The following is a 72,089-nucleotide window of genomic DNA, read 5'->3' on the forward strand; positions in this document are numbered from 1 at the left end:
TCTCTTAAATAAAAGCTCTGATCTGAGCCCTCTCCTCAAACTACACCCATCTTTTTGTCATTTCCTCCTATTTTGAAACATTCAACCATCTCCTCTATATTAATGTAAATCTCCATCTCAAACACTCATCTTTCTCATGAGCACTGATTTTCAATAGTCTTTTAGGTGTCTGTATGTGGATGATGATGATGATAGTAAAAGATAATGAACACTATTGACCTCTTACTAGGATTCATATGCTATGCTAAGCTCTTTTCTTTCATTAGCTTATTTAATCTTCAGAGGCACACAGAAGTTAATTAACCTGTTCAAAATTAAACATATGGTAGATTTGGGACTTAAGACTGCTAATGTTCAAAATTCCATGTTTCTAATGGGTTGATGAGGTTCTCTGTTTCACAGTCTCTCTTGCTGTGTTCCCTAACAATAGATGCTGCCCACTAGACTGGAGCTCCTGAATCCTTCTTTCATATCCTTATGTTTACAACAAATTAGTTTCCAAGAAATTGACATCAAATTAATCTTTATCCACCCTACTTTTATGCCTGTCCTGCATATCTTTATCCCTTCTATCCAACATATTACAATAACCACCAAGCAAAATAACCTGCTTCTAAACTTCTGTTATTCATCCTGCCACCTAATATTTCCTGACATAACTGGAATCTAGTCACTTCATGCCATTCTTAAAAAGCTGTAATGGCCTTTCCCTTTTTTATAGAATAAAGACTATTGTCCTTACTCTGGCATTTATTACTTTCATGACTGACACCCAATGGTAATTTCAGCTAAAATACCCACCAAAGTAGTTTTGATTATTCCTTTGATCACATCATGTACTTTTACATCTTATATTTCTTGAGGGCAGGGTCTATATCTTCCTACTCGTAATTGTAATATCAGAACACAGCTCTCTTGTTAGAGAAAAGCTAGCTTACCTTTTCTTCACACTCATCAGAGCAACACATCAACTCTTTTCAGAATGCAGATAGGCCTCTAGTGAGTCTGAGAACTGGTCTGCTTTCCTTTCTTTGGTCATGCTTTTTTACTCTGGGATGTCCATCCCTCATGATTTTCATGACTTCCACAATCTTTCAAAATCCAGATTTGAAGCTTTTCCATTTAAGTTTCCCAAGTCATGTTATAAGCTTCTTGGGCAGAAGCACCATAATTTATTCATTTTTGAATTTCCTGTGTTATCATATCACTGCTTACAGGATGATATGTTTATATTGCTTACATATAGAAAGGGCTTAGTAAATATTTCATAATAAAATTATATCTCCTGAAATTCCTTATAGTTCTGTGATTCTAACATTACCATTCAATATTTATTTCTATAAATGTTTTATTGCACTGACATGAATATTTCTTCCTAAGAGTAGAAATATGTTAGAGTTAATCAGAAAACTAAAAGTACGTAAGGATTTTAATCACAGTATAATTAAGACCTGAGGTTTTATAGAAATGCCAGTGAATTTTGCCACAAATAATAATGAACTCCTTTCTCATGAAAACAATATATTCTATGGGACATTTCTTTTAAAGGAAGTGAGAATTGTGCATAAATATAGTCAATTGTATTAGCATTGCATATAGTTCTTTTTACTTGTCTTTATTTTTTATGAAACTAATCTATGCAAATACTGATTAAAAATGAAGTCAGAATTCAAAATATCTCATGTATCTAGTTTAATTTGTTTCTATTAGTAATTTCAGTACAAGGTAGTAGTCAAACCAATATCCAGTTCTCCTTTCTTTCTTGGGAACATAGGGCTACAATCCCAGCCTGCTTATACCTAAGTGGAACCATTTTGTTGAATCACTTTTTATTATTATTCTATTACAATTATTAGTCCCATTGGGGGCTAAAAATGGGAAAAATGGGAAAATGGGAAAAATTAGTCCCATTTTTTAACCCTTTGATCTCTTCCACCCATCCCACCTCTCTGCTCCCACAGTCAATTCCCAAGCTGTTGTCCATGTCCATGGGTTTAACTTTATTATTGTTCAGTTACAGTTGTCCCAATTTTCCCACAGTTGCTCTCAACTGCCTCACCCGCCCATGCTCCCTCCAGCAATTCCTACCCTGCTATCCATTACCATGGGTCCTATATGCATATTCCTTAATTAGACCCTTCCCCTTCTTCACCCTGGTCACAATAAGATACCACTTCACACTGATCAGAATGGCCATCATTAATGAAACAACAAATAATAAGTGCTGGCAAAGATGTGGGGAAAAGGGAAACATGGTGCATTGTTGGTGAGAATGAAGACTGGTGTGGTCACTGTGGAAATGGTATCAAATTTCCTCATAAATGGAAGGATGGAATTTCCTTTTGATCCAGTACTTACACTGCTGGAGTTACAACCTAGGAATCCTGAAACACCAATTCAAAAATCCTATGTGCCCCAATGTTCATAGCAGCATTATTTACAATAGCCAAGTGGTGGAAACAGCCTAAGTGCCTATCAGTAAATGAGTGGATCAAGAAACTATGGTACGTTTACTTGATGGACTACTACACAGCAGAAAGAAAGAAAGAACTCGTATCATTCACGACAGCATAGATGGAACTAGACAGTACTATGCTAAGTAAACATTTTTTCACAAGGAACTATTTTAAATATTTACTAGCAATTTGAGACAAGTTAAATAACCAAGAATATTCAGAAGACAACCACTACTGAAAAATATTTCAACATATCCATAGTCCAGTCAGATAACTATGGTGCTACACAGAATGAAGAGCTGTTCAGTTATATTTTCATCTATTTTATTCTAGTAATAAAAGTTTTTATTTTTGATGACCCTTACTGTCAGTTTGTTCTTTATTTCAATGTCTCTGATTGTATTTTGCTTGCTTGTTTGTTTTGCTGATTAGGTTTCATTTATAGGAGAGATCATATGGTATTTCTCTTTCACCAGCTGGCTTATTTCATTTAGCATAATGCTCTCCAGATCCATTCACGCTGCAGTGAAGGTTAGGGGTTCCTTATTTCTACTGTGTAGTATTCCATAATGTAAACGTACCACAGCTTTTGGATCTACTCATTTACTAATGGGCACTTTGGGTTGCTTCCAGCAGTTGGCTATTTTAAAGTGTGTAGCTATGAACATTGGGGTGAATAGGTTCTTTTGAATTGGTGTTTCAAGATTCTTAGGGTATAATCCCAGCAGTGGAATTGCAGAGTGCAAAGGCAGTTTCATTTTCAGTTTTCTAAGGAAATTCTATACTGTTTTCCATAGTGGTTGCACCAGTCTACATTCCCACCAACAGTACACTAGGGTTCCCTTTTCTCCACATCCTCACCAGTACTTGTTGTTTGTTGCTTCGCTAATGATAGATGATCTGACTGATGAGAAGTGGTATCTCACTGTGGTTTTAATTTTCATCTCTCTGATAGCTAGTGATACTGAGCATCCTTTCATATGTTTTGGGGCCTTCTGTATATCCTCCTTGGAGAAGTGTCTGCTCAGGCCCTTCACCCATTTTTTGATTGGATTGTTTGTCTTCTTGATGTGGGGTCATGTGAGTTCTTTACATATTTTGGAGATCATAACCTTGTCTGACATATCATTGGCAAATATGTTTTCCCATGTTGTTGGTTCCCTTTTCATGTTTGTTCATATTTTCTTTAGTAATGCAGAAGTTTTTATTTGATGTAGTCTCATTTGTTTATTCTTTCCTTTATATCCCTTGCTCTAGGGGACATATAAATGAAAATATTGCTACATGGGATATCTGAAATTTTCCTGCCTGTGTTCTCCTCTAGGACTTTCACGGTATCACAACTTACATTTATGTCTTTTGTCCACCTTGAATTTATTTTTGTGTATGGTGTAAGTTGGTGGTCTACTTTCATTTTTTGCATCAACCTATTCATAACTCAAAACACCATTTATTAAAGAAGCTAATTTTATTCCGATTTGTGCAGCTGTCCTCTTTGTCAAATATTAATTTACCATGGAAACATGGGTTTATATCTGGGCTCTCCAGTCTCTTCCATTGATCTATGAGTCTGTTCTTATGCCAGTACCAGGCTGTTTTGATTATAGTGGCCTTATAATATAATTTGATATCAGTTGTTGTAATCCATCCTACTTTTTCCTTTTTTCCCAAAATTGCTGAGGCTATAAAGCAGGTACTTGAACATTTCTTGCAATGTTGTTTAGTGTTAATGAACTCCTTTAGTTGTGCTTTGTTGTTGTTGTTGTTGTTATTGTTGTTGTTTTGTCTGGGAAGCTCTTTATTTCAACTTCAGTTGCAAATGATACCTTCCTGGGTAGAGTATTCTTGGTTGTGTCCTTATTTTTCATCACTTTGACTTGTCCATGCCAATCTTTCTGGCCTGAAGTGTTTATGTTGTGAAATCAGTTGACAGCCTTAAGGAAACTCTCTTGTAGAGATCAATCCAACAGGAGAGAATAATCCTTCTAAACATATATACACCCAATATAGGAGCACTTAAATATATAAAGAATACCATGTTGAACATTAAGGAAGAGGTCGACAACAATGCAGTCATAGTAGGGGATTTTAACACCTCACTGTCATCAATGGATAGATCTTCCAGACAAAAAATCAACAAGGAAACAGGCAACATTGAATGACATACTAGATGAAATGGACTTAATTGGTATTTACAAAACATTTCATCCCAAAATAGCAGAATACGCTCTTCTTAAGTGCACATGGATAATTCTCCAACATAGACCATAAGTTAGGACATAAAATAAATCTTAACAAATTCAAGACGATTGAAATCATTTGAAGCATTTTCTCAGATCACAGTGACATGAAACTAGAAATCAATCTAAAAAAAGACTCAAAAGACATTCAAATATATTGTCTATATAACATGCAATTAATGAATGGCTTATCAGTGAGATAAAAAAAAAGAAATGAAAAACTACCTAGAAACAAATGAAAATGAAGATACAACCACCCCAAATCTATAGGATATGGTGAAAGCAATTCTAAGAGAAAAGTTCATAGCACTACAGGCATTACCTCAAGGAGTAGGAGGGAACTCAAACAATCTAACTCTACGTGTAAGAGAACCAGAAAAACAACAACAAACAAAGTCCAGAGTAAGTAGAAGAGAGAAAATAATAAAGATCAGAAGAGATATAAATGGCACAGAGACTGAAAAAACAATTCAAAAGGTAAATAAAACCAGGAGCTGGTTCTTTGATGGACTTTTAATCAGACTAATCAGGAAAATAAGAGAGAGGACCCAAAGACAATTTCTGAAATGAAAGAGGAGACATAACTGCTGATCAAAGAAATACAAGGGATTTTAGAAAAATACTATTAACAATAATATGCCGAAAATATTGAACAACCTGGGTGAAATGGATGGATTTCTAGAAACATAAAACCTCCAAAACTGAATCAAGAGTAATCAGAAAACCTGAGTATATCAATAACAACTAATGAAATTGAAGCAGTAATCAAAAAGCTCCTAGAAAACAAAAGTCCTGGACCAAATACTTTCACAGGCAAATTTCAAAGTTCAAATAAGTTCAAAGTCCAGTAGTTCAAAGAAGAACTAACTAAAACATAAAAATTGTAGAATAAACCCTATGTAGTAAAATCTCAGATATATTGTTTAGCAAATTTTTTTTGCCAATATTGTTTCCTAAGACAAGGGAAACAAAGAAAAAATAAAAACATGGGACTAAATCAAATTAAGTAATTTCTGCACAGCTAAAGAAACCATCACGAAAATGTAAAGGGAACCCAATATATGGGATAACATATTTGCCTCTGATGCATCTGATAAGGGTTTAATTTCCAAAACATATAAAGAACTTACACAACTCAAAGCCAGGAAGACAAACAATCCAATTAAAATGGGCAAAGAACCTGAATAGACACTTTTCCAAAGAGGGCATACAGATAGCTCACAGACATATGAAAAAATGCTTCACATCACTAATTTTCAGAGAGATACAAATTAATACAACAATGAGATATCACCTCACACCTGTCAGAATGCCCATCATTAATAAATCAACAAACATGTGCTGGCAAGGATGCAGAGAAAAGGGAACCCTCATGCACTGTTGGTGAGAATGCAGACAGGTGTAGTCACCATAAAAAACCTATGGAGTCTCCTCAAAAAAATGAAAATGAAATGGTTTTTTACCCAATGATTTCTCTTCTAGGAATCCTAAGAATCGTGAAACACCAATTCAAAAGCATATATGCGCAGCTTTAAAAAGGAGGAACTCTGATTTTTTGCCACAGCATGGATGAACCTGGAGAGTATTATGCTAAGTAACATAAGCCAGTTAGAGAGACAAATACCACATGCTCTCATCTATATATGGAATCTAATAAACTAATGAACAAAATAGAAACAGAAGCAAAAAAAACATAAAACTGACTGGCAGCTGTCAAAGAAGAGAGGTGCACTGGATGAAAGAAGGTGAACGGATTAGCCAAAGAATGTATATGCGTGACCCAAGGGCTCTGACAATGGTGTGGGTATTGCCTGAGGGAGCTATCGGGTGGAGGTGGGCAAAGGGAGACACCTGCAACAACTGTAATAGGATAAACAATAAAATATAATAAAAAGAGGAAACTGGTCAGATATATATTATTGCTTTCCATTTTCAACCAGTAAATAGTTGCCATTAATAAACAGACAGCTAACATTCTGTTAAGAATGCTCAAGACATGTTACATAATACAACATTGCCTGCTCAAGTGGTGGGTCAGGGAGGCTAAGAAATAATTTATGTGAATTTCTTGATTTCCTTATATAAGACAAGGAAAAAATCAACACACATGCCTCTGAGAACTTTAGGCCACACACCCTTGAAAAAGATGTGCTGCATGCATCACAAGCAATGTTCCTTCAGCAGTGAAGCATGCCTGTGAACATGATATTGGGTCCTTTGCACCCTGACAGCATCATCATGCAGCAAGGAACATTGTCAGATGGATAGGAAGCCATCCCAGCTACTTCTGTGACAGACTATGTAGTCATCTAGCTAATGAAGATGGGCATAATCTTGGAATTTGGAAGCATCCCTTTGCAGTGTCATAGATACCAAAGTAGTCAAATGATAATCCCCTGCACAGATTCATGAAAGTCTTTGTACAGGCCCTTGACCCCCATCAGATTTGCAGACATTAACCAGGCAGTCATCAAGGCATTTTAATTTCCTTTCAGCTCCAGCTTTGCCTACATCAGCAACTAGATGGGTATGGGCAAACTCAAGAGGATACACGGAATGCAATGTGGTGGCCCCAGTGGCACCACCTGATGCCAGATTCCCTGCAAAGTAGTGGTAGAAGTGGGTTCTCTTGTCCACACCACCCAGGAAGATCTGCTTGTATTTATCTTTGAAGGAAAAGTTGAGATCCTGGGTGGGAAAGGATATAACATTGACCACGTTACCATCCAGAAGGACAGGACTTCCTTCTCCTTGGGCATATGAACCACACAGTCTATATTTCCTTGTATTGCTTATCTGTGGTGATTTGTTTGCTGGCATTGGCATGCTGCATCTGTAGCAGCAGCTTGACCTGCCCAATGGGCACTACTACTGTCTTGGAGATGGTTGTGGCCACTCCCCTTGTCAGGGAGCCCTTGGGGAAGGCGTCACACAGTGACATCCATCATGTTGAAAGTAAAAAAGAGGGCAACTGCAGGACTTGGCTTGTAACTGGATGGGACTCCAGGGGTCTGGGCAATGGCTTATTTTTATTTATTTATATTTTTATTGCATTTATTGGGGGTGATATCAGTTAATAAAATTATACAGGTTTCAGGTGTACAATTCTATAATACATCATCTCTTTGTTGTGATCTGTTTGTCATCCCAAGTTAAGTATTTTTCCATCACCATTTGCTGCTCTTGCTGCCCCCAACCCTTTAACCTCTCCTACCACTCCCAAACCTCCTTTCCCTCCGGTAATCACCATACTGTTGTCTGTGTTGATGAGGTTTTTTTTCTTAATCCCTTTACCTTTTTCACCCAGCCCTCCAGCACCTCCTTCTCTCTGACAGCTGTCAGTCTGTTCTCTGTATCTATGGGTCTCTTTCTAATCAAGTGACCAAGCTGCTGGTCTCAAAGCCTTAATAAAAGCTGTATCATATTTTCATTGAATAATAAGAACTTCTATTTTGATTTTTCACGCTAAATGGCAAATTTCTTTTCAGTGTTTTCCATTTGCTAAACAGTCATGAGAGCAGTTTACATGGTGGCTATTGCTTTTGGGGGATACCACAGGATGAATCCTCATTCCCACACTCAGACTTCTCTGTCTAGTTGGCCAAGAGTCCCAATTGACTGTGAGGCTTCATTCTGCTGAATATCACAGTCCTGAAATCTCATGGATGTTCTTTTCACTATTTAAAAATACTTCCATTAACAATGTTCTTAACGGGTGATCTTATCAGGCTTTTCTTCACTTGCTGTGAAGTCTTCAACACAAAGCATGTTATTGTAAGTTCATTGTAGGTTCCAAGAAATTGTTTATACTGTTTCATCTGATTGAATCATGGTAGTTGTACAGCCATATACTTTTGTTATATTTTTTGTCACCATTTCTGATGCATGAATTTCTTTCTGTTCTGGAAAAGTAGCTTTCAAACTTTGTGTGAATATTCCTACTGAAGCCTGATTTCTCACTTAAATGCAGGCTTTCTTATCAGTCACCAGTGGGAGGCCTGGAGACTGAGCCAGTCAAGTCCGGGGTTGGAGGGTTGGAGTCAGGGTGGACACCAGGCCATTGGATGTCAGAGAACCTAAAGTAGACTGAGCTTTGAGTCACAGCATGAAGGCAGTTGCCCTGGAGAGTTGCCAACACCTGCAGTGGTCTTCACTTGAAGTGAAATGTTTTTGGACACCAATAATTTTCATGTGTTTGGGAAGAGAAATTTTGGATTTATTTGTCACTAAAGAGTCACTTGGACTAATTTGTCAAATAGAGGTGGCCTTTGTAATCACAGTCATTAGAGATAAGAGAGAAAAGCCAACAATGGCAATAGTTAACCATTATTAAGCACCTAACAGGCTTTGTTCTATGTATTCAAATGAATTATTATGTTCAGTTCCCACAATAACCAATTTAAGAGATGAAGAGACCGAGGCATAGAGAAATTTAATAACTCACCTAGAGCCACAGAGTTTATAAGACTTAGAGCTGGGATTAATACTTACATTTGATCTGATACCAAAGTCTCAATTATGCTTTAGAGTCTTTGGTTTATTCATATTTTTGTAACTTTCTAAATATGCAAAAGTAGAACTTGATTCTAAGTTATAAAGTGTAATATTTTCTGAGGAACATGGTAGAATTTGTCTCCTGGAAAATTTGGGGGGTTTATATAAATTTTAGCACCTTTGGGACAAAAGGGGAAATTTCTGGTTCATGTAATCTTCTTTGATTTTATAGTACATACGCCCATATGTTGAACATAGAGTAGGATTAGAGCAAAGTCTTTTAGGATTTAACAATGCTGATGTGATTAATATGTCCTGATTTAACAGTGACAACAGCATGAAACAATTAGCCACTTTATAAATTAAATTCCATTTATGTGTCCTCTGGGGTGGACTCTGTTAGATTAAGTGAGTCTCTGTGTCTTAATTGTCCATGAAGTTATGAACTGAGCCTTGCTCTCCACTATGAGGATCAAGTTCCAAAGTCATTGCCATATTCATCCATCAATTTTTTGACTCCTTAGGGAATCATGACTTTAATGAAGACAAATTCTATTAAACATTTATTCTTGATAACAAAAATTCAACGAAGGCCCTAACTAATGAACTGGAAAATTATTTTATTTTATGCTATTAAAGGTAGTAGTTTGTATTGGTTGCTTTAGAGATACTTTACTGTACTATTTTTTATAGAGCTATAAGAAATGCTGATTCTCTCTCTAAACAATCTGGAAGCAGTCTAGGGCTGGGCAGGGAAAATACTGGATGAACTGGGATGGAACATAAGAAAAATACTCAAAGACTAATGGGCAGTGGGTGTCAAAAGAATAGTCAAGTAAGCTTGAAGGAACTCCTATTGGCAAAAGGTACAGACTCTTTGAACATGAAAAAGAATATTGACTGTGACTGACTATAGAAACAGGAGGCTTTTACATGTCTTAACTTAAGGGGAACAATTTAATACAGATGCAGTGTATTCAGGTTAAGAGATTGGTTTGGGTTTGAATCTTGACTCTATTATCTCTTTAGCTGTTAAGTTCTTAAATCATTCTATGCGTCAGATTCCACATCTGTAAAATGGGAATAATAATAATCCCTACCTACATCAGAAGAATGGTATGAGGATTGACTAAGACCAAATCTATATTTAGCACACTACCTGACACATAGCATGTGCCTAATAACTATTACTACTTTTATTATTATTGTCCATAATACCCACTATCCATTAGAAAACTGCCATATAAGCCCTGGGCTTTTTTATGGCAAATTGTTTTTCAGTTTTTTGAGATATAATTGACATGTAACACTATATATTTTAAGGTGTACAACATATTGGCTTGGTATATTTATATATTGCAAAATGGTTACCACAGTACTGTTAATACTTCCATCACTTCGCATAATTACCATTTCTGTTTTGTGGTGAGAATATTTAAGATTTACTCTTACCAACTTTTAAGAATATAATGCAGAAATGTTGGCTAAAATCATCTTCTTGTACATTAGATTGCCAGAACTTACTCATTTTGTAACTTGCAGTATGTGCCTTTTGACCACCATCTCCCCATTTGCCCTGCCCTTCAGGCCCTGGCAACTACCCCATTCTATTCTTTGTTCTTCTAGTGTCCTTATTTGACTTTGGCATCGGGTTGAGATGCATAAAATGCATCTGGGAGTATTCCTTGCTCTTAAATTTTTAAAAGACTTTCAGAAGGATTGGTATTAATTATTTAAATGTTTGGTACAATTCAGCAGGTAAAATATCTGATCCTGGGCTTTTCTTTGCTAGGAGATTTTTTACACTAAGTGAAATAAGCCAGGTAGCAAAAGACAAATACCATATGCTCTCACCTACAAGTGGTACCTAATGAAAAAAATAAACAAGCAAAATAGGACCAGAGGCATGGAAGCAAGGAACAGACTGACAGGGACTAACAGGGAGAGGGGAGGAGGAGGTTGGTAAGGGAGATAAGAAGGGGAAGGGCCTAGTTACAGAAGAAGTATAAATGATGCATGGACGTGAACAACAAGGTGGGGATTGACTGTGGAGGCAGATGGGGGAGAGCAATTGGGGAAAGTTGGGACAACTGTAATAGAACAATAAAAAATAATTTTAATTCTGTTTGACTGTTGGGAGATTTTTGACTTATGATTCAATCTTTTTACTAGTTATTTGTCTGTTCAGATTATCTGTTTATTCAAGGTTCAATGTTAATAAGTTGTGTTTCTAGGAATTTATTCATTTCTTCTAGGTTATCCAATTTGTTGTCATACAATTTCTTCATGATAATCTCATTATGATCCCTTGTATTTCTATGATATCAGTTGTAACATTTCTTGTTTTTTTTTTATTTTATTTACTAAATCTTTTTTCTCAAGTCTATCTGGAAGTTTATCAATTTTGTTTATTTTTTAAAATAACAGCTCTTAGTTTCATTGATTTTTGCTATTTTTTTCTGGTCTTGATCATGTTTTTCTATGCTGATCTTTGCTATTTCCTTTCTTCTGCAAACTTTGCAGCCCTGGGCTTTCTTACTCTTTTTCTTTAGACAAGTGCAATCCTTTAGACCTTTTTTTACAGCTGAATTGCTATCTGACACAGTAAGTTATCTCAGAAGCCACTGTGACCTCAGGAAATTGTTGAAATCAAAAGTTGTGAGATAGTTACCGTAGCTCTTGCCCTAGGAGGACAAGGACCACCATCTAGTAGACAGTCAAAGTATCTAATAGTGTGTCTTCAGCAGCAAATACTAAACTAAACTGATTCAGAGATGAACATGGCCCTTGGATGACATGCAACTGTGTGAAGTATTTACTATTTTTTGACAGATAGTCACCAGACTTTGGGGAGTGATCACTTTGTAGTCATACAGATGCCAAATTATAGTGTTGTGCACCAGAAATACATGTAAACAAAAACCCCACAAGTGTCTGACCAAACAAGGCTAACCCAGCCCCTTCTATGCAAGAGGCAATAGTTAAAGTATGTGAATCAGCTCGAGGCCACCTGATTCAGGAACCAGCCTGTACCGCTTCTAGCTGCACAGGCTGCTAGCTGTTCAGAGCAGAGAGGGAAAGAGGCAGCAGTAAAGGCCAGTTCCAGAGAGTCAAAAAGTTGTGTAATAAAAACTGTAGAAATCCCACTGCTGGGTTAAGAGCTGTTCTATGATTCAGTACCCTATAAGAATTCAGACCCAAGCAAAGGTATTTGGTGAGAGCTGCAGAGCAGGAATCTCTGCGCAAAGATTACAAGTACCGAAAATTGAAAAGGATGCCTGCTGGGCAGTTGATGGAAGGATAAACCCGAGAGGTCCGAGGGGCCCATGGAATCAGAGTAATCTGGACAGGGTCACTTAGGAACTGACTGTGTAGTTAGTGAAAATTTAATGTTGAGATGACTTGGGCCAATTGAGGTTTCCTTGATTGTGTGAATCCCAGGAAGTGCCTAATCAAGAAGCTTATGGGGGATTACATTCTTACCTACCTATTTCTCTTTTTGGAGCATTTTAAAACTCTCATCTTCAGCCTATTCCAAATAATATTCATTGAGACTGTGTTTGAAGTAGCATTAGTTTACTATAAAATCTTTTGGACTTCCTTTGAGTCAATTGAAAAGTCCGCACATAGAGAAGAAATAAGTTTTATCTCAAGGTCAATTTCACTTTTTATTGTTTGAAAAGGATGTGTTTCTACACATCATCAAGTGCAGCTTCAATCTTTTAATGTAAGATAATGCCAAAAATAGTTTGTAATTTACATTTTCACTAAATCCAAGACTTTCCTGGGATGGAAAAATGACTAAATCGGCCCTGGCTGGTGTAGCTCAGTGGATTGAGTGCGGGCTGAGAACCAAAGTGTCGGGTTCGATTCCCAGTCAGGGTACATGCCTGGGTTGCTGGCCATGACCCCCAGCAACCGCACATTGATGTTTCTCTCTCTCTCTCTTTCTCCCTCCCTTCCCTCTCTAAAAATAAATAAATAAAATCTTTAAAAAAAGAAAGAAAAATTACTAAACCAAGGGAGAACCACCGTATTCTTTGTTTTAAGCTTTTTACCAGTGTGTTTACCCATACAAAAGAGTCTAAAGGTCAAGTAGATTGTGTGTGCACTTGCATAAATGAGACTCAGTTTCTCTGTACATTCCCCCGTACAGTACCCCTCTTTTCTTTTCTTATTGACATTTTTAAACAGCAGTTTTAAGTTAACAGCAAAATTGGAGGAGAAGTACAAATGTATTTTCCTATTTTCTCTGCTTCCACAAATGCATAGCCTCCCCTTTTATCAACATGACTCACCAGAGTGGCACTTTTAATGATCCTATATTGACACATCATAATCACCCAAAGTCCTTAGTTTATGTTACAGTTCACTGATGGCTTTGCATATTCCTATGGAAAATGCATTATTACAAGCATCCATTATTATAATTATCCAGAGTATTTTTGCTGTTCTGAAAATCCTCTGTGTTCCAACTATTTATACACCAATCACCCCCCGAATGTCTTGGAAACCATGGATCTTTTTACTGTCTCCATAGTTTTGCCTTTTTCAAAATATCATATAGTTGGAATCATACATTATTCAGCCTTTTCAGATTGGCTTCTCTAACTTAGAAATATTCAGTTAAAGCTTTTTCCATGGATTTCCATGGCTCAATAGCATTTCTTTCTAATACTGCATAATATCCCATTGCCTCAGTGCACCACAGTTTTATTTCTCCACTATCCCAATGCACACATCTTGGTTATGTTCAGGTTTTATCAATTACGAACACAGCTACTATAAATATCTGTGTACAAGTATTTAGTGGATATAGTTTTCAACACCTTTGGATGAATGCCAAAGAGTATAATTGCTGATTGTATGTTGAATATGTTTAATATTGTAAGATACTGCCAAATTGTGTACAAAATGGCTGTGCAGTTTTGCATCCCCATGAGCAAAGACTGAGAGTGCCTGTTCTCCACATCTTCATCGGCATTTGGATTTGTCAATGTTGTGGGTTTGGCCATTGCAATAGCTGTGACATGGCATCACCTTAATGTATTAATTTCCATTTCTCTGATGACATATGATGTGGAGCATCTTTTAAAAATATAACATTAAACTTTATTGTAGTTATGTAAAACTTGAAGAATAAGACACCATAAAATTTAAAACAAAAAATATAAAATTAAAAAACACAATAATATAGCTCAAAAAGGAAGAAAATAAGGATCTACTAGGGGAGCAGGTTAAAGAAGAGGCCCCAGAATGGAATTTGAATAGGGTTTCAGGGCCAATGAACCCTCCAAGGGTGCTGCATCCAGAATCAGCTCAGTGTCCTCTACAACAGCCAGTGTAGGTGCAGGTAATGGATCTTCCTTCAGGTGTGCTGGGTCCACTGCCAGCTACTGGTTTCATGAAGGAGACAGTGCAGGTGCATATCATGCTTCTCCCTTGAGGACTGCTGATTCTAGTGCCGCTTATGGTCTCTTGCAAGAGCCAGTGCAAATGAAATGGATGCTTCTCCCCTGAGGGCTGCTAGCTCCAGTGGCAGCTCAAAATGTCTTGCAGGAGCTAGTGCAGGTGCAGGTAATCTCTCTCTTTGGAGGGGTGCTGCCTCCAATGCCACCTCATGATCACAAAAGCCAATATAGGCACAGGTGATGGTTCTCCCTTCAGACTTTTGGAAACAGTGCTAATACCTGGTCTTCTGCAGGAATTAGTACAGGTGTAGGTGGTGCTTCTTCCTTCAAGGCCATCTTCAGATTCCCTGCAACAGCCGGCGCAGTTGCTTTAGATGGTTCTCCTTTCAGGGGTGCTGGATCCAGTGCCATGTCTTTGTTGCCTGACAGAGCCAGGTATAGGCTCATGTGATTATTCACCCTTTAGGGGTGCTGGGTCTAGACTCAACTCTTTTGCAGGAGCCAGTGCAGGTGCACATGATGGTTCTTTCTTTAGGGCTGCTGGCTCCAGCACCATCTGGTCCAGGTGACTTTTCTTCTGACAAAGTTAGTGGATCCTGTCTCAACTGAGTGCCCCCTATAGGAACTACCCCACATGCCAGCCTTTGCTCCAGAGCTATAAACGGAACAGATGTTGATGCTAGCTGAATTTCTAGAGTGACCTCTAGAGGTGGCAGGACAGTTGGTGGTAGACATTCCTCTAGATCTAGAGTTACATTTACTTCCACACTGGCTCTGCACCTACACCTCCGCTCCTCAGGATGTACAGGCACTCGAGCTGGTTCAGGCACTGATTCCTGGACTGATGCTCAAGTTTCAGGTTCTGCCTCCATGGGCCCCAGGTCCTTTAGCCCAATTGGGTGAAGGTGGACATGGTGTTTCTGATGAGAATCTTAAGTACTGAGCTGCATATAGACCTTGAGTAGGATCCTGGAGAGTGGCCTGGAGGCCTCTGGGCAATAGACCTTTCCTAGCCCTCCCCCCGTGCACAAACCCTGGGTCTGAATACCCCTCGGCTCCCACACTCACCCCAAGCTTGCACTGGCCCTTGTTGGTGGCATGGCACAGGGCACCTGCCCCTCACTTAGGGAGATGGAGCAGGTGTCCCCATCAACCATTTCCTCGTCTATCTCCTAGGTGGAGCTCTGCAATGTCAGAGACCAGTTGCCTTTCCAGAGGCATCAGAGTCCTACCTGATGCTAGATGCTGCTACTTTTGTCCACTAGAACTACTGCTCCCAGATCAGGTGCTCTCAACCTGGGTGAAATGAGATTTACCTCCAGGACTTGGGATAAACCTTAAGTGGAAAGGTACTGTTCTATGCTCCACTTCCATCCAGGCTAACTTGACCTGGAGGTGATCATGACAAGCTCACTAGGTTTCTTACATCTCCTCAGTCTGATCCTCCTTGGGGTGTGCCCTCCCCAAGTAAATCCCTCTTTCACACACACACATGGAAAGGAGACATACAGCTGCCCCAGCTGTATGAGAGCAGTGGCCTGCCTGGACAGGACTACCCTGGGCCTCTCTGGGTTACCTTTGGGTCCCTCTGGGCAAAGACATATGAAATGAGACCTGACCCAATGTCTGCATTGGAACAGGCCATCAGTGCAGGTTTTCCTGGGAACACAGCAACACAACACGTTTTTCTCTCAAGCATCTCTAGCCAAGTGGGCTGGGCAGATGCAGCCTTCTCTAGAACATTGCTTGCCTGGTTACCAGGGTTCAAACTATTGTTGGGCTTTATCATCAGGAAGTGAGGTCATTGCTTGGGGTCCCCTCTCGGAGCTTTCTCTTTAGAAAATAGCTTCCCAGAGGCCCCTCTGGGCTTCTCTCTGCTAACCCTACAACCCACAACATACACAGTTACACCATAACTGCCTATGAATAGTTACACCAACAAAGCTCATCCATAGTCCTGGAGATGACTGGGTGCAGCCAGGGCTCCAGCTTTGAGGACATGGAGCTGGCTTCAGACTCATCTCTTCCTGTTGTTTTTAATTAAATTTATTGGGGTGATGTTGGTTAATTAGATTATATACTTTTAAGTGTACAACTATGTAACACATTATCTGTATATTGAATTGAGTAATCATCACCTAAAGTCTAGTCTCCTTATGTCACCATGTATTTGACTGCCTTTTTCCTCTTCAACCTCCCCCACCCTTTTTCCCTCTGGTCACCACTATACTGTTGTCTGTGTCTATGAGTATGTTTTATTTGTTGTATTAAGTTTTATATTACACATATGAGTGAAATCATATGGTTCTTGGTGTTTTCTGTCTGACTTCACTCAAAACTACAGATCCATCTTGCTGCTAATGGCATTATTTCATTTTTTTATAGCTGAATAGTATTCTATTGTATGTATGTAACACATCTTCTTTATCCAATCATTTATCAGAGGATGCTTACAATATTTTCATGTCTTGGCTACCATGAATAATGCTGCAATAAACATAGGGGTATATATGCTTTTATAAATACATGTTGCTAAATTTGGTGGTAAATATCCAGAAGAGGGATTTCTGGGTCATATGGTAGCTCTATTCTTATTTTGGGGGACAATCTCCATGTTGTTTTTTCATATTGGTGTCACAAATTTACATTCTCGCAAGCAGCGAATGAGGGTTTCTTTTATCTACTTCCTCTCCAACACTCATTATTACTTGTCTTGTTGATAATAGCATTTCTAACCTGTTTGAGATTGTATTCCAGCTTGGTTTTGATTTGCATTTCCCTTATAGCTAGTAAAATTGAGCATCTTTTCATATATCTCTTGGCCATTTATATGTCTTTTGGGGAGAAGTGTCAGTTCAGGTCCTTTACCCATTTTTTTAATTGGGTAATTTGTTTCTTTTTGTTGTTGAATTATGAGTCTTTATGTATTCTGGAAATTCACCCTTTATTGGAGGTATTCTTTGCAAATATTTTCTCTTATTAAGTTGGTTTATTGATTATTTCTTTTCCTGTACAGAAGGTTTTTAGTTTGGTATAACCCAATTTATTTTTGTTTTTACTTTTATTGCCTTTAGGGTCAAATCTGTAAAATCCTCTCAGAGACCAAGGTCCATAAGATCAGTAACTACATTTTCTTTTATGTATATTACTGTGGACTTGTATTTAGGTTTTTGATCCTTTTTGAGTTATGTTTTATGTATGGTGTCAAAGACGTCTAGTTTCATTCTTTTGCATGTGGCTTTCCAATTTCTCTTGCACTATGTAGTGAAGAGATTCTCTTTTCTCCATTGTATGTTTTTGGCTTCTTTGTCAAAAATTGGTTGCTTATATTTATGTGGGTATATCTCTGGGCTTTCAATTCTGTTATAATGCTCTATGTGACTGTTTGTCTCTGAGTACAATACTGTTTTGATTATTGGAGCTTTGTAGTATAATTTGAAGTCAGGGAGTGTGATATCAACAGCCTTGTTGTTTTTAGTCAGTACTGCTTTGGCTACTCAGGGGTTTTTGTGATTTCATACAAATTTGATGATTTTTTTCTATTTTTTTAAAAAATACCATTTGGATTTTGATGGAGATTGAATTAAATCTGTATATTGCTTTACATAATATGGCCATTTTAAGTATTTTGATCCTTCTAATCCTTGAATAAAGAATCATTTAATTTCCTTGGGTCTTTAATGTCTTTCATCAATGTCTTATAGTTTTCAATGTATAGGTCTTCACATTCCTTGCTAAATTTATTCCAAGGCATTTTATATTTTTGATGCAATTGCAAATTCAATTTTTTAAAAAATTTCAGTTCTGAAACTTTATTGTTAGTAGATAGGAATGCAATGGATTTTTTCACATCAATTTTAAACCCTCAACTTTACTGTATTTGTTTATTGTTTTTAATAATTTTTGATAGAGTCTTTTATGATTTTCTATATAAAGAATCATGTCCTCTGCAAAAAGTGACAATTTCACTTTTTTATTTCCAATTTGGATACCTTTATTTGTTTCTTTTGCCTTATACTCTAGCTAGGACTTGCAGTTCTAAGTTGAATAACAGTGATGAGAGTGGACATCCTTGCCGTGCTCCTGATCTTAGAGGAAAGGCTTTCAGCTTTTTGCCACTGAGTATGATATTACCTGTGAGTTTGTCATATTTGGTGTATTATGAGGAGGTAATTTCACTCCAGCACCATTTTATTATGTTTTTAATCATAAATGAATTCTGTATTGTGTCAAATGCTTGTTTGCATCTACTGATAAGATCATATGATTTTTATTCTTCATTTTGTTAATGTGGTGTATAACATTGATTGATTTCCATATGTTGAAACATCCTTTTGCCCCTAAGAAGAATCCCACTTGATTGTTATGTATTATTATCTTTTTAATGTATTTTAATTTGATTTGCTAATATTTTGTTTAAGATTTTGGCATCTATACTCACCAAAGATATTGGTCTGTAATTTTCTTTTTTTGTGTGTAGTCTTTGCCAGGATTATAATAGCCTCATAAAATGAGTTATAAAGTAATGCCACTTCAATTATACACATTAATTCTTTGAAGTTTTGGTAGAATTCATTACTGAAGCCATCTGATCTTGGATTCTTTTAATTAAAAGAATTAAAATTCTTTTAGTTTGGGGGGTTTTTGATGACTGTTTTAATTTCTTTAATGTTGATTAGTTTGTTTAGTTATTCCAATTTTTCATGATTCAGTTGGGGAGGTTAAATATTTCTAAGAACTTGTCTATTTCTTTTACATTATTGAATTTGGAGTACATAGAATTTCATAGTATTCTTGAATAGTCCTTTATATTACTATAGTATCCATTGTAACTTCTCTTTCATTTATGATTTTATTTATTTGAGTTTTTTCATTTTTCCCTTAGTAGTTTAACCAGAGCTTTGCCAATTTTTAAAGAAAGAACAATCTTTCTTTTTTTTTTAATATTTTATTCATCCATTTTTAGGGAGGGAAGGAAGGGGGAAAGAGAGAGAGAGAGAGAGAGAGAGAGAGAGAGAGAGGGAGAGAGGGAGAGAGAGAGAGAAACATCAATGTGCGGTTGCTGGGGGTTATGGCTTGCAACCAAGGAATGTACCCTGGCTGGGAATCGAACCTGGGACACTTTAGTTCCCAGCCCGTGCTCAATCCACTGAGCTACACCAGCCAGGGCTAAAGAACAATCTTTCTTATGTTATTTTATTTTATTGTCTTCTTGTTCTCCATTTTGTTCAATTATGCTCCAATTTTTATTTCCTACCTCCTATTAACTTTTTGTTTTTTCTAGTTCCTTAAGGTGAAATGCTAGGTTGTTTATTTAATATTTTTCTTGTTTTCTGAAGTGGGTCTATAATGATATAAACTTCCCACTTATTACCACTTTTACTGTATCCCCAACATTTTATGTCGTATTGTCATTCTCATTGGTCTCTATATATTTGGTCTCACCTTTTATCTCTTCTTTGAACCAGTTGTTCTTTAGTAGTATGTTGTTTAATCTCCATAGATTTTTTTTCATTTTATTTTTGTACTTTATTTCTGATCTTAAATCATTTGGTTAGAGAATATGCCTGACATGATTTCAATGTTCTTAAATTTATTGAGGCTGTTTTTGTGCCTCATTATATAGTCTATCCTTGAGAATGTTTCTTAGGCACTGGAGAAAAATGTACATTTTGTTGTTCTGGGATGAAAGCTCTATAAATATCAATTATGTCTATTTAGTCTAATACATCATTGAAGGCCAATATTTCTTTATTGATTTTCAATTTGGACATCTATTGGTTATTGTCAGTGGGTTGTTTTCAGGTTCCCTACTGTATTCATGTTTTGTTTTTTTTTTCTGTCAGTTTCTCCTTTTAGTTCTGTTAGTAGTTCTATTATATATTTTGATGTTCCCAAGTTGGTTGCATATGTATTAATAAGTGTATTTTTTCTTAGTGTATTATTCCCTTATTATTATAAAATATACATCTTTATCTATTATCATTTTTATTTTCAAATCTATTTTGTCTGATCTATATGGCTACTACACTCACTTTCCTCTGGATGCGATTTTCTTGGAGTATTATTATTTATCCTTCCATTTTGAGCTTATATTTGTCTTTGCAGCTGAGATGTGTCTCCCAAAGGCAGCATATGGTTGGGTTTTGCTTTTTGATCTGATCCATTACTCTGTACCTTTTAATTGGTAAGTTCAGTTCATTTATATTTTGGGTGATTATTGACTCTTAAGGCTTCCTGTAGCCATTTTATCTTTTGTTTTCTGGTAGTTCTGTTTCTCCATTATTTAATTTCCCTGGTGTTTCTGTTATTTTGGTATGGTGGTACTCTATGATTTTTTCCTTTGTGCTCTTTTAATATTAAATATCTCAGTTATAGATTTTGGGGGATTACTATTAGGTTTATGCAAAAGAAAGTTTCATATATGTAGTAGTCCTTTTTTTGCTTATTGCATCTTATCATTATTCACCTGTACAAGTTTAGTTCTTCTCCCCTCCCCTTTTATGTTTCTGTTTCACAAATTATTCCTTTTTGTGCTGTGCATTCATTTTCAAATTGCGGTTGCTATGATCTTTTTAAAAGTGTTTTTACTTCTTTTAATCTTTATATTATATTTAAGTGTTTAATACATTATTCTGTACAGGTGTTAGTCATCTTACTTGTAATTTTGCATCTTTTTGTATTTTTGTTTTAGATAAAAGAGAATCTTTCAAATTTTATTGTAAAGTAAGCCTTGTGGCACTAAGTGCCTTTAGTTTCTCTGTGTCTGGAAAAGGCTAAATTACTCCTGAATATCTAAAGATTAACTTTGCTGGATATACTATTCTTGGCTAGTGATTAATTTTTTTCAATCATTTGAACATTTGATTCTACTTTCTCCTAGTTTGTCGGATTTCTGCTGAAAAATTCAATGATAATCTAATGGGGTTTCCTTTATAATTTACCATATATGTTTTCCCTAGCTGCCTTGTGAATTCTTTCTTTGTTGTTATTTTTTGACAATGTTAATAGAATGCACCTTGCAGGAGGCTTTTTTTTGGGGGGGTGGGATTGAGATGATTAAGTGTTCTGTTAGCTTCTTGGATTTGGGGGTATAGTTCTTTTCATAGGTTTGGGAAGTTCTCATCAATTATTTGTTTGAATGCACCCTCTGTTGCCTCCCCTGTTCTTCCCCTTCTCTTACACTGTTATAATGGTATTGCTGTTTTTAACGGAGTCAGATAGTTCCTGTAGAATTCTATCCCTTTCTTTTTTACTCTTGATTCTCGCTCTTACTCCTGATCCATTTCTAAATTTCTATCTTCTGTGTCACTAATGATTTTCTCCATTTGGTCTGCTCTCTTTCTTAAGCACACCAGTTCTTTCTTAATCTCATTTATTGAGTTAATTCCAGAATTTGTTTGTTTGTACTTTATAGTTTCAGTCTCTTTGGTAAAGTACTCCTTTGTTCATTGATTTTATTTTTCAGCTTGTTGAATTGTTTTTCTTGTATTTTGATGACTTTTTTTTAAAACTGCAAACTTAAATTCTCCATCAATTAAATCACAATCTTCCATGTCTTTACATTTATTTTCTGGAGACTTTTCATTTTCTTTCTTAATTTCCTTGCTACCTTGCTTATTCATTGTACTTGTTGAGTTATTTCTTTCCTTGGGCATTGTGGAAGTAAAAACTTTTTGTTTTTTTTAAAATTAGGTATTCGACACTTCAGTAATTTAACGGGGTTGATGCATAGACATCTTTCTTTGGTTTTCCAGTAGGTGGTGGTGAAGAGCAAGTGTTTGCCCACACTGTTGGGGTTTCTAGGATGTTGGGGCAGTGTTACCTTAGCCATAGAAAACACCTAATGTCACCAAGGAGGTGAGTGTCCCCCTTAAGACTCAGTTACTTTGGCTTGAAGCACCACTCCCATGGATTGGAAGTGGCAGACTTTGTGTCTCCTGTGCATTCCTGGTGCTGTCTTCCTATAGCCAGAAGCTGCTTGAAGGGCCACTATGTCTGAGTTGATCCAGCTGCAGAGCTGCTTTGCCTCAGTTCACTCAGCAGCCTCTACCAGGCTATGCTGCATTGGGTGGGAGACAGGTGTGCAGTGTGAAGTGAGTCTGTATGGCTGGTCTCTGTTCTCTCCAGTGGGTTTAGCCACAATGAATACTGACTAATTAGGAGTGGAGAGACTTTTTAGACCCTTTATTGATCTGCCCAGTTAGGATTTTACTGCTAGGTGGGCCACAGGGGGTGGGGTGGAAGTTCCATCATCATTGGAATCTTTTGTTCAGTTGGTGAGCTGTGGAAGGCTGTGACCCTTTACACCACAGCTCTGTCCCTGACCCTGTGCCCAGGGTCAGTGTGTGCCAGCCACCCAGGCTCGATTGTTGTCTCTGCCCTTTCCCCAGTGGGACTTTGTACCCTGACTCTTCAGTACTACCAGTTCCTTAGGAACCATGGTGAGCACCAGACTGCCAGTGGCTTTCATCACTGTTCTTGTCCCTCTCCTGTCTGGCCTCTGCTATTCGCTATGATGGACCCACCTTCAGATGTCTCAGTACATGGATTTCTCAGTCATGTTGGTGTCAGGAGCAGGGAATTCTGTGTTGAATGAGTTGTCCAACCTGCTATAATTCACCAGAAGAGACCTGGAGGTGCTCTCACGCCACCACACTGCTGACATTCTGTTTTTGAGTTGTCCTTTTTTCTTGGTAGCATTTTTTCAAGCACAAACAATTTACATTCTGATTAATTACAATTTATAAATGTTTTGTTTTGTTGCATATACATTTGATGTTATAGTTAACAAAATATTTTCAAATCCAGGGCCTTGAAAATTTACGCCTAAGTTTTTGTTTAAGGGTAACACATACATTTTATATTTGATTCATTTTGAATAATGTTTGAATGTAGTGTGAATAGAGGTCCAATTTAATTATTTTACCTGGATTTGTTATGTTCTTGGTAAAATGCACTTCTTTTGTGAAATTTATTCTTAATTATTTTATTCTTTTTAAAGTTATTGTCCTGTGTCTATGAAGTTGTTTTCTTCTTTTTGTTTTATATCCCACATATAAGTGAAATTGTATACTTCTTGTCCCTTTTTGGTCTGACTTATTTTGCTTAGCATGATACTCTGAAGACCCATTTGCGTCATCACAAATGGCAGCATTTCATCTTCTCTATGGCTGAGCAGCATTCCATCGCATATGTGTACCACATCTTTTTTATCCAATCATCCCTCAAAGGATACTTAGGTTGTTTCCATGTTTTGACTACTGTGACTAATGTTGTAATGAACATAGGGGTGCATATATCTTTATGAATAAGTGTTCTCAAATTTTTCAGTTTTTCCATACTGTATTCCATGGAAGCTGTACCAATTTTCATTCCCACCAGCAGCAGTTAGCATTCCTCTCCAACACTTGGTGTTTCCCTGGGAAAGGGTGATGAAAGGAGGATAAAAAGAGTAAAGGGGTTCAAATGGGATGACAGAAGGAGTGTAGACTTTGGGTGGTGAACACACAATGCAATATATGGATGATGTATTATAGAAGTGTAAACCTGAAACTTATATGATATTAACAATGTTACTGCATTACATTTAATTAAAACCATAAAGTTATTGTAGTAGAATTGCTTTTGTAAGTTCATTTTCAGATTGTCCACTGCCAGTGTATAGAAATACAGGACATTCTTCAATCTTGCCGAAATCATATTACTTTTCATATTTTTTTTGCATGTGGATTCCTTAGGAGTTTCTGACATAAGATTATGCCATCTATGAATAGAGATGATTTTAGTTTTTCTTTTTAACCTAGTTCTACTTTATTGCACTTTCCTGACTGATTGCCCAAACTAGAACTTCCAAGACATTGTTGAATAATAGCGGTAAAAGTGGATATTTTTTTCTTGTCCCTGACCTTAAGAGGAAAGCACTATTAAGTGTGATGTTAAATGGGGATTTTTCATTGCTACCTTTTATCAGTTTGAAAGTCTCTATCATAAAAGAGTGTTTGATTTTGTCAAATGTTTTTTTCCTGCATCAATTGATATAACTGTATTGTTTTCCGCTTCTGTTCTCTATATATGACAAAGTGCTGCAATGATTTTTGTATATTAAACCAATCTTGCATTCCCGAGATAAATTTGGTTATTATCTATTAGGTTATGGTGTATTATTCTTTATATATGTTGCTTAATTCAATTTGTTTGTCTTTTATTGAGGATAGTTAGGTCTATATGTGTACAAGACACTTGCTTGTCATTTTCATTTCCTGTAGCTTCGGTCTGGATCTGGTGTTAGGATAATACTGATTTCATAGAATGAGTTGGGTAAAAGTATCATCTAAGTTTGGTATTAGATTATAAAAAATAAAGGCCAATCTTATTTAAACATTTATTAGAACTCAGTAGTGATGCTATCTGCACCTGGATTTTTATTTATGGGAATATTTTTATTACTAATTTATTTTAATAATATTTGCCGGTGATCTTATTGCCTTTATGAATAATCTAATTTTGGAAGTTTTTATTCTGGCATCTGGAAGTGTGTCTTTATTTGATGTTATTTTTCTAGCAAAGTGTCTCATTAGAATCTTCATTTTTTTGCAGTTACAGTTTATATTCAATATTATTTTGTATTAGTTTCAGGTGTACTGCATAGTGACTAGACAATCATACACTTTACAAAATGGTTCCTCTGATAGTTCAAGTACCCACCTGGCACCATACAGAGTTATTACAATATTATTGACTATATTCTCCATGCTGTACTTTACTTTATTGTACATTGGAAATTTCAATCTACATTCCCTTTTAGATTTTGGTCTCATTTGGGTTATTTCTAGATTACCCTTTAATCTAGATTCACACAAATCATGAAGATATGTATAAATGTTGCATAGGAAGATTTAGAGATAATGGTGAAATACAAAGTGAACACATCAATATCTCATTGTTTGAAAGTATCCTATACATATTGTGTCCTAATATACTTAAGTAGATGTCATGGTCTTGATTAACCACTTCATTTTTATTAAAATTACTTGAACAATAGTATTTTAGGTTGAATTTAGACTTTTTTGTAAACAGAGTTTTTAATGAAAATATACAAATTCATTAGGTGATGTGAACTCCTTAATAGAGTCTGAAATAAAAAATAGCTCTACATGTTATGATTTATATAAATATGTGGGGGCATGCCCCTACTTGTCCGCCTACTCTGAGTTCTAAATTTTGGTGTCAGCTTATAGTCACATAGCTCTGCCATGGAGGATAACATAAAGTGGGAAATGTTCATGTCATGGTTTTTCAGGGGTCTTTTAAAAAGTCTTACTGAACATCATGACAGCATGAAGTCAGAATACTGTACATGTGATTAGGTGCCGGAAGATTTTTGTGTCTCTTATTCATGATGATCTGAGAGAAAAATGTTTTCACACTTAAGTGAATTTCAAAATGCAATTCCAGGATTTTTTTAAGGGAGAATTGGGGGAAGTTTCCAAAGCTGAAGTTGAAATTGATCAGTTAGAGTTCTATTAAAGTAAAAATATAAAGTGCAAGTTAAAATGTATATAGAAAATATATTGATATAGGATAAGATGGTTGTTTTCACAATTTGTTTAGAATAAATCTATAATTTAAAAAGCTAAATACATTTATATTTTAATAAAATATAAACTGTTTATATCATCCCCATGTTTAATATCAACTACCTATGTGTATAAACAGCTTTGCAATACACAGCTTATTTTATATTTTTGATATCTATTTTTTTCACTTCTTATTTCCATGTATCTTTCCTTTAACTTTTGAACCATAAAGGAAAATTTCATGAAGTTATGAATGACTCATCCCCTCTCCTCCCAACAAGGTGGCTCAGGTAAAATAATCCTGAACATCTGACCTTTACACATAATACTCCAGTGATTGCCAAAAGGCTAGCTGGCTGCTCTCCTGCTCTGCTGAACTTTCATATGTAGTACTCAGGACTTGACATTTATAAAGCTGCTGGTGAACTCTGTAGACATCCTGATGGCTGTGGTATTATATGAATCTCTTTATTATGATAATAGATATGTGTTAGTGAATAGCATTGAGATCTTTGGAAAGAACTGGGGCATTTTATCATTTAGTTAATTGGATAACCGAAGAATATAATTTTATGAAGTTATTTGTTATGAATATGCAAACTGATATTCATTTTATTCAAAGTAACCATTAAGTACATCAGTAAGAAAAATCTCATACAGAACTGTCAAAGGCAAATGTAAAATATTTAAAAATAGATCACATTAGTTATTGCTTTTTAAAATATGTTCCCTATCAAATATCCCTGATATAACATTTATTTGACAATAATTTTCCTAATAGAAGGCTAATGGGGATATTTTATGCATAGCAAAAAATACAAACAAACAAAATGTTACTAAAATAATTTTATGGGCTTCATTGAGAACAATAATTTCTGATGTGTTTCTATATTTCAATAAATTCAAATAAGAAAATAAGTATGTATTTAAAAATATAATAAATATTTATAGCTATAGCATCTAAATTTATAACATTTTCATTTATTGAATAACATGCTATCCTGATGAATTTCTTTAAGATTGCAATTATACTGAATTTAACTTTCAGATATGCAATTTTATCTATTATTTACATCTATATGTTAATGTATTCTTTAAAAGTTGGAATATCTGTTTCCAGTTATTTACCTTAACAGTACTACAGTTCCCATGTTTTAAATCTGATACTGTTAATCGAAACTATATTTTCAGTTGGAAGATTCCTCTTGAATTCAACTAGATACTTAAAGATATTTATGTTCATAATTACATTTAATATTTTAATTTAAAAACATTTTCAGAAAACATGCAAGGTAAGATTTCATTAAATATAAAAATCAACAAAATTTACTGATAATGCCATAGAAAATGTTTGTTGAAACCTACGGTTTTTTACATCAAATTGTACAGAAAGTTGACTAGCGATATATTTCTGAATGCACAATCACATAAACACACTTACCAATAAATACATTTAAAATTTTATTCAAACTGTATTGTAGACCTGAAGGTAAGAGCTGAAACTATAAATATTTCTACACAAAAAGGGGAATGTTTGAATGACATTGGTTTACTTAAAGCATAATCTGTAAAATTATACAATTAATAAATTGAACTTCATTGAAATTAAAACTTTTAGGAAAATGTAAATTTAAGTACAAAGTGGGAGAAAATATTTGTATGAGGTACCTCATAAAGAACTTGTATACAGAATATGTGAAGACTATTCAAAACTCAATAATAAATAAATGACTAACCCAAAAAAGGATCAGATAATTTGTGTGGAGTGGCTCAAGACACAGCCCCTCCAGGACCTTAGAGAACAGGTGACTGCCTGTTCAGCAGTCATGAGGAGAAAGGAAAACAGCCTGTATCTGGAGCCCCAGCCTTCTCAAGGCCTCTGTGTTAATCACAGCCCTGTAGCATTTTCACATGCAACCTCAGCTTCCTCCCCACTGTCACAGCTCCCTCTCTAACCAGATAAGTAGCACCCAAGAACTGAGGAGAGGAGCTGTGTCTCACTTCATCTGCTACCATGAGTGCACTGCCCTATAAAGTGAATAATAAATAAGTGGCATGTCCACAGCTGCTGGTCCTCCAGGTATTTTTTTTTTAATATCATGGACACAAGTATTATTTCCCGGTTTGGAGCTCCTGCATTACACTTTACCAAAGAAATACACATGGCCATTAATTATATTAAAAGATGCTGAGCATTTCATTCATTAATAACTAATGAATGATCACTAATCACTAATAAGTGCAAACTAAAATGCACTTATTAGAATGCCTTTAAAACTACAGAAAATACTAAGTACTGGTAAAAGATGTGGGACAATTGGAACTCTCATATTGTTAAGGGGATGCAACATTGTACATGCCTCTAGTGACACTTAGGAGTTACTGATAAATATTCGTTCAGCATGTGACCCAGTGGCCACACTTCCAGAAATTTGACCAAGTAATATGAAAACCTAGGTTCATACAAACCTGTACATAAACATGTACAAAGTCTTTATTAGTAAGTACTATAAACTGGGACCAGCTACATGTCCTTCATCTGTGAAATAACAAACAAACCCAATATATGCAATTACCAACAGTAAAACATTATTCTGCCATAATAAAGAACAAACTATAGCTACATGTGACAATAACAATGAATCATAAATAAGTTTTGCTGACTGAAGAATCAGACTCAAAACATTACTTATTACATGATTTCATTTCTGTGACATTGACTTTCAAAGTCAATTTTTTAAAAGATTTTATTTATTTTTTAGAAAGGGGAAGGGAGGGAGAAAGAGAGAGAGAGAAACATCAATGCGTGGTTGCCTCTTATGTGCCCCTACTGGGGACCCTGCTTGTAGCCTAGACATGTGCCATAGACTAGGAATCGAACCTATGACTCTGTGATTCTCAGTCTGGCACTCAGTCCACTGACACACACCAGCCTCAGCCAAAGGCAAATTTTAGGAACAGCTATCAGACTAATGATTGCCAGAGTTTGGAGGAAAATGGAGGGTTGACAGCAAAAAGTCATGGCAAAATTTTTGGAATACTGTACATCTCATATTCTGATTTTAATGGGAGCTCTAAGAATGTATACATTTATAAAGATTCACAGAATTGAGTACTTAATAGTGTGAATTATTTACATGTAAGTTATGGCTTAAATGCTAAAATGGAAAAATATATTTTGCACTCATACAAAGCCTGAATGCTGTAAATGCTCAATAAATCTAACCTAATAATATAGTTGTCATTGATTACAGAAAGATAAAAATGAATAAGGATGTAAAGATTAATGAAATAGAAATAATTTCAAACAATTACAATAAAAGTTGCTAGTGTCTTTCACTTTTTTTTCCAAAAACTTTCACTGTGGCACCAATCTCTAAAATTGAAAAAGAGTATTTATCCTATGTGCATTTTAATTCACCATTTGAATAAAACAACTTGTATTTTGCCCTAGGCATGTAATCTACATTAGCATATGATTAATTTAAAATATATCTATATAGAATGTGAACACTAATGTTTAATAAATTATTCATATAGCTTTTGAGTAACATTTATTAGAAACAGGTTTCCTTTGCCTTTTAAAATTTCTTGCAATATCATCTTCATTGTTAAATCAAAATACACCTAAGAGAATTAACTTGTGAGATAAAAGTAATTTAATATTCTTTAAAACATTTTCTTAAAAAATATTCAGTATCTTTTAATCTTTAAATGAAAGCAGAAGTAATTTTAAGCTAGTAAGATTTTTCAAGGTATGATACAATAACAAAAAATGATATTAGCTGTTTTACTTAGTTTCCAAATCTTGTATTAAAATGTATGAAACCTCAAGACTATTATTCAATAGTAGTAAAAGTTACATAACTTTACCATGTAGAAACTATGCTTTTTGAATATGTGCTCTATAGCAATAATAGATAAATTTTCATTGTAACATTAAACCTTAAAGTAAATATTAAGTGCATTTTGATAGAAAGGTACTTTAGTGTTATTTTTATAGTATTATTATGGTACACCATTCTCTGCCCTTGTACTTTTTTTTAAGTTCTTTTTTTATTGTATTTTTCCACTCCCATTTATCCCCCTTATATCCTCCTCCACCTTGCAATCATCACACTGTTGTCCATGTCCCTGAGTCCTTTATCCTTTTTGCTCAATTGCTCCACTCTCTTACTTCACTCCCAGAGTTGTTTTACCCCTTCTCTATCTTTACATTTAAAATAGATTTCTTATTCATAACATGTAGTTAGGTCTTATCTTATATATTGATTTTGGCATCTGTTTTTTAGTTGGTGTGTTTAGAGCGTTGCTATTTGAAGAGAATATTATAAAGAGAATAATATGTTGGAATATCTAGTACATTTTCTATATGTTTTCTATGAATTGCATTTTTTGTTTTTCTCTTCTCCCCCTTTTTTCTGCATTTTCTTAAGTGTCTGATATGATCCCATGTCTCTCCTCCCTTACTATATTATTTATATCTCGTTTTGAAAATATCTGATGGCTGCTCTAGAGTTAAAATGTATGTTTCAAAAACAATCTGGTTCACATTCAACTGATACTGTAGTGCTCCACATGAAGTGTGGGTACCTTATAACAGAGTATTTGTGCCCCTCCTTCCCCTCCTTTGGTGGCATTGCTTTATTTCAGCTCACTAATCAATGTGCCATAATCACTCAAGAAAAGTGTACTATTATTTTTAACAAGGGTTCTTTTTTAAAAATGTAAAACTTAGAAAAATCTGATATTTATTTTATCTTTATTCACTGATTGTTGCTCTTCCTTTATTTGGTCCAGTGTCACAGCAGTGAAACTTTCGCTCTCTCTGAAGTACTTGTGACAAATCTTTCAGGGCAGATCTGTCAGTGATGAGTCCCTCAGTTTTTATTCATATGAGGAAGTCTTTGTTTCTCTTTCACTTTTGAAGAATAACTTCCTGGAGAAGAAATTCTAGTTTGTTTTCCTTTTTCTGTTTGGAATTTATTTACTTTTTATTTTCATTCAACACATTAAATATCTTACTGTCTTCATTGTTCATGTAATTTATGCAAGAATTCCACTGTAATTTTTACCCTGTCACATGTCTTGCCTGGCTTCTCTGGAGATTTTCTCTTTGTATTTGGTTTTCTGCAGTTTGAAAATAATATGCTAGCTATGGATCTTTTTGGTTTATTTATACTGTTGATTTCCTCTGATCTTCCTGGATGGATGATTTGTTGTCTCTGTTAATTTGGAAAGCTCTTGGCCATTATTTTAAAAATATTTTTTCTGCTCCATTCTCTCTACTTCTTGTATTTAACTTTGATGTATAGTACATCTTTTGATATTGTGAAGCTGGTTTTGGATGCTATTTTTTTCTTTTGTTGTTGGTTTTTAAATCATTCTCTCTTTGCATTTGTTATAGTTTCTACTGATCTTACTCTGTGAATTCTTCATTTCTTCATTTCTATAACTATCTGATCTCTAACATTGCCTTTTAAAAATTATTTCATTGTGTGCACATTGCCTTATGACTGTTTCATAACTTTTTATATTTCTCTTCACATTATTCACCTGTTCTTGCATGCTGCCTTCTGTCTCTGTTACAGCCCTTACCCTATTATAGTTATTTTTAATTCCTTGGCTCACAATTTCAATATCTATTTCATATCTGAATATAGTTCTTATGCTTGCTTTGCTTTTTTTTTTCCAGATGCTTTCTTTTCTTGCCTTTTGGCATGACTGTAAGTGGTTTGCATGATAGCTGGACACATTGTATCAGGTAATGGAACCAACAAATCTTTAGTAAAATTTATGCTAATTTGGCCAGTGCTTAGGTTATGTTATTTAATAGTTAATATATCTAATATTTAACTTTAGGTACAAGAAGATTCAACTTATTCCTTTGGTATATTTTGTTTCTTTCTCCTTCCTTGGCTGTTGGTGTTTTCTTATATGTTGCTCTTGGTAAGGGTCTGTGTCTTCTAACCCTTGTCGATGTTGTGCACTGTAATTAAACTGGGGGTCTTCCAGATGGTTGGGTGGCATTGTGGGAGCATTCTATCAATTTTAGATTTTGTTTCCATTTTTGAAGGTCCTGGGCCTCAGGACTGTGGCTTTCACAGTGCTAATGTCCCCCCTCCAACTGCTTTAGTGTTTTTTTTTCTCTTATGCTTGACTGATTTCTCTGACTGCAACATTCCCATATCTGTTTCTTCAAAGTCCTGTCCTCTGATTTTTAATTTTTTTTTCCTCCAGGAAGACTAGAGAGGCTGAAAAAAAGCTGAGATTATCTTTGTGTAAATGATACATAGTTTCAGAATTGCACTCTGCTGAAGTTTTTTTCCCTTGGAGTGCAGGCCTCTGTTATTGTGAGGGCTCTGTTTTACAATGGTTACTTCTTCCCTCCCCCTTCCAATGCCATTAGGGATCAGTCTCAAAATCTGATGAGATACTCAGAGAAATAATTCACAAAAGGCTGGCATCTGCCTATGACAGTGCAGCCTCCCCCACCTCCAAGACTGAGGCTTCCTGGAGTTTCTCATCCTCATATTGCCTGCTTCACTGAAAAATTCTGGTTCTCTCAAGTCAGCCTCTTGGCAGTACCAAATTATTTCTAGTAAATATTAGAAATGTTTCTCCATGAAAGTGCTCATCATTGTTTATACATAATTGGTTACTATCTAAAATCAACAGTGATGGGAGACTTTATAAAGGCAGCTGAGGTCATTTCTGTGTCATGTGTTACCTGTCAGCATCATAACTGGTGAACTGTGAAAATGGTGCACTGGCCAGGAAGCAAATCCTCAAGGGCTGTTTAAGTAACACGAGATCGATTTTATCCAATTTCTCCTCCCTATGGGGTTTGAATATGTTTTAGTTATTGCATTTCTGTTTTTAGAATAGGTTGAAGATTTATTTTGCTAAAAAGTTGCAGCCCTAATAGTCACTAAAATGCTGCAGTGATTTTATCATAACTTAGGACATTCCAGTGTTTATATCATGTGACCAAGGAACACACTTGATGGAAACCTAAGCTTTTGCCCTCGATGCAAAAACCACACTATCCTTACCACCCACAATTTTCTGGAAAGGGTGAAAGACCCTACAGTATCTCTAAGTTAAAATAAGTAAAACTTTTAGAAACCCTTGAATTTCTTTGGCCAAATTTACTCCAATTCCCAAAGGGGCATAGAGTTCACTCACTCACAGACACATCAATTATTCTCTATGAATTGGTAACTAAAATGACCATGTATTTAGACATTTTAATCTTTTATACTAGATTATGCCCTGCTACATGCAGACAAGGCAAAATATTGCAAGGGACTCAGGTACCATACACTGTCCTATCCCTACCATGTTAAGATTGCCTTCCTCCTTCATAATCTTGAGCAAAAAGACTTAATTTACTTGGAAAACTGCTCTTTAACTTTCTTTTTAAAATTATTATTATTTTTATTTAGTTGTTGTTCAAGTACAGTTGTCTCTATTTTACTCCCACCACTCCCCTTCACCTCAGCCATCCCCACTCCCCACTCTTGATCCTACCACCTTTGGTTTTGTCCATGTGCCCTTTGTACATGTTCCTGAAAACTCTTCCCTCTTCACCCATCCCCTTCCCATTATCCTTCTTGCAAACAGCTTTGTCAAGTCTTGTTAACAAGAAATGCAGCAAGTTTCATGGAATCAATCTCTGGTATAGATTTCATAACTAAAGAAGTAATTCAGAATTGCACACTATTTTGAAGAACAGTCCAATAGGGGACCTCAAAGTGAGGATTCTCAGGTATTGTAACAAAACAACTCCTCTGAGTACAGAGCTGACCTATGACCTTGAGTGGATGATGTCAGAACATGTACTGCTTCCACTCAAGATGTCAAACCTAGACCCGTATCTTAGTCCTGGTTTTCTTATTTTCTTGCTTAGAATCATTCTTCCTCTCATGTTTTATAGATCTGGTTGTTGTAGGAAACCGTTCTACATGGTGTGCGCCCAGCTCCCACTCGAAGATGCACAGGACCCACACCTACAGGTAGGTTATCCTGTGGGGAATCAGGCCTGCATTGTGCCTAGGCTGCTTTGAGACTTACTATTACTAAAATTCCCTCACCCTGAATTGAGATAGCAAGTACTTACTGTAACTTCCTAAAATCTAAGCTGAAACTCCCCAGTATGGAGTGTAACCAGTTCAACTACTTTTCCCTTTTCATTTGCAAATATCCCTCTTCTGTGATGTGAATAGTGGCACTGGCTCCTTTGTTTTCTGTAAAAGGTAACCACCTAAAGCGAACCTGTGCTTAGTAAATGAGAACCATCATGTAATGTGCCCAGAAACCCAATAAAGGCCAGTCAAAGCAAAGGCCAAGGCTTTTGCTCCCCTTGAGAGAAAAGTCATGCTGTCCCTTTTCCTCCACTGGGCTTGGTAGTTTGTGTGAATGTCTCATTTTATCCATAATGACATGGATACTGTGGGCCAGTGTCTGCATCAGGTTGTTATGCATCTACAATGACCCCTTTCTTCTTTCTTTTATTTTTATTATATATTTTAGAGAAAAGCATACAAATTATAACACAATTTTTAGATTATCCCAAAAGTAGTCAATGCCCAAAATTTCACCTAATATTGAAGAAATATACCATCCACTGTCAGAGCCCTGATAAACAATTCTGGCCAATTCCAATTTTTCTCTCGTTAAATAATACTTTAGGGAATTACAACTGAATAGCGCTTCCACTGCAACTACATGGAAAAATGATGATAAATAAATAACCTATGACTTCATTAGTGCTATTCTCTTTCATAAAAAGAAAAAATCTTTACAAATCTATTAAGATAAAATACTAATTTGAAATTTGAATTCAACTATCTTCATATGGCTGTGAGCCAAGTATTTGCCACCTGGAAAAACTAATAGATATCAAAATATGGAACCAAACTGATGTAAGGCTTTGATTCTTTGTGTTGTGAACTTTTTCTTTCCTCCTGTACCTCTGACTGCCCTGAGCACAAACTATTTCATTTGTATTCAGGGTTCTTGGTCTTGTTTTCCTCAGAAAAAAATATCTCATGAAATTTGAAATTTAGGAATAATATTTGAAGAGTTGTCTGTACACAGAGATCCCCATTCTATGAATAACCAAGTCTGGAAATTCTAATCCAGACACAACATCCCAAACAAGGGCACTCTTGATTATTCAAACATTTTCCTCATCAAAATTGCTGATTTTTTTTTTAGCAGAACCTGCATTTTTTATTGTGGTATATACACATAACATAAAATTTAACATTTTAGCCATTTGAAAGTATACAATTTAATATATTCATTTTTTAAATAGGAACAATCAGAGCAGTATCTCCACTGATGCTAATCATACATATAAAAAAGACTGAAAGAAACATGTTAGTAATTCCGACAGAAGTTATTAAAGGTACCACCTCTGCCCTAAATGCATTCCAGGTCAGCCTGAACTCATTGACATGACTAGTGGCATAGGCAACTGCATTGCATTCAGTTTCTTGTTGGCAATAATGATGATGTCTGCGCCATTGCTAGTATTTATTGCTGTATTTGGATGAATGAAATAAGCAAGGTATAGATTGACTTAAGGAAAATGACCTTGCATGTTTGATCTTCAGGGCCTATGAAATGTTTTTTTTTTTTTTTGGCTTGGTTTGGAAAGTTTGGGTTCCTGATTTCAAAGCATCTTATGACTATTAGTGTTGTTAATGTTATAGTAGTAATTCTGCTGAGTTTTAACATAGTATGGCAGGTATACATCTATTACTATTTTGAAGGCTGTCACTGCTGTGTTAGTGAGATTGCTGAGAAATCATGGAGGATAAAGGGGTGGAGCTACTTTAGGTCAGTATCTTGGCTTTGGTACTAGTCTTGGTATTTGTAAAATTCTGTTCTGTAGCTGAACAGGTTCAAGGTTGCTTACAGCTTGGGTCTAAAAATCTAGCAGTCCAGGATTATCTTCTTAGGACGAGTATGGGGAGTGTTGGACTTGGGAGAAGTCCATGCTCACTGGGAAACATCAAGGGATTGGAAGGTCCCTGGGTGCCTGGTTTGGTATGTATTAGAGGCTGGCTTAGGTCAGTGCTGTGTCAATGGGAAGTTGTGAAACTCACTTAGGAAATAGGCTGCTGGAGTATCTCCAGGCTGCAGAGAGCTAAAAGGCAGTGGAGGGTTCACCTTGAGCTTGTTCTATATGCTATGTGCATGGAAGACCTCTAGTGGATATCTTTAGTGAAAGACTGAGTGAATGCTAAGATATTCTTGGACAATGTTGGCCTCTGGAATGTCCAAAAGGTAGTTTTCTTGATTTCAGTGTTATGGGAACAGGACTCTAACAGCTCAGAGCAAAGTCTGAATGCTAAGACCAGAGGAGTCGTGAGCTGGGCCAGCAGAAAGCTGGTGAGAACCATCATCTTCCTGAGCCTGGTTTTGGCCAGTAGTTATCTGACTCCAGTTTCTTCCTGGTGTGGGTATAGCTACAGATACAAGTCCTTGAGTTTCAAAAGTTGCTCTAGCCCACGCCTAGCCCCTCTTCCACTCTGTCCACTAAGTTTGGGATAGTCCTGTCCCCTTTACTGGTCTCAGCCCTAAAGGGTGCTGGGTGCCCTTCTGGAAGGGTGCCCCAGGTTCACTGAAGCCAAGATGATGTGATCAGTGGGTGGGAGTAGCAGCTAGAAAGCTGGAGATGTATCTTTTCTTTAGAGTGTCACTCTACAAGTTCATAAGCTTCACATCTGAAGTTCTCCTTTTTTAATCAAGTCCTCTTTTATCCCTGCAAAGCTGACAGACCACTTCTCCAGGATCCCAAGTTAGAGTCATTTCCAGTGTGGGTTGAGTGATTAGAATTTTAGGAAGGGGGTGAGATACAAATGCCTCTATTACATTAAATTTCACCTTTTTGGGGAAGAATCACTCAACCTGTTGGATGATCCATTCAATGACTGTAACCACCTGAATTGATGTAGCTACACCCACCTCAGCAAGCATTTATTCATTTTTATTGGATAACATGTTGCTGTGTTTCTGGGAGCATTTTATTAGTGCTGCTGATATGAGCAAGCTCCACAAGAAACGTGATTAAACACATAAAGCTAAGAAACCTGTGGTGGTAACTTCTGGCATGTTCTCCATAAATCTTGAAGTTTTTTTCTTAATCCTTTATATTTGCAAGTTGTGTCCATTATTCATACAGATAAAAGTCATAAAATTCAGGCATCTCATGTAACTGAGACTTTAAAGCAGCTGGTCTAGAAATAGGGATCTGAACAGAACTTAGGTGAGCAGTAGGGCAGTTTAAAAAGCCCTCAGTTTCTTTAATTTGGAGGGCCCACCCCCAATTTAAATATGTCTTTTTTCTTCATGTTAGTCTTCAAGAGCAGCATGACAGCTGTTCTTGAAGCTGTTCTTGGCTCAAGTGGAGTCCCTTCAAGTGTTTTTTCACAGGAGCCTCAAAGCTGAGTTTTCCACCCAGTTATCTTGATCAGCTCACATTTCTGAGGCAGTGTTTTTATTTTATTTTATTTTTAATGATATTCTGCTCTAGCCTCTAATAATGAACTGAAGAAATTGCTAAACTGCCTACCTTTGGCCATTCAGCTGCTTGTGTCTACTGGAAATCGATCCTTGCACTGTTCTGTTTCATTCCCAACTTTAACCATTTCATTCTTCACGTGCTTTTTGATGGAAGGCCCTGAAAGTTGACTCTTTAAAATGTGTGAGCTTAGTTTCACCTGATTCAAACTGAATCCTGGTCTAAAACCAATTTTAGTGAGCTGTTTCTTCTGTTTTAGGATGACTAAGGGTCTCCACTTCTGGTATGCCATACAGAAGTTCCACAGTTTGTTCCTCAACAAAGATTTCATGCTGAGAGAGTTTCGCAGTCAGTTGATATTCTGCCATTTCCATGTGTCCAGCATCTTCCCCAAAAGAAAATCTCCTATCTGAACTGGCGCTTCTTGCATGTTCTGAGTCAGACATGCTGTTTTCTGTGCTTCTTCTGACACTGGTACCATGCTGGCCCTGGAAGCACACCCTCAGGTGTTGGTAACCACCCTGCCTGGTTTCAGAAGCTGTAACCTCCTCCAAGGCTAAGGCTGAGGAAGCAACCTTGGACTGTAAGCCACCGAGACAAAAGCTTATCCCCCTGGCAGGAGCACCACTTATGCTCCTTTTACTTCACACTGCCTGGCCCGCAATGCTTGGTTGGTTAGCCAATGACAGGTAAGATTCCCCAAGGGGGGAACGATCTAAGACAGGCATGATCACGTGGGAGGCCCCAAGAAAGGACTTTGGGGACTACAGCAAAAGAGGGTGATAGACCCTTGCCCCTTGGCATTGACAAAGCCTGAGTCCTCATTGTCTGCGAGAAATCTCCTAATCTCTTGGCTTCCTTACTTCCCTTGCTCCACCTAAGCCTGAAACAATGACAGAGGATGGTGCAGCCCTGTGATGGAAAGGGTGAGTTCCCCGGGCAATCAGACCTAGGAAAGAATATGTAAAATCCTGTGAAACCTGCTTTGTTTAGAATGTTCTCAATTAGATGATAAGGGTCCAAGTAAGAAGTAAGTTTGTTCCTTGAAATTTTACAGCTCTTTAGCTATCTGACCCTGACTCAAAATAGGCCCGCAAAATAGGCCCTCAAAATAGAATAGAGTTCTTTGTTATCCATTGTTTGATCCTTACTTTCTGGCAATGATTAATGAGCTTTATCTGTATTCCTGTGAAAATGAACCCAATAAAAAGCCATTGAATAAAATGCTCTTGGCCCTTCTCCTTTGAGAGATTGACCACCTTTCCTCCCCAAGGAGATCATGTCTTGGTAGACTTACTCTCATCTGTGATGGATGGGGGGCTCTGTGGGCAGAGGTCTCCCACACTCAGGGTCTTGTGGGAATGGTGGCACATTGACAGCACTCTGCTCCTTCCTGCAAAAGCTGGAGTCATAACACCTCTTTGCAGAGGACTTCTGCATTCTCAACTCTGCCCACAATTTTGATGACCAGCTGCTTCATGCAGTTAAACTTTCCACTGTAGCAGTAGCAGCCTGACCTTAGGGGGTCAGGGCAGGACAGCTGCAGCAGCAGTGGCTCCCAGGATGGCTAGTGTAACAGCTTGTCTTCACTTGTGTCACAGATATACTTCCATTTTTATGTTTTCTTTCTGCCATCTTACTTTAAAATTGCTCTCTGGAAGGACCTCTAAGTTGAATTCAGCTAAGTCATCTTATCATTTATATGGATTTTGTGCAAGCAATGTCAGATGAAATGTGGAACCATGAAACATAGAATGTATAAAATGTCACTTTATTTTAAATTACACAATTCAAATATTAACCCTTAATATTTATACAGAATGTTAAATATTGAATATTTGTAGGATAAATTGTTTTTAGGATGTATTCTTCTTACAAGAAATAATTTTAAAATTCCTTAATTGGCATTTCTGAATAGGGTAAAAAATTTACTTTTTACCCTATTTATCACTGAAATGTGAATTTGAAAGTGACTTGTCTCTTTAATAAAATAAATAGTGAAATATGTGCTACTAAAACAAAAAAATTGCTCTCTCTTATTTTAAAGTCTATTCTAAAAAGATTTCATATATACTCTCTTTTTCCAGTAAAAAAGTAAAACATCAATATCAAAATGGAATTTAAGGGACTTTGTGTCTGAAATATAACTAACTTCTATTATTCTATTAACAATATTTAGCCAAACAGTTTTCAGTTAATACTGTCTTTAGTAATTATTCTATTGTTGCCACAAATGCCTTTACTTTATGTATAAAACAGAGGAGTTATAATGATTAGTTTCAGTCATTATGCTACATGGAGTGTTGAGTGGTCGAGTGTGCAGTGGAGTAGTGAACGTGTTACACAAACTGAATCTGTGCAGAAGGCAATGATATGGATGCATGTTTGAGAAAAGATGTAAAGTTTGTTAATGTTTTGCAAGTTTAGCATTGCTAAGCAGGCAAGGTTATTGGAAAATACTTTATCGCTCAGAACCCTTCAGGAATGAGAAATAGACAGCTAAATTGATGGTCTGCATTAAAAAATAATTAATTAATGCATACAACAAAAAAAGAGGCATTCTGGAAAATATTTCCCAGGCAACATTTTCATGGTTCTCTCACCAGTCATGCTAATTGTTAATTTACATACCACAGTAACATAGATTTTTATTGAAGAATAAGTCAATAAATCCATAATTTATCATTTTACCTACACATCTGACTTAGTTCAGAGTATTTTCTTTCAATTAAATATCTTTCCTGAGCAAATTGTCACATTGATTTTCATATAGTCAAATTGGTTCCAAGTTTAATGTCATTTTTTTTAATTATAGGCATTGATGAATATTATTACAGATAGGATGGACAACTACTTCTTTATATCAACTCCTCAGAAGAAAAAATACCTTTACAGTTAAACAAATAATGCTTTGGGTTTGTCAAAAAACATAAATTAGTTGGTATTCTATAAAGAATTAGTCACCTTAACAAATAAAAGCTATTGTTTGAGGACAAAATGCAGTTACTAGTTTAGAATTTGATCAAATCTCTAATAAGAGATGCATGAGGAAAATTTCAAAAGACTATAAAATTCCTTTCATAAAACCAATCAGAATCATGCAACTGAACCTCATCACAATGAGCTGCTATAGATTTCTTTTTTTATTTCAGCTCTGCTTCGGTGTGGGGTGAGCACCTTACACAGACATTCTTTAACATAGGGCTATGATTATTGCAGTGTAAGAACATTTATAATACAAGTTAATCTTACATTACCATTTTCTCTGTTAGATATTACTAGGTTTCACAACACTTTAAGACTTTTGCAAAAATTCTTGTTTGTGTTTTATCTTGTATATTCACTGAGCTACATAATTGTTTGGCTCTTAGCTGACAAACAGCTTTGGCTGAACATGAAGCTTTTCCAGCAAAAGTGCATACCCTCAGTACATGCACAATGTGTACAAACTGTAGTCAACTTGTTTTACTTGGACTTCTTTGTTCTTACACTTTAAATCATTTCAACTTGAAATATTGTATGTAATAAATCACCTGTTTAGAATGAAACAGGAAATAAATGAAAAGTAGAATAAAAAATAATACATTGATAGGGCTGACAGTTTACATAACCATAGAGAAAAATTACAGGACTTCTTAAGTAGTTTTCAGTCGACTCAAGTGTTATGTTGATGTTTTAAAGTGTCAGTTACTGGTACCTTGAAATATCTTGTATGAAAGGCAGTTTGGACTTTACCCACTAGGGTAAGTTATTTTTTTTTAATTTTAAATGTTTATTTATTCCCTCTATTAGGTTCAATAGTTCAATTTTACTATTCTACCATGAGCATTAAGCATAAATGTGTGGCCAATGTTTTAGAAATCATTATTTGCCATTACCATCACCTTCATGTTGATTGTGATTATGATCATCATCTGGAATATCACCAAATAAAAACAATTAAATGTTTCCCTGACTGGTGTGGCTCAGTTGGTTGGGCATCATCGTGCAAAGCAAATGGTTACTAGTTCCATTCCCTGTTGGGGTACATGCCTTGGTTGAGGGTTGGGTCCCTGTTTGGTGTGTGTATGAGAGGCAATGAGCAATATGTCTCTCCCTCTCTTTTTCCCATCCCTTCCCCTTGCTCTAAAGATAAATATAAAATCTTTAACAAATAAGAATAAAAAACTGAAAATTAAATGTTGTTTTATGCCAGTGGGATGAATTGAGAATATATATATGTGTGTGTGTATGTGTTTGTATATGCATATATAGATATGTGTATATACACACATATGTATCTATATGTATACATGTATATAAATATATATATCTACACATCTATATATGTATATGTATATATACATATATCTGTATAAATAGATATAATCATATATCCATTTATAATCAGATATCTATATATCTATATGTCATATATATAATACATAGATATGTATACATATATAGATATATAGATATGTGTGGCTATTGCGCGTGGGTCACCAGGCCAGCAGTGATCACGAACGCTGTGGATGGCTTGTCAAAAAACACGTGAGAAAAAAACATGCAGAGACAAACTAGTTTCTGTGGGGAAGTAGGGACGAAATGGCCACCCCCCCTAGTGGGGAGTGCCCTGATTTACCATCCATGCCTGCTTTTATTGGGCTCGTTTTGCATAATAATTGAGGTAAAGTACAGTACTTATCAGGGGGGAGTAAGGAACTATAGAAAACAAGGAACTCTGCTGGTCTATTGAGTGGGGGTCAAAGAGCTGTAAGACTTTGAGGAACAAACTAACTTCCTCCTTGGACCCCTCTCATTCAACTGAGAGCATTCCAAACAAAGAAGGTTTCATAGTAATTTACATATTCTTTCTTAGGCCTGATCACCCAGGGAATCCGCCCTTTCAGCACAGAGCTGCACCACCCTGTCATTGTTTCAGGCTTAGCACGGGAACTAAGGCAACCGAGAGATAAGGAGTTTTTCTCCCAGACGATGAGAACTCAGGCTATGTCAAAGCCGAGGAGCGAGGGTCCATCACCCCCTTTTGCTGCAGCCCCCAAGTCCTTCTTTTGGGGGGCCTCCCAAAGTGATCGTGCCTGGTCTTAGGTCGTTCCCCCTGTGGGGAATCTTACCCGTCTTTGGCTAACCAACCAAGCTTTTTGGGGTTCAGTAATGAATAAAGCAGCAGAAGCAGCATTCCTGCCAGGGAGACAAGCCCTTGTCTCCTTGCTGGCTTACGGTTCCAAGGGCGTTCTCCTCAGCCCTAGCCCAGGCGGGGGTTTCAGCTTCTGATACCAGTCAGGGTGGTTCCCAACATGTGTATATAGCCTTTTGGCATTTATTTGTTAAAACAACTCTATGTACTATATCTTGCTTATTAAGGAAATGTGACTGAGCAGTTATGCAAAAAACATAAGTTGTCATTTAATTCTAAAACTTGATATCAAAAATGCAGCAGCTGGTTAGAGCCTGTGTGTCCATTTTCCATGTTGGATGTGCAGACATTCTCTAAGACTCAGTGTGGTATGATGGCTGTCTTTTGTTTTAAAATCTGTATTATTTTCACCTACTCACCCTCATGTCTCTACTTCATCCTAAGTGCCCTTGTTTAGCCAAAATATCTGAGTATTTGTTTTGTTTTAGAAAGATAATCTTCAAAATAAAAGTTATAAATGAGTTTGAAGCAAACTAGAAATAGAAGACAATATTCTTATTCTATAAAAGTCATTTATATAAATTCTATAGTTAACAACATAGTTTATGATCTTGTTCATAAAAACATGATTGCTTTCTCATACATTTTAGAATAATGTTAGAACATTTACTTTCCCCCTTTGTGACTTAACATTATGTTTGAGATCTTAGCAAGTTCAACTATGGAAAAAATGAAATAAAATGTATACAGTTTTAAAAAGAAGGGAATCAAATAGTTGTACTCACAATAATGATAGTATTCTACTTATAAAAGCCTAAGAAATATACACAAATATTACTAGAATTAATTTTATAAAGTCACTTGTTATAATATCACTATCTAAAATTCATTGTATGTCTATGATCAAACAATTATAAAATGAAACTAAAATGAAAATATTTACAAAATATTGAAGAATATAAAACATTTATGGATAAATGTAACAAAACATCTGTAAGAGCTCTACAAAATATCCATAAGAGCTCTATAGTAATATCCATAAAACTCTGATGAAAGAAGTAAAAGCTGACAAGAAATTGAGGTTTACATAATGCTTGGATTCAAAGACTAAATATTGTTACAATATCAATTATCCTGGAAATTATTATTAGAATTAAATATAAATTCTAACAAGTTTCTGGAATAATTCCTTTTAGAAGATTACAAAATGACTCTAAAATTTATGTAAAAATTTAGAGAATCTAAAATAATTTTGAAGACATATTTTAAACATTTTGAGAAATAAAATACCACTTCATTTTGTAATCAAAACATATTGTAGTATTGGAATGGTGATATGTTAGTAGATCAACTAAATCAAGTAAAATATCCAGATGTAGTCATACTTTTATATAGTCAATGGATTTTTTAAAAAATTCATGAAATACACTTAATGGAGAAAGGAAGACTTTTCAACACATAGTTCTGGTATAATGGGCTATTCATGTGCAAAAGAAGGGAACCACTGGCTTATACCACATAGCTTGAGACTAATATTTGACCTTAATCTGAAAGTTGAAACTACGCATCTTCTGCAAGAACACATAGTAAAGTATCTTTACAAACTTGGTGTAGTTAATATCTAGAAAGGGAGACTGGGGGCATATTAAATAATCTTCAGATTCTCATCAACAAAATGGGACTAATAATATGGATTTCTCAGGAAATGAGGGTTAAAAGAACATATGTAAAGTCATTAGCATGAAGTCACCACATTAAGTGCTCACTAAATTTACCTAGCCTAAACTTGTCTCTTGAACTCCAGACATATTCTGATGGTGAAACTGAGGCCCTGAGATATCTTGGATGACTGTCACCTTGATGGAGCAGAAGAGGGACAAGGACTTAGGGCTCCTCTGACTAGAGTGTGCCTTTTGCTGTCCTCTAATTGGGAAGCCATTATTGTCATTCTTAAAGTTTTGTGTTTATTTTTAGAAGACATTTAATGTGCATGGCACAAAACTTTGGAAACTTCTGGGAGTTTGAGTGAGAACCAGTCCCTGTGGCATCAGCCCAGACTTCTGGAGCTAGAGTGGGAATAGTCAGTTTGGGGCCCCATGCTGAGGCAGAAGAAGGATCCACAGAACTTGTGAACAAGAAAATCCTGGCTAAAGGCTGCATTTAAAAGATACCAGCACTTAAAAGATAAAGGTCAAATAACAATATTTTCAAATAGATGGAAACAAACAAATTATCTGCACAAAGAAATGCTACTAAATGAGAACCTGGATTTTCAAAAAAGAAACAAGAGTGCTGAAAAGGGTAGATATGAAGTCAGCCAAGACTTCAGTGAACAAGAGACTGTGAAATCCCATCTTTTGTGGATAGAACACTGCATTGCTTTGTGACAAGAGATTCCATTTTTATCCTGACAGCCTTCCAAGCATACAGAACATGCCTGAACTCTCCAGTTCCAGCTTTACTCCTCCTAAATACTTGGGGAATTTGAAAAATAATGTTCCTTGTCCTTCCTCCAGTACACATGTCCAACAGTCTCTCCTGAGATGACTGGTTTCTGCAGCTGACAGGCAGGCTGGTCCTGGAGGTTGGGAGCACAGCCTGGGCCTGAACTGGGTGGGAAAAAGAAATGTCTCAGCTACTATAGGATTAGTCTGAGCCAGAGCCTAGAGATCAACTTCAAAGAGCCCTGGGACTACAATCAATCACCCCAGAGGAGATCTGTAGACCTCTGAGAAGAGAAAGATGGCACTACAACAGGTATGTGCTTCTGGGATGCCTGCTGGTCTTCTTGGTCCTTCAGGGCTAAGTGTACTCCATCTGTGAGACTGAAAGACCACTGGCATTTTTAGCCAAGGAGACCACCAGGATGGAGGATCCCTCATTTTGGTGTTCTGGCAGGAGTCTGCAACTTGTTGGACAGATTCAATATTTACTTACCTAGCAGAGTTAACTGTAGATTTACCATGGGCTAGAGTTTCTTAACATAAGTAACCTCAGCAGCTCAACCTGAGTTTTAACTAGAGTAGTGGTTTTCAAAATGTGAGCCACAAACCAGCAGCATCAACATCACCAGAAAACTACTTTGAGATGCAAATTTTCAGGAATTGTCTCAGTCTGAATGAAGCAAATTTCAGGGAGTGGGGTGAGCATTGTGGGTTAACAAGCTTTCCAAATCATTCTCACGCATATCAGTTTGAGCAGCTGTGCTACTCAAAGTACTGTACATAGACAGGACCTTGTTAGAAATGCAAACACTCAGGCCTCATGTCAGATCTTTTGAATTTGAATCTCTTTCTTAAAGAAAGAACCTCAGAGAAAATTGAACAGATATGTGCAAAAAAAAAAAATGAAAACAGACTTCTTTCTTACATCATATAGATGAATGTACTCAAAATGAATTAAAGACTTTAACTTGCAGCTCTCTGATGATTATAATGTTGAGCATCTTTCTCAACATCATGGACAACACTTGCTGTTTGTTGATTTATTGATGATAGCCATTCTTATAGGTGTGAGGTGATATCTCACAGTGGTTTTGATTTATATCTGTCTGATGATTAGTGAAATCAAACATCTTTTTCATATAGTGTATTGGCAATCTGTATGTCTTCTTTGGAGAAGTGTCTATTCAGGTCCTTTGTCCATTTTTAATTGAATTGTTTTTTTCCTGGGGTGGAGTTGTATACATTTTTGTAGTTTTTGGAAATTAAATTCTTATCAGATGTATGATTAGCAAATATGTTCTCCTATACAGTGGATTCCCAATTTCATTTTGTTGATGGTTTCTTTAGCTGTTCAGATGATTTTTAGTTTTATTTAATCCCATTTCTTTACTTTTTCTTTGTTTCCTTTGCCCGGGAGCTATATTGGCAAAAATATTGCTTTGCAAGATGTCTGAAATTTTACTGCCTATGTTTTCTTCTAGGGTTTTTATGGTTTTATGACTTACATTTAAGTCTTTTATCCATTTTGATTTTATTATTGTGTATAGTGTAAATTGGTGGTCTAAGTTTTATTTTTTTGCATGCACTTGTCCAATTTTCCAACACCACTTATTGAAGAGACTGAGTTTATTCTATTGTACACTCTTACTTCATTTGTCAGTAAACAATAAAAATAAAGTTAAAATATCATTAATTTTACCTTTAGAATTTAATTATTATAAAAATATTATTTACTGAAAAATGGATTAAGGATTTAAATATAAGACTTGAAACCACAAAACTCCTAGAAAAAATATAGGCAGTAAAATTTCTGACAACTCTCTTGAAATGCAGTTTTTTAAATATATCTCCTCAGGGAAAGGAAACAAAAGCAAAAGTGGATAAACAGGACTATATAAAACTAAAAAGTTTTTGCAAATATAGATAACAACCATCAATAAATTGAAAGACAACCTACTAAATGGGAGAAGATATTCATCAATGAAACATCTAATAAGGGGTTAATATTCAAAATTTATAAAGAACTCCTACAACTCAACACCAAAAAAAAAAAGGAAAAAGAAACAATCCAATTAAAAAATGAGAATCACTCGCCAGTTGGCTCAGTTGGTTGAAGCATCATCTCATACACCAAAAGGTTGTGGATTCAATTCCTAGCCAGAACATGTACAAGAGGCAACTGATTAATGTGTCTTTCTTACAATGATATTTCTCTCTCTCTTCTTTCCTCTTTCTTTAAAATCAATAAAAACATATCCTTGGGTGAAGATTTTTTAAAAAATGAGTAAAGGAACAAAATAAACACTTCTCCAAAGAGAATGTACAGATGGGCAATAAACTTATGAAAGATACTTAATATTAATAGTCATCAGAGAAATACAAATTAAAAACACAATGAGATATCATTTTACACCTGTCAAAATGGCTATCACAGTAAATCAACAAACAAGTGATAGTGAGGATGTGGAAAAAGGAAATACTCGTGCAGTAGTTGTTGAGAATGAAAATTGGTGCCACCACTATGAAAAATAGCATGGAGATTCCATAAAAAATTAAAAATAGAACCACCTTATGACTTGGCAATTTCAATTCTGGGTATATTTCTAAATAAACCCAAAACATTATTTCAAAAGCATATATGCAGCCTTATGTTCCTTGCAACATTATTTACAATAGCTAAGATATGAAAGCAATTGAAGTGCCCATCAATAGATGGGTGGTAAAAAAAGTGATGGTACATATGTATACAATGGAATATTACTCAGCCATGAAGAACAACTAAATTTTAAACTTTTGCTACATTATGGATGGACCTAGAGGATAATTATGCTAAAGTAAAATAAGTCAATCAGAAGGAAGATAAATACCATATGGTTTTATTTATATCTGGAATATAAAGAGCAAATAAATGAATAAACAAAATTAAACCAATCTCATAGAAACAGAAAATAGACTGATGGTTGCCAGAGAAGAGTAGTGTTGGACGACTGGGTGAAAAAGGTAAAGGAATTAAGGAGTACAAATTTGTAATTACAAACTTGTCAAGGGATGTAAACTACAGCATAGGGAATATAGTGAGTGATATTGTAATGACTATGGTGTCAGATGGATACTAAAAACATTAGGAGCAATACTTTGTAAAGTATAAGATTGTCTAACCACTATGTTGTACACCTGAAATTAACACTAAACACATTGAATGTAAACTGTAATTAAAAATAAAAAATTGATATAAAATATTTATAGAAATATAAAAAATAAAATAAAAAGAAAAACAAATGAGTGAACAAATGCAAAAAGATATGGACTCAGGAAGCATTAACAATAAATACCTTTCTAAAAAATATTAAATGACAAACACAGGCATAAAAATGCAAGACACAGAATGTGAGAAAATAAATGTTATACATATGTGTTTGGCCAAAGACATGTTCCCAGAATATATGAACACTTACCACAACAATAATGAGCTGATGACATAGTTTGCCAAATACTTAATTAAAGATTTCAAAAAGGAAGTTACATGTTTTACCATTAAAAATATAAAGGATTAACCAACATTATTAGATATTAGGAGAATGAAAATTAAGTGAAGGATTGTCAGGTTAGGAGCCCAGCTTCTAGTCAAAAGATTATGGGTGGACCTGGCTGGGTGCTCAGTTAATGTGGAGTATCATCCAGTGTGGGAGAAACTATGTCCTATGGAGCTCTCCCTGCCACCATGGATGAGAATAAGTCAATCCCAGACACAATCTTACTGTTCCATCAGGAAAGGAGGTGGTGATTCTCTCTAGTGGGGAATACCCCAAGCCCTTCTCTGAAATGGATTTTATTGGGAATGGTATGTGTAGGTGTATACAGCATACATGCATAACTCATCAATCAATATCAAAATGTTATAGTCATACAAAAACAGGTATTACCTGTAGATAATAATTGAAGGAACACAGAGATTTGTCATAGGTCAGGATCTGTTAGTCATGTTGATGCCAGATGGTCTTTAAGATGTATTTCATGAGATAAGGAGATTACTCCTTATGCCTTGAACTTAAACATTCAGTTTATATCAACAGGGCTATACCAAGCAAAGCAATTTTCAAAGGGCTACAATGTATTTATCAAGCCTGATTTCCCACAGGAACTCTCAATGTTGGCATCAGGTCATGCCTACCACCTATGTTTCCTGGTTTTCCATTGAGACTTCCTGGCCTCTTCCAAGGCCTGCTCTCACGGGGCTACAGTCTCTGAAACCACACAGAGTGGTCCCCAACAATCCAGTGCATCAAAGGGGTTGTGACTTCCATCCATGGTCACATACATAGATTGCAGATTTGATCCCCAGTCGAGCATGTTTGTGAGGCAACCCATCAGCATCTTTCTCTGTCTCTCAAATCAATAAAAAAATCCTCTGGTGAGGATTAAAAAACAACAACCTATGTGTGATGTTTTTAGGCCTGACTGTAGGCAATTAGAAAGGCATGCCTTCTGGGGAAAAACTGCCTTCACACTAGATTGGTGCACAGCCAGTACATTGTAGTCTCTGGAGGGAGTTTTAGTCTAGGACTCAGGTCCCTTCCTGCTGTCCATGCTCTTACATCTAACTTCATTCTAACCCAGGCACCTACATTCCAAAGATCATACAAATGTATAAGATCATCAAAAAATGTTGTACCTTGTTTCAGATAACATGTTGGTCTTAATTCACCTAAGGAAAATTGGTTTCATTACCATTTTCAGTAAAACATTTGCTTATTCAACAGGTAATTATTAGATACAGTTTTGTTGCCTTGCACTATATAATGCTGGGTCATGGGGATGAACAAGATCCTTCTTCATGGAGAGTATGGTCTTCTGAAGATGACAGTCATTAAGAGTTTGCCAAATCTTCTGAGTCTTATAACAAAAAGCAAATACATACATTTGTGAGACTCTATTTTAAGAAAACTGTAAATATTTCCTGAATGAGTCTTAATTTTGAATGGAGTTCACAGAGTGTTTGTATGTTCTTTAGTGCTGTCATGTTATAATAGTCTGTACTCTCTTTTTACAATAATAGACCCCAAATACAACACCATTATTAACTATTATTATAATCATTATAATGATTGTAGAACATATTTAAAGAAGACTTATCATGTAGCTGACATTGTTTATGTAAGTGTTTATATGGTGGAACTCTATGGCTGAACGATTTATTTCAAAAATCATTCAATGAGATGGGTGCTAATATTGACCCTATTGTAGCCCTTCCACTTTTGATCTATATAAACTACCAGAGTTTTTAAGCTTAAAAATATGTTCAGTCTCAAAAATATGATCTTTATTGAAATTGTGTTTTTATAATAAGTTAAGATTTTTGGAATATTTTGATGTGATTATTTGATCAATTTTTAAAGGAATTTCAGTAATATTACATATAATTTGGTTGTGAAATAATAAAGATGGAAACTTCATGCTGGTGAATGCTGTGATTCTTCATTGTGATTTTTATTTTGTTAAAGAGGAAAACATTTTTAAGAACCAAATTTTAAAAAGAATTTCCCTTTTCTACAATAGGTTAGCAAGATGAGGTACTATAAGCACAAATATGTGCTTAAGTTCTTTATTTATACCACAGTACGATGACATACCTAGTTGTTCAATCTGAAAAAAGAAATCACTGGACTTAATCTACAGAGCTGCTGGTTCATCTTTGCAATTTCTTGTCCAGTATTGAGGGGTATACCCTAACTGATGCTACCTAGAACTGGGTATGTCTACTTGTTTCTGGAGTTTAGTATTAGAACTGCTACTTCATTTTACTTAGGATTTAGAATAAATAGTGTTGACTATATTTATCTTCTTCTACCATTTCTTTGTATTGTTTTTATTGTTTCCAGACTCCATTGAATCTCACTGAAGAACTTAATATATACATCATTTTTACACTACTATCTCCTTTTGAAACTCACCAAAGTTAAAATTAAATCATGTATAATAATTATATATCTGAAACATTTTATGCTAATACAGTATCAAGATTATCCTAGTATAGACCAATGTATATTGCAGTCATGTTACTTTACATATAACAATGATGATGTTACTTGATTTTACAATGTGAGAAAATGAAGGGTAAAAGAAGTAAAAAAAATTAAATTTTAATGGAAGCCTTCAAGTTTAAATGGATGATAAGTTAGTAGCCAAGTCCTCAAATCTAAATATTTCAACTCAGGCATGGACACAAACAAAAAAATATGGGTAAACCCTAGTATGTTATAAATTTCAATAACAATCTGAAGCTTTATGAGTAGTCTAGGAAAATAAATTATTCACTAACTGACTTCTGTGAGAAACCCTCATAAATTACATCCTGATTGAAGTTTTTTTTTTTGAAAATAAATTAAAAAAGTAGTTTTATAAACAATTCAATTAGCATTTCTTCTTTATGATGCTGGTACATATGTTGGAAATAGTCTCATCTTAAGATAGTTCAAGTTTTCTCAGTGAGATCTCAATCAAGATATATTAGAAATTTCTTGTAATGTACCAAATTAAGGATTGTTGATATAAGGAAATGGTTTATGTATTGATTTACTTCCCATGGCACATTGTTACTTGTAGCAGTAGGGGACAGTTATCTAATGAACTAAATTGCTCTGCATGGTATAGATGGAGCCAGGTAAAGATTGGTTTCAATCAAGCCCTCGGCATTCTGGCATGATGTCTGTGACTATGGCATTATGGAGCCATTATCCAAAATGTGCAGCTAATTGTAATCTCGATTCTAAATCCAGGAGAATTCAAATGACTTTTGACTAGTAAATGCTTATAGCAGTGTTGAATCTCTATATTTAACCATATCAAAGCATCTATTTATTCACATCAAAAGAGTATCACAAGACAGATGACTGCTATATACATATGCACACACACTAACATAGATATATCAAATATTGGGATTCAGACATAGTTCTTGCTGTATCTACCTGGGAGATCAGAGGCTCAGACTCTTTTGTATAAAGACTGAGTAAATACATCAGTCTTAGGAAAGGATCCAGGCATAATGAGCTCAAGCCAGTGTGAACCATTATTGGAAGTTGTAATTTGTCACAGAGCATATTGTCTGTCACACCAGTCATTCCCAAGGGTGAGGCCTTAGGTGTGCATTTGTGTCTTAGGAGCAGAGAGTGATATACATAATCCATAATAAATGAGGGCACATGTTGCCCTACTTTGGAAATCCTCTAGGAAAGCCTAAGTTGACGGTAAAGGGGTATTTATTCCATCCCCTCCCACTGGTCTTTAATGGAATGGGGGCCACAGCCCATTGGGAACTGCATGGAATAGCAGAGCAGGAGAGTGATCATGTGATCATGCAGAGAAAGGAGTGGAGGAGACCAGGGAGCCTCGTCAAGCCCAACAGAGCCTGGCAGCTCTGAGATATCCAATGAAGAAATGACACTAGCCTATTATTTATTTATTATTTATTTATTTATTTATTTATTTATTTATTTGCAGCAGAGCTGCAACTGCACTCAGGAGGGATAGCTGTCATAACAGCAATTATCAAGGTCCCCTCATATGGGACACTTGCAAAGCATCCTCTACAAAGTTCCAGGCATACTTTGAGTGGACTTCTTAGGAAGCCAAGGTCCTGCCCTCCGTAAGGGAAGGCTCACAACAGTAAAGATTTTCCCACTATTTCTTTCCAGTGAGAAAAGGTAGAAGGCATTTTGAGATACGCATGTAAACACTACATAATTTATTAAATTTAATGAAAATAAAGTAAAACCAGAAAATATGCAAACCTTATTTTAAGTTCTTTAAAAAAATTGTAACGTTGTTCAGTGACAGTTGTCTTACTTTCCCCTTTGCTCTCCCCAACCCTGCCACCCTCTGGTTCCCACAGTCAATCCCCACCCATTGTTTTGATTTCTTACAACTGGTACTATCCCTACATAGAACTTTACATAGGTAAATTATTTATTTGAGAGGGGCAATAAAATTATGTTTCCATATATACCTTATTTATCTTCCTTATTTCTCCCTTCCATTTTTTTAGATCTGTTCTCCTGCATAGTTATTTGAGGCTACCTGCTCTGATATTAACACATTTGCAACATACAATAGTACAGGCTTGGAAATGAAACGAATCTGTATCTGAATTCAAATTTTATAAACTTAAATTATAATATATTTGCTCTTTTTCTAGCCAGCTTTCACCCTTGACTTATTTCTGAAAGAGTATGATAATTATTATGTTATCTGTCAGTATTTCCCTGACTTAATAAAATTTCTATATAACTTTTTAAACATAATTCACATTATGTTTGTGAAAGTTAAATGAGACAATATATATAGAGTACTTTAACAATGAGTAGCATACATCAAATGCTTAATAAATGTTAGTTTACTCACTATGATCTTGAGAATATGCTGCGAATAGTTTTCTGGCTTTTTGGAATTAGTCAACCAAAATCCATATGTATATTTCAAACCTACCTTATATTCTGGAACTCATCTTGATAATTAGAGGTTTAATATAAGGAACATTAGCTTAAAAGCTCAATGGCTCAGCATTAAACTTTATCTCATTCAAGTCTGAATTTTTCCCTCTCTTTTATTTTCAGTAAGTGAGCATTTGTTTTTGTTTTTTTGTGTTTCATCCCACAGTTGAGGTTTGGGGTTTTTGTTTTTCTTCTCATGATTATTGTGATGAGTAACAATAACCTCTTCACTGGCAATGCCTACTGTAAACTTTCACAAAATCCCTCAGGAATACAGTAAATTTAGAAATACTATTTTGAACTTCATTTCACATAAAAATTGATACACAAAAAGGCTAAGTAACTTGCTTGAAGTCCTGAGGCTGTATGTGGCTATATGGGATTTTTAACCTTGGCTCTCTGGCTTTGGCACCTTTACTCTTAACCACCGTGCTGCTTCTCCTAAAATAGCTAGCATACTTGCTAGCATTTAAGGCACTCTAAATGAATGCAGTTTCATATTTGGTAGTCAAGTTTCTCTCACACATTTCATAGTCTTTCTAGGGTTGCTAATCTATATTTGACCCTCTTGTTGCTTGATTAATTAACCTCAATGACTTTTACCTACTTTCATGCTTGGCACATATAAACTAATTACTAAAAGTATGAAGCACATCAAGATATACATTTTTACTAATCTGACAAAAATAATTTTGATTCATTCACTCCAGACAGATATTGCTGTGTTGGCTATTGTCATTTTTATTTGGCAATCTAAGGGAAAATAGGTCAGTGCCTTTGAATAAATAGTCAGATATGGCATGTTTTTAAAATTCTTATGGCACACTGATTGAAAATTGTTGCCTTATTTGATTTGCCTTCCAGTATTCCTAATATTAGCCAGACGTAGTGGAATGCTTGCAACCAAAAACTCAGGCTTGGCTGCCTGCTGTAACAAAATAAAGCCAAACTTGTGAGACAGGTGTTGGTGCAAAAGGAAGGAGGTTTATTCAGGTGCCAAGACCTGGGAGAATGGTGGACTCCTGTCTCAATGACTATCTTTCCTTCCTGCTTAAGCCTATAATTCTTATAGGGACAGGGAGAAGAGGTTTTTGTTTTGTTTTTATTTTCCTATCCAATTATATTGCTAGTTTTTGCATGCTCGGGCCCTATCCATTCATCTTTCTAGCCTTTGGCTCACTCAGTGTTAAGAACTTCCCCCTGCACCATTTTGGCTAGTGGGGAACACTTCCTGACACTCCCCAATTGTCTATTATTAAGGCAGGTCGGGGGAGGGAGGGGTTGCAGGATCCACCATCAGGAGAATGAGTGATGCTGCCTCCCAGTGCTGGACACAGTTCCTGCACAGCCACTGGAGCCAGTTGTAGTCTGCAGGGCACTCCTGGATCCTGGTGCACCTGCATCCTCTGCATAGGTGGCCCATCCCTCCCAAGTGACCAGCAGGGCTCATGCTCAGCCTCCCATCAGCTGCCCATGTCTATGGTAACATGCTTGAGTGGTTGCTCACATTATCTATCTGTATTATTTTATTCTCCCTGCCTCCTTAATGCATTGCCATATGTTTGCAAAATGTCAACTAAAACTGCTTTTCTCAAAGTTCACAATAATGCCTTGCTTCTAAATCCTGTATACACTCTCTATTCATATTACATTTGTATTAGCCTTTTAAGGAAACTTTTCTTCCTCAATACAATCTTATGTTTTAGCTTTAAGAATATTATTCATTCTGATTCCCATTCTAATTCTTGAGCTATTTCTTTTGTTTTTTTTATGGGTTCCCCTTAATTAATTTTGGTCACCAATTACAATGCACATGGAGGTGTCCTCACACCACCAAGCAATTCTTTGAGGCCAGCTGGGTATTCTATAATTCAACTTAATTCTGACACTATTTACCTGGAAATAGCATCAGATCTTACAGGTTGAGTTCAGTTTTCCAAGACTGTCCTTGCCCCCCACTTCAGATGTCAGTCCCATGTCCAACTTGTCATTGTCACCACTGTTTGTGGCTGCCAGATTTAGACTGACGGTTCCCACAAGTTTGTTTGCCATTTTCATTAATTCATTATAGAGGCTTACAGAACTCAGAAAATCATTTCCCTTACCACTCCTGGTTTATTATAAGAGGACATAACTCAGGAACAGCCAGATGGGGAAAGGGCAAAGAGCTTCCCTGCCCTATTCAGGTTTGCCACTCTCCCTGCATCTCCACATGTTTTCTGACTTGAAGCTCTCCAAACACTCTTTTATTCTGACTTTTGTGGAGACTTTGTGTAATGAGGCATGGTTGATTAAAGCGTTGGCAATTGGTGATTTGATTAAATCTTCTCCCCTCACAGGAAATCTAGGATCTGGACTGAAAGTTCCTACCCTCTTTTCACGAAGTTGGCTCTTTTGGCAACCAGGCCGATCCTTAAGTTATCTAGGAGCTCTCCAAATGTCATCCCATTTACATAACAAGAGATAGCTTTTATTTTCCCTCTCCCTGTGGGTGATTCCAGCCAGCAGTATCCATCTCTGCTGTGGATATTCGTCAAAAAACGAGAAAAACATACACAGAGACAACCAGGTCCTGTGGGGAAATAGGGACAGAAGGGCCACTCTCTCTTGTGGAGAGCACCAGTGGCCACTCTCTCTAGTGGAGAGTGCCACATTCCCAAGCAGATTTTTATTGAGAATCCAGACTTCGTTTGTGGATTCACAGTCTGGCAGAAAAAGATCAAAAGAAGTAGGTGACTTACAAAGGTGCAGACAGAACCCTTTCTGTGATTCTGGGCAGAGGTTTGGGGTTTTAACATTTGAAAGGAGTAACAGAACTCAAAGGGCAGTTTTGGTTTCCTGTCTATGCCTTTAGATTCTAATCTAATAACATCCTCCAGCAAACAGATCTCACAGGATCTTGAATATTCTATGTCCCAGGCCCGATTACCCTGGGGGTTCGCTGTCTCTGGTCTGGGCTGCACTGCCCCTGCTATTTCTGCAGGCCTGAGTTAACAGAGAAGACAAAGGCAGCCAGGAGACTTGGATTTCTCACATCTAAGAACAGAGACTCAGGCTTTGACAAAGCTGAAGGGGCAGGGGTTGATGTCCATCACCCCTTCATATCCACAGCCCTGAGTCTCTTCCCTTAGGGCATTCTCACGTGATTGTGTCTGTCTTAGATTTATTCTCTTTCTTAGAGAATTGTTACCCATCATTGACTGCAGATCATGCAATGAGAGCTAGGCATTAGAACAGGCAGTGTTCATGCCAGGAAAATAAGTTTTGTCTCCTTAGTGGCTCCTGGTCTGGAGGTCTTTCACTCAGCCTAAGTCATGGGGGGTTACAGCTTCCTGAGACCAGGCAGGGCAGTCCCCAACACCCGCTTAGGAAATTCTAAGGGTTGGAGCTCTGTGCCAGATCCAAGATAAAAACCAATGTATACTTCTTATTCTAATTTTCATTATCACACCATTCTTCTTCCCAGTGCTGCTCCTTCTTGTCCCATGTTTGCCTTAATTCTCATTCTTCATATTATTCTTGGATGATTTACTCAACTAACTTCAAACACCTTATGATGTGATATTATATTTCACAGAAAATAATACTTGCTAAGATAAAAGCATAGTAAACAAGCTTAAACTTTAGGATGAATTTAAAAATAGAGAGTTAAGGGGAATTTTCAAACATATAATGGCATAACATTTTATAAAAATGACAAAAGACAACAGTCTTCAGATGTAACACTTAAAGTACATGTATAATACTTTGAAAATACTAAATTAGTAAAAGAGAAAATAAAACTTAAACTCTTTAAAGGTGTTACTGAACAGAAAGAGTTTGTCCATCTAGCATTAGCAGAGCCAAATACTAGACACAGTGGAGAAATATTGGCTATTTTATTATGAATGGTGCTACCCAGCAGAACAGGAGCAAATGCTCTAAAGCCCAGACACTCTGATAGCATGTTGGTTACAGATTGTATAGGAGAAAACCATAAAAAGCTATGGGGTAGAGGTCAGGGTTAGAAATGCTGGGAGCTGATTGGTCAAAGGGGAGGTAAGGATAATAAATCATTTGTTTAAGTCTCCAGGATAGTTCTGATGTCTTTTCTGATGTCCTTTGGTGTAGTCTCATGGGGAAGTAGCCAGGGATGGTTGTGTCAATGGATTGGTTCAGAGACAGGGGGCCCTGCTCCAGCTCAGTCCAGCACCTATAGGCTCTCAACCAAGTGTCAAAGGTGACCTTGCCAGACAGTTGTGCCAGGTCAGTCAATTCTTGGGAATTTTATATGTTTCCCAGGGTGCATTGTTTTGAAGTTTGTGGTACCAAATTCTGTCTCCACCTCCTGGTTGGAAGAGGGTTCTTGTTCATAATATGGTCTGTTCCAGAAATGTCATAGCATCAGTCCCTCTCAGGTCTCTTCTTCTAATTGTGATGTCAGTTTTCATTATAATGGTGTGATAAGCTTTGGGGTCCTTCTCTGGTCAATTTTAGTTCCATCTTGGAATTACCTGGTTTTAGCCAGTTCTTGTTGACCTCTGCAACCACCACAGGAGTTTTCCTGCCATAAATTGTTTCCCTTTGATCATGCATGGAGGTGGGGGCTCTGATGAGAAAACCTAGCAATGTATTGACCTGTGATATATGCTTCTACTTTCTCATTTCACTTGTTGGGAGTTTTCTCTAACTTTTTTCTATCCTGCCTCAGTCCCACCTTAGGGCTCAGGAACTGAAACATAGCTTAGCCTCAGATGTAATCTTTAACCTTCCAAAGGCCTGGACCTTGAGACCATTAGCCAGGTCCAGGCTGCTTTTTTCTGATGCATTGTGTAGTAGACTGTTCTGTGTGGCATGGGCCCAGCTCTCACTTGGAGATGCACAGGACCCATGCCCATGGATAGGTTCTCCCGTGGGAAATCAAGCCTGCAAATTGCCTGGGCTGTTATGAGTCTTGCTTTTTGCTGCAACTCCCTCACCCTGAATTGAGCACATTTACTGCAAAGCAACTTCCTGAAAACCATGCTAAACCTTCCAAGGACCAGTATAACCAGTTCAACTACTTTTGCCTTTTCATTTGAAAATATCCCTCTTCTGTGATGTGATTAGCAGCATTGGCTCCTCTGTTTTCTGTAAAAGGTAACCACCTAAAGAGAGACTGTGCATAGTTAATGAGGATCTTCTTGTAATGTGCCCAGTAAGACAATAAGAGCTCTTTGGAGCAAGGGCTGAGGCTTTTGCTCCCCTTGAGAGAAAAGCCATGCTGTCCCTTTTCCTCCACCAGACTCAGTAGTCTGTGTGAATGTTTCATTTCATCCATAATGATGCAGATACTGGGGGCTGGTATTTGCATCACATTGGGGATTGCTGATTACCCAGGGGAAAGACTAGGTCTCTGAGAGGTGTGTGTGTGTTTGTGTGTGTGTGTGTGTGTGTGTGTGTATCTATCTATCAATCTATCTATCTATCTATATAGGGGGGAGGGAGGGAGGGAGGGGGGAGAGGCAATTTCTAGAGCTAGGATTAAAGATAAAATTTAATCAAGTCCATAATGACCCTAGGTTTCAAAGACACAGAAACAGAATAGCAAATTACCTCCCCCCAAATAAAATTTTTGCTGACAGCATAATTCTCGCCAGCCACATAAGTACAAAATATCAGTGATATAATATTCAAATTGCCAGGGGATAAATAGTAAGCAACTCTCAACTTAAGCTATGCCTGAAGAAAGAGAGATAAAAATAAAGTGTCATACAAGCATTCAAGTTTAGCCATACCAGAACCTAGATGACAGAGTTTTGGAAGAATGGTCTTTTGCAAGTTAGGCTTAGAATCAAGTAATGGGATATGAAGAATATTTGCATTCAAATAATATAGTAAAGATATGATAACTCTGTCAAAATCTGTTTGCTAGAAAAATCTGTTTGGAAGCAAACCTTCCCCTAATATTGAGAAGTTTGTTTTAAGAACTCTAGTAAGTGTTGGATTTATATTTTTATAACAAATATAAAAATTACATACCTGGTATGTAAATACACTTATTAAAATATTTGTAAAGACTGTATATTTATTTACTTAAAAACTGTTGAGGATGCTTGCTTATATAGAATTCTATGATTATCTGCCTACAAGATTTAATGAACTTACTTGGATTATTAAGTCATTTTGAGCTCCTAGTATAGTTCTTTTATATTCAACCTATATAAAATGACTTTTTTAGTTTATATTTTCTCAAAATTAGGAACTTTATTAAAGCATGCTTTCCTGTATACTTTTAAAAGCTACAAAGTAAAAGTGAAATTTCTCTAAATAATTAATTTTAAAGCCTAATTCAGATTCTCAATCTACTAAGAATTTTTTTTAAATGTATAAATATATATTTAATCCTTTCCGATATTGTTAAACATGAACTAGAGGCTAGAATTATTTTCAGTATTTCCTTTTCTTCCTGGTACAGACATTGTACAGTAATCATATACACCTCTGATGCTGAGGAGTATTTTCCCAACATTACTGATTGGTCAGAGGCATCAGGTAAATATAGAGCAGGAACAAACTGGTAGAAAATTGACTTAGAATATAGATTCTAAGGGGGAGGAAAATTGAGATGATCATATAAATATAAATTAACTTGAGATTTTGTTAACTCTCATATGTTTTTGCCAGTTAGAATATATCATTAAATTAATGCAAGAAATTCCCATTTATTTAAACATTTATTTAAAAATCCTAAAACATTGCACCATAGAAAGGGTGATATTGAAGGTATGGAAAGAGATAGGAAAGAAATGCCAGACAGGTAATAGGCTTCATAAAATAATGTAGCAATAGTAATATAAAACAAAATGTTTTTTAAAACAAGATCACATACATAAGATAAATAGAACTTTCATTTAGTGACAGTAGAGAAAGAATTCTTTAGAGAAAGAATTCACCAAGAAAAGAAGTGTGTTGCTTCTTAGCCATAAAATTTGAGAGATTTCAATATGTTCCACTTGTAGGAAGATACACCTGATTTTTTTTCATTTAATGTCTGTTACTGAGTGCAGTTTCCTTAACTTTTCTCAATTTCTTTCCCCTCTCTACCTCTTCATTGTGTGTTTTTTTATTATTAGTGTTCAAAACATTCTGTTTTGAAACCATATGAAAGTCTGCAATTTGACAATCTCTGTTTTTAGTAGCTGTGTTTACTGGTTATATTGATAAAATCAGTGTTATCACGAAATTGTATAGTATAATGGAACTAATAGAAACATAAAGAATACATGTCATTAACCCATGCTCCATAAAGAATAATGTTCAAAGAACAAGTAACCAATTGTTATATTAATCACCCACATTTCTTTTGTTATGTTCTCTTTTTCATGTTCTTACTTTGTGGAGTACTTCTTTAAATAGTATCTATTTTTCTTAACATAAAGTGCATAAATGATAATTTTATATACTTTTTTGAATGTTTATGTAAACATTCTTACATAAAACAGAAATATGTTATCCTCCCTTAATACTTATAAATGGCAGCCCACTATATTATTTATTAAACCAATTTTATTTTGTAATTCTATCATATATATTTAATGTCTTTTTAAATTCTGATTGCCTCTTTTTACCTTCATTCTGACTTTTCATCTTGAGTCTATTCCCTAATGCCATAATATACTCAAAATGAATGTGATGTTTGATAGTGCTGGTTGTTTCTGGCTGTTATGTAATTACCTCACTCTGATGTAAAAGACAGCACTGACTGACTCTTCTTCATCCCTTTGTGTGGATTCATATTTCCACCTGGCATTTTTTTATTTTCTACAGAGGAATGTCTTTTAGCATTTCTTTTAGTGTGGGTCTACTAGTTATTGATCTTTTTATATTTTGCATATTGAAACAATCTGCTGCTTGACTCTCTCATTTGCATTATTTCCAATGAGAAATCTACTGTCACACTTATTTTAATCTTCTGGATGTAACATGCCTCCCCCAACTCAACAGCTTCTAAGACTTTATCACTGGCTTTAATCAATTTCATTATAATACATCTTGTTTCTTATGCCCAAAATATATTAAACTTATTGGATCTGTTGGTTTATAATTTACATTGTTTAGAAAGTTTCCAGTCAATATTTCTACAAACACTTTTTTCAGTTCCTCCACCCCATCTTCTTTGGGATTCTTATTACATATATTTGAGGTTGCTTCAGTTTTCTGGAAGTTAATTGAAACTCTAGTATTTATTTGTCTTTTTGTGTTTCATTTTGGATAGTTCTGGCTGTATCTTATCTGCCATTAATCCTGTCTGGTCTGTTTTTCATACATGCACTACAGTTTTAATCTCTACAATGTAAATTTGCCCCATATTTATATCTTCTATGTATTTAATTATACTTTTGAGTATATGAAATATAGTTATAATAGCTGTTTTAAATCTTCATTTGGTAATCCTAACATCTATAGTAATTCTTGGAGCATTAATTGATTTTTCTATACATTATGGATTATATTTTCCTGCTTCTTTGGCAATCTTGTAATTTTATATTATATAGCAGACAATGTTTATTTTACCTTTCTATGTGCTAGATACTATAATTGTTTTCTTTTATTGATTCTAGAAAGAGAGGAAGGGCAAGAGAAAGAGGGAGAGAAACACTGATTGGTTAACCAGTCTCTTGCATGCACTCCAGCTGGTGACCAAACCTGCCACCCAGGTATGTGCCCTGACCAGGAATCAAACCAGTAACCTTTCAGTTTACAGGGCAATGCTTAATCAACTGAGCCACACTGGCAAGGGCTATTTTTAAAAATTGTATATATACTCTTGAGCTTTGTTTTGGGATGCATTCAATATACTTAGAGTTAGATCTTTTCAGGCCTTGCTTTTAGGACCTTTTAGGCAGGACAAAATCAATATTTAATCTAAAACTAGGTATTCATAACTAAAGCAAAGACTCTTCTGCTACTCTACCAAGTGCTCCATGATTTATGAGGTTTTCCAGTCCAGTCCTCTGGGAACAGGGATCATTCTCAGCCTGTGTGAGTGCTGGATACTCTTACTTTTAATCATGTCAAATATTTCCTTCCTCAGCATTGGATGTTTTTCCCAAGTCCATATGCTGATCAATATCCTGTTGAGTACTTGAGAAAAACCCTCTGCAGATCCCTTGAGTTTTCTCTCTGGGAAGATCTCTCCTCCATGACACTTGTCCCACCGAATTCTGGTTAACCTCATCTCCTGGAATTGCAACTCTGCTTCCAAAATGTAAGAAGTCTTCTTGCTCTGTCTAGATCCCTCACACCCCCTACACTGCCATCTGGAAACTCAAGGCAGTATGGCTCAGGTAATCATAAGGCTCATGTTCTTTGTAGCCTGTCTCTTGGGGATTTCTGTCTTTTGTTGTCTCATGTTCAATATCTTAAAAATTGTTGTTTCAGCGCCTGGTTGGCATAGCTCAGTGGATTGAATGTGGGCTGCAAACCAAAGCATTGCAGGTTCAATTCCCAGTCAGGGCACATGCCTGGGTTGCAGGCCACGGCCCCCAGTAACCACACATTGATGTTTTCCTCTCTCTTTCTCCCTTCCCTCTCTAAAAACAAATAAATTAAATCTTTAAAAAAATTGTTGTTTCACATATTTTGTTTGTATATTCAGTTACTGTGGGCAAGAGGTTAAATCTGCCCCATATTTTTTCATACTAGCTGACAATGGAAGTCCAGAATAACATATAAGTATGATCTTTTGTCTTGGTCATTGTGGCTAAACTGGTTGGAGTGTTGTCCCATAAACTGAAAGGTCTGGAGTTCAAATCCTGAATGGGGCACATACATGTGTTATGGATTCAGTCCCTGTGGGGTCCCTGCAATTCAGTGTTTCTCTCTCACATCAATGTCCCGCTCTGTCCCTTCACCTATCTCTAAAATCAATAGGAATGTCCTTGAGTGAGGATTTAAAAAAATGACTTTTGTTGGTTCCTTCCTACTTTGGCTTACTAGATCCTATTGTTTGAAGAATTTTCATAAAGTCATACACATTTTTCCTACTGGCAATCTATCTATGGTTCTATGGTCAAAAAATGCTAATAGATCTCTACTTTGTATATATTGTACTCACATAATTACATAGGTGTAGTTTCAGGAATAGGATATAAAATTATTGATTAGAAAATAATCATACATAATATTTAATAATTTCTCTTATAAAAGATTAGTTTTAAAATGTTTTTATTGAAAATGTTTTGTGAGAATACATATAAAATTAAATATAATATATATGTATTTCCTTATAGACAAAATGGAGTGATTACATTTTAATTAATCTGGAGAAGAATAATACCAGCCATTTAAATGAATCATTGATAGTCAAATATTTAGAAAGACTTAAAACAATTGATATGTTAAACAATGTTCTCTGCATTTTTTAATTTAAAATTATAAATCAGATTTACTCTAATAAAAGGTTATACTTGATACTGATCAGTCTAGAAACTAAATATTGTAAGATGAATATCTTAAGATTGTAAAGTGAGTAAAATCAGTAGAATACATTTCTGGTTTCATTTTTCTGAATTTCTTTCATGAGTATTTGTCCATGTGTCCTGGTGTGCCTGTGGTATTGCTCTTGATCCCCAGCAAGGAGTATTTTATGGAGAAGTGTAATAACTGTTTTAAACACCATGATTATTTTTAGACATACTTTCTTGGCTCTAATTCATCTCTAACAGTAATCCCCAGCTTGGAGTGTGGTAAAGAAGGAAACAAGTGAAAAATAGTGATACAGGATGTCTGTGAAAATAGCCCTGCTCCTGAACAGCTCTATAGTGCTCCGGTGTAGCTGTGAAAAGAGCACTGGCCCCAGAATAGCTTAAATTGATATAACACAGCTCTGAAAACAGCATGGCTATGAGGCTACCCTGGGGGAAGGGGACAAGCGGGCCCCGGGTGAGGCTTCTTTTCAGGTAGGCAGCTCTACTCTCTGATAGTCTCTGAAGAGACATGGGTGTTTCAGCTCTATCCCAGGACACAGTTTCAGTCTTCACGTTTCAGTGGAAAGTGTGTTCCCTGAGACAGAGGGGTGCTGGCTTATATGGAGAGAAATTCCTGTCCTGGTGTGCCCTTATGCAGATAAAGATGCCGAATCTCAAAGTTTGTTTTATTCAAAAGGTATTTTCCTGATTGGTCTGAATGGAGCTGTTTTGATTGGTCAGAGGTGCACAGTACTAATTGAATAGAGAAAGCCTCGGTCCTATTGGTTGAAATAGGAGTCTAGGAGCTCCTTTGTTAAGTGCTGGTTCAGATAGCAGAAACACTGTGCAGGCAGGCAGTTTGGCACAGAGGCTTCTCTGTGCGGTGCAATTTGCATGAGAGTTCCCTGTGCAGAAATGGCTGCTAGGCTCTGTTTTTGATTTGAGTCTATTTAAGCACCAGGAACCCTTCTTAGTTTCTTAGATGTCTCTATCTCCCTCACTTCCCTTCTCTCTTTCTCTTCCCCCTTCAGTGTTCACAGAGCAGTATTTTTAGTTTTTTATGTTTTTTATTAAAAATACTACTTTGCTGTAAATATCAGATTTATTGGTTTCCTAGGATTCTTTTAATGAACACATACTGATAAAGTATCCAGCTACTCAAATTTTATATCTACTCACTATACAAGGTGGGGCAAAAGTAAGTATACAGTTCATATAGAAAATAATACAGTAATAAAATACAAGAATAAACTCTGTTTGCATTACTCACAACTGTAAACTTACTTTTGCCCCACACTATATTTTGATATATACTAGAGTATGTATGCTGCTTGCTATCACATACTGTTGTTATAATGAAGATATTTTTATGCTTTAGCATGTTAAATTAAATAGGAGACCCACTCCCAGAAGTAATCTAGAAAACATGTTTGCTTTCTTTCTGGACCATAGAAGGCTATTTTTATTATTTGGAGATTTCATTGTATATCATTCACTTCCAATTCCTGACTTTGTTACCCCAATAACATGTGTTACACATCAGGTAAAAACACACATTAAACAGATAATCCCTTAGGATAATATCAGTAGCATTTATTTCACAAATGTTAAAATGTAGGGATACTGATGATAAAATATTTTCTTTTGAAGAATATTAACAGTTAGAATCAGTGAAGTTTCTTTATTTACCTTTTTACCTGTCAATATTAATTGTCTTGTAAACTTCTTATATTGAGATTATAGGAAATGGTAACATGACAGTTTCAGAGTGGTATCTCATAGAAAATTAATCTTTTGAAATATTGAGGTGTGTAAAAGGGTCTTGTTGGAAATATTTGATACCTGTTTTGAGGTAGTAAATCTATTAAAAACATTCAAACAGTCAAAATGAGGTTCCACTTAAATGCTCATTAGACGACCACTATTAAACAACAATAGAAACTAGCAAGTGTTGGCAAGAACATGGACAAACTGGAGCTTATGCATTGCTTGTGAGAACGTAAACTGGTGCAGCTGCTGTTGAAAACAATATAGCAGTACAAAAAACATTAAACATAGAATTGCCATATTATTCAGCAATTTCACTTCTTGGTATTTATCCAAAATAATTCAAAGCAGAAACTGAAGAACAGAGCAGCATTGTTTGCATTGGTCAAAAGGTGGAAACTACCCAAGTACCTATCAGTGAATAAATGAACAAACAAATTAACAAGAAAAATATGGTAGACACATACAATAAAAAGTTATTCAGTCTTAAGAATAAGTAAAATCCTACTTAATTGTACAACTTGAATTATCTCACAGACCTTATGCCCAGAACAAGAAGCCAGTCACTAAAAGACTAAATATTGTGTGATTGCAATTATTTAGGGTAACTGAAATAATCAAATTCACAGAGACAGAAGGTGAAGCAATGGCTACTAGGGGCTGGGAGAAAGGAGAGATGGGGGATTATTGTTACATGTATGCAGAGTCTCAGTTGAGGATGATGAAAGAGTTTTAGAGAAAATTGTGATGATGGTACAACAGCGTGGAGGTACTTAATGTCACTAAATTGTAATTGTGTAGTAAATTTTATACTATGTATATTTGTCAAAACAAACAAATAAGAAGTTACAAGACAATTAATATTTTGATTGCCACAGTTGTTAAAGTTAGCTATTATCACTTAGAAACTGCACAGGTTTTTTCAGGTAACATTACCTTTAAAGTATAATTTCAAAACCTTATTAAGTGTGACTATTTAATGAATGCACATTGTACATTGACCTTTAAGTTGAGCAATGTATGCATTGAAATGAGGTCAACATTACTGAACAGTAAAGGAAGATTGACATAATGTATTATTTTTCTGGCATAATGTGTTATTTTTCACACTAAATAAAAGAGAAAGCAGTTTTTCTGGCCTTTAGCATGATTCTTGTGACTAGGCTTCCATTGCCAAAATGTCTTTCACAAGTGTACAGAATTTATACATATATACATATATATATGCACACACATATGCATTCATATATATGTAATATATGTATATATGTATGTACATATGTTTCTAAAACAATAGTGAAAATTATGGTATACAAGGTTATTATATGAGGGTATTTCTATTTTTAACGTGTTATGCCACATCTAATGAGAGAGAACTTTTAGCCATATTGGAGCATAAATGGCCAGATAAAGTGTCATTGCTTTTCTTTTAAAACTTTCTGCAGTGGTGTATTTTATAGGTACTGATTTACAAACATTGTCATGATTAGACAATTCTAGTACATCCTTGCTGGTGCACAGAAGAGCCAACTACTATTTTAATAGAAAAATATATGAACTTTTTATCCCACTTCATCTGGTGAATAAAGAGCATTTGCTCAGCTAAGTGTAACATTTCATAAAAAATGAATTAACCTTAGGATGATGTAGGAAGATGGTGCAGAATGGTTGCAAGAGGATAGAATGCATCAAATGCTGGAAATTCCAGATGAAATAAATTTCTTAGGAGACTTAGGCATTCTAATTATATTTAGGTATATAGAGATGACAATTATTTACAGATTCTAGCAAACTGAAACAGGTTTAGGGATTGTGCAACGATTCCAGATTGAAAATTATATTATGTAGTCATTTCCTGGATGCAAAATAGGAGAAAAGGGAACACAGACAGAAATCAGCTGCCTTCTAGTACACAGGTTACTTTGTGAGAAATTGACTTCTGTTCTTTTCAACGCCTTAACCATCTTTCAGAGATTTTAATCTGGTCAATTGGTTTGTATAGTAGAAATGTTATGTATGTCCCTACTGCCTATGGAGATATCTAAAAGTTTTTGAATGATTCATACCCAGGAAAATTTGTCTCCCTTCTTTCTTTCTTTGCTCCCCTGTCTCTCCTTCCCCATGCCTTTGTATATATTGTACCAAACTTATTTCCCTAATTATGAGACCTTGTTCCAAAATTTCACAGCATTTTACATATTACCTCTTTACGAGGGATGTGGTAGACATTTCTGCTTCTTGTTGTAAGCAATGAGAGGGTACCATTTATGGTCAATTACTACTATCTTAGGCATCCTGCAGACAAATTAGCTATTCCCAGTGTGGCTAGCTTAGGTGAGACCATAAGAAAAGCATATTGGTAAATACCATAAATAAATACATTTTGAAATTTCTATCAATTTAAGGACAAGGCAGTTAGTTAACTAACATCATATCTGTAGTGTCATTTTCATGATTAAAACCCCTTAGCACATATAAATACATATGTAATTAGCATTTAACCTTATATAAAGACAGAGCTGAGTCAAATCATTTATCCTTTCTGTCTCACACCTATCTTCCTACTAGCCAAAAATTAAGAGCAATAAGCTATTCAATGCTGAAAATGTAGTTCTGTTAGTTCAACATTTCAGTAGTATCTCTTTAAATAAAATGCCCATGATATCTACAATAAAAATACTGGAAATAACAAATTTGTTGAAGAGAAAGGGAAATAGCTGACCAGTTGTGGCAAATTAAAATACAGAAATTTGATTCACTTAGAAGTTGGAAAATGGTCATAAATGATCACAAACCACACTAAAAATAAGATCATTTTTGGCTGAAGAAAATTTCTGGATTGACTTCAAAGCAAAACATGACACAAAGACCAATTTTATTATGTTTGTAGTCTGAGAGCATAAAAAAGTATTCAGTAATGTATTCTTTCTTTAACTCAACATATCATTTTTTGGTAATGGAGAGTTCAAATGTAGCATTAAGGAACATTGAGGACACTTGAAGCAGGGAAATTCCCAGGTTTTCTACATAAATATACATTTAAAAAGTAAATATTCAAGGCATAATTGGCTATGTGATCTATGATATTTCCTTGAAACTAAACAATTCAGGTATACTGGAGTTTTAAACAAGTAAAAAATCTGCTTCATGTATTTAGTTTTGTAATTCTTTGCTTATCTCATCAAATTAAGTACTTATTCAATAGAACAAGAATTTAAAATAATTATCTTGGCTATTTTGAATTGAAGAAACAACCACGTTTTCTATAAAGGACATAAAAATTATTTTGATGGTATTTGACAATTGCCATATGATCTCACCTATAAGTGGAATATAATGAACAAAATAAACTAGTGACCAGAATAGAACCACAGGCATGGAAACATGGAACAGACTGTAAGTGACCAGAGAGGAGGGGGAGGGGAATAATGATGGAAGAATGGGAAAGGATTAGACAAAGAACATGCCTGAATGACTCATGGACATGGACAACAGTGTGGGAACTGACTGTGGGAGTGGGGGATAGGATGGATGGGCACAGAAGGAAAAAGGGGGAGAAACTGGGACAATTGTAAAAGAATAACAATAAAAATTATTTTAAAAAAACAGAAACTATTTTTAAAAATCCTAGAACAATTTAACTTCATTAGAAACTAAACAAAAATAATTTAAATTGGGCTTTTAATCAAAGCATTTTCTTATATTGTTGTGATGTAATGTGATTTGTTTGTTGTCAAAATATGCTAGACAATTCCATTTTAAATGGTCATATTTCAAGTTATGTTCTTATGGAATGGGAAAAGACAGACTAATTTTTAAGTTTATTGTTATTGTTTTGAAATTTTATGATTTTTCTGAACTACTGTTAGTAACTTTGAATATCAAGAATATGTGTTCATACTTTTTTCTGGAATCTCTATTTTGTTATATCATCTATTTTTCCATTCTTATGTCAAATTCACACTTTATATTATCATAATTTTGTAATGTCTAGAATTCTTTAAGTTTTATTTCCTTCACTAGTCTCACATTTGCATTTCTATATAAATGTTGAAATCATTGTTACTTTCAATGGAAAAGTCTGCTAAGATTTTTACTGTGTGCAACATCAATTTGTAAAGAATTGGTCTCTTTCCATAAGTATTGTTTCTTCCAAACCATGACTATTGTATACTCTCAATTTACTATGACATTCTTTAACTTCTTGTGATAATGATTTGTAGTTTTTCATAAAGAGGTCTTGTAATTCAATGAATAGATTTATTGTTGGTTACTTCAATTATTTAACTTTATCAAATATACATACAGATATAAGTATGCATCATAAATGTAGAGCTCTTTGAACTCTGACCTCTGAACATACCCCTGGACATTTATAACTAATCTTCATAAAAAGAATCAGAATGGTGCCAAACATTTGGAATGTAAGCAAAAGCAGCAAACAGAAGTATTAGTGAACTGAAGGGGATGAAGCTGACTTCTACTCAGAGCAGGTAGAGTAGCTTTATGGGAAGAAGATGGCTTTTAAAACCCTTTAAGTCGAATGCTGGAACTGTGAAGCATTAAGGCCCTGCCTGCCTGGCGCTGCATCTGCTGTGTAGCCCCATCACTGTGACTGCCATATGCCCAGGAGGCCCCCAGGGCTTCCAAGCCAGCAGGGACTGTGGCCTCAGCAGAATTCATAAAACTACAAGTTAAATACTACTCTAACATCAAATGTTGGTTTTTTAATATGGAGGTGAAAAATCATATGTGATGTAGTGTTTTACCTATTATCCTTTGCTTAAAATTATTGATATATTTTGTTAACATTTTTCATGTTAATGTTTAACATAAATGTTTTATGCACACTAATGTATTAATTTCATTGTTTAAAATTATTATGAAAGTGTGTCTCATTGTAAGTACTTATGCATACAACTATTCCCTCAAATAGGAAATCGGGATCTCAAAATGTAATATCAAAATATTTGTAATTGGATTACTATAATCACATGGATTGTAATTATAAATGAAAAGTCAATGTTATATAAGCAATTGTGTAGAGTTAGCAATGGGAAAGTTAGAAACAAGAGCTATACACCATACATCTTTCAAAATAATATGAAGTTCCAGGACTCTGTTACAGTTATACATCTACTGGGAACTGATCAGATTTTAGAAGTTTCTTAGATTTTCTCATAGAATCTATTGAGTTTATTAAGTAATAGCTCCTGTTAGAAATTAAGCCACTGATAAGTAATGCATCAATATCCAAATTGCATCCTTTAATTATAATGATGGTATAGTGATGTTAAATATACTAAACTTTAGATTTTAGGTTATATGAAGACAACTCTGAAATATATAAAATTAACCAAACCAAAACTTTTTTTTCCATTTGAGAGTTAGTATTTATTGATACTTCTCTGTAATCTTTACAATGGAGATGAGCTTGGAAGAACAACATAGAGTTATTGTATTTTGTAGAACATTAGAATGTTGCTGAATTTATAGATACTCAACATGACATTGAAAACGTGAATAATGTGTCATTCATACCATGAATAATAGGCTTAGGTATTTCCAAATGAAATTTAAGGCTATAAGCTGTTAAAAAAAAAAACCTTGGGAATCTTCTCTGAAGATTTCCCATCACTAGGCTATTATTTTTACCACTGTAAATTAGTAAAATAAAGTCAAATTAGATTATGGCCATTTGAAACATCTTTCTCACTCACACACACACACCTTTTCATTGCTCTAACATTTATATACCTTTTGTTTTTATGAGAGAGAGAGAGTGAGAGAGATTCATCCAGAAGTTTTGACTTTTTGTTTCCTTTTCCAGAGGGAATGATAATTTGAAAATACAAAAATGATCAGAAATGACATCCCTTATTTGTAACACTTTATTAGAGGAGTCAGTATTTTTAAGAGCTCAATGGTTAAGCCCTGGCTGGCGTAGCTCAGTGGATTGAGCTTGGGCTGCGAACCAAAGTGTCGCAGGTTTGATTCCCAGCCAGGGTACATGCCTGGGTTGCAGGCCATAACCCCCAGCAACCACACATTGATGTTTCTCTCTCTATCTCCCTCCCTTCCCTCTCTAAAAATAAATAAATAAAAT

General features: G+C 35.7%; 1 pseudogene; it reads right to left on the reverse strand.

Moving 5' to 3' along the window:
• Window positions 1-7,041: 7,041 nt before the first annotated feature.
• Window positions 7,042-15,012, reverse strand: LOC114492052 (annotated as a pseudogene).
• Between the last annotated feature and the right edge of the window lie 57,077 nt (window positions 15,013-72,089).

Source organism: Phyllostomus discolor, chromosome 1, assembly GCF_004126475.2.
Source record: "Phyllostomus discolor isolate MPI-MPIP mPhyDis1 chromosome 1, mPhyDis1.pri.v3, whole genome shotgun sequence".
NCBI classification, from domain to species: Eukaryota; Metazoa; Chordata; class Mammalia; order Chiroptera; family Phyllostomidae; genus Phyllostomus; species Phyllostomus discolor.